We start from the raw sequence: 72,089 nt of genomic DNA, 5'->3' as shown, positions 1-72,089 counted from the left end.
GTGGGGTGGATGTAGGAAGGTAGTAGAGGTAGGATGGAAGAACATGTAGGCTGGGGATGGACGTTGGATGGTATATAGAGGTAGGACAGAAGAATAGGCAGTATTGAGGTTGACAAAAGATTATAGTAGAGATAGGATCGTAGTAGAGGCAATATGGAATAATGGGTAGGGTAGGGGTAGATGGAGGATGGTAGTAGAGGTAGGATGGTAGTAGAGGTAAAATGGAAGACCAGGTAGGGTGGTAGTAGAGGTAAAATGGAAGAACAGGTAGAGTGGTAGTAGACGTAGGATGAAAGAACGGGTAGGGTGGGGTGGGATGGATGTAGGATGGTAGTAGAGGTAGAATGGAAGAACAGAAAGGGTGGTAGTAGACGTAGGGAGGTAGAACGGGTAGGGTGGGGGTAGAGTGGGGGATGGACGTAGGATGGTAGTAGAGGTAGAATGGAAGAACAGGTAGGGTGGTAATAGAGGTAGGCTGGGAAAACAAGTAGAAGGTAGACGTAGAATAGGGTAGACGTAGGATAGGGTAGATGTAGGATAGTAGTAGAGGTAGGATGGTAGTAGAGGTAAAATGGAAGAACAGGTAGGGTGGTAGTAGAGGTAGGGTGGTAGTAGAGTTAGGATGGAAGAATGGGTAGTGGGGGTGGACGTAGGAGGTAGTAGAGGTAAAATGGAAGAACAGGGAGGGTGGGGTAGATGTAGGATGGTAGTAGAGGAAGGATGGTAGTAGAGGTAGAATGGAAAAACAGGTAGGGTGGTAGTAGAGGTAGGATGGTAGTAGAGTAGAATGGAAGAAGGGGTAGGGTGGGGGTAGAGTAGGGGATGGACGTGGGATGGTAGTAGAGGTATCATGGTAGAATGGGTAGGGTTGGGGTGGATGTAGGATGGAAGAATGGATGGGGTGGGGGTAAAGTGGATGTAGGATGGTAGTAGAGGTAAAATGGAAGAACAGGTAGGGTGGGGGTGGGGTTGAAGTAGGATAGTAGTAGAGGTAGGATGGTAGTAGAGGTAAAATGGAAGAACAGGTAGGGTGGGGGTAGGGTGGATGTAGGATGGTAGTAGAGGTGGGATGGTAGTAGAGGTAGAATGGAAGAAGGGGTAGGGTGGGGGTAGAGTGGGGTGGACGTAGGATGGTAGTAGAGGTAAAATGGAAGAACAGGGAGGGTGGGTAGATGTAGGATAGTAGTAGAGGAAGGATGGTAGTAGAGGTAGAATGGAAAAACAGGTAGTGTGGTAGTAGAGGTAGGATGGTAGTAGAGTAGAATGGAAGAAGGGGTAGGGTGGAGGTAGAGTAGGGGTACGTAGGATGGTAGTAGAGGTATCATGGTAGAATGGGTAGGGTGGGGGTGGACGTAGGATGGAAGAATGGGTAGGGTGGGGGTGGAGTGGATGTAGGATTGTAGTAGAGGTAAAATGGAAGAACAGGTAGGGTAGGGGTGGGGTGGATGTAGGATGGTAGTAGAGGTAGAATGGAAGAAGGGGTAGGGTGGGGGTAGACGTAGAATGGTAGTAGAGGTAGGATTGCAGTAGAGGTAAAATGGAAGAACAGGTAGGGTGGGGTGGGGTGGAAGTAGGATAGTAGTAGAGGTAGGATGGTAGTAGAGGTAAAATGGAAGAACATGTAGGGTGGGGGTAGGGTGGATGTAGGATGGTAGTAGAGGCAGGATGGTAGTAGAGGTAGAATGGAAGAATGGGTAGGGTGGGGGTAGAGTGGGGGTGGACGTAGGATGGTAGTAGAGGTAGGATTGTAGTAGAGGTAAAATGGAAGAACAGGTAGGGTGGGGGTGGGGTGGATGTAGGAAGGTAGTAGAGGTAGGATGGTAGTAGAGGTAAAATGGAAGAACAGGTAGGGTGGTGGTTGGGTGGATGTACGAATCTAGTAGAGGTAGTAGAGGTAGAATGAAAGAACAGGTAGGGTGGTAGTAGAGGTAGGATGGAAGAATGGGTAGGTAGGATGAAAGAATGGGTAGGGTGGGGTAGAGTGGGGGTGGACGTAGGATGGTAGTAGAGGTAAAATGGAAGAACAGGTAGGGTGGTAATAGAGGTAGGCTGGGAAAACAAGTAGAAGGTAGACGTAGGATAGGGTAGACGTAGGATAGGGTAGATGTAGGATAGTAGTAGAGGTAGGATGGTAGTAGAGGTAAAATGGAAGAACAGGTAGGGTGGTAGTAGAGGTAGGGTGGTAGTAGAGTTAGGATGGAAGAATGGGTAGTGGGGGTGGACGTAGGAGGTAGTAGAGGTAAAATGGAAGAACAGGGAGGGTGGGGTAGATGTAGGATGGTAGTAGAGGAAGGATGGTAGTAGAGGTAGAATGGAAAAACAGGTAGGGTGGTAGTAGAGGTAGGATGGTAGTAGAGTAGAATGGAAGAAGGGGTAGGGTGGGGGTAGAGTAGGGGATGGACGTGGGATGGTAGTAGAGGTATCATGGTAGAATGGGTAGGGTTGGGGTGGATGTAGGATGGAAGAATGGATGGGGTGGGGGTAAAGTGGATGTAGGATGGTAGTAGAGGTAAAATGGAAGAACAGGTAGGGTGGGGGTGGGGTTGAAGTAGGATAGTAGTAGAGGTAGGATGGTAGTAGAGGTAAAATGGAAGAACAGGTAGGGTGGGGGTAGGGTGGATGTAGGATGGTAGTAGAGGTGGGATGGTAGTAGAGGTAGAATGGAAGAAGGGGTAGGGTGGGGGTAGAGTGGGGGTGGACGTAGGATGGAAGAATGGTAGGGTGGGGGTGGAGTGGATGTAGGATGGTAGTAGAGGTAAAAATGGAAGAACAGGTAGGGTGGGGGTGGGGTGGATGTAGGATGGTAGTAGAGGTAGGATGGTAGTAGAGGTAGAATGGAAGAACAGGTAGGGTGGTAGTAGACGTAGGGTGGTAGTAGAGGAAGGATGGAAGAACAGGTAGGGTGGTAGTAGACGTAGGATGGAAGAATGGGTAGGGTGGGGGTGGAGTGGATGTAGGATGGTAGTAGAGGTAGAATGGAAGAACAGAAAGGGTGGTAGTAGACGTAGGGAGGTAGAGCGGGTAGGGTTGAAGAATGGGTAGGGTGGGGTAGAGTGGGGTGGACGTAGGATGGTAGTAGAGGTAAAATGGAAGAACAGGTAGGGTGGTAGTAGAGGTAGGGTGGTAAGTAGAGGTAGGATTGAAGAATGGTAGGGTGGGGGTAGAGTGGGGTGGACGTAGGATGGTAGTAGAGGTAAAATAGAAGAACAGGGAGGGTGGGGTAGATGTAGGATAGTAGTAGAGGAAGGATGGTAGTAGAGGTAGAATGGAAGAACAGGTAGGGTGGGGTGGGGTGGATGTAGGATGGTAGTAGAGGTAGGATGGTAGTAGAGGTAGAATGGAAGAAGGGGTAGGGTGGGGGTAGACGTAGAATGGTAGTAGAGGTAGGATTGCAGTAGAGGTAAAATGGAAGAACAGGTAGGGTAGGGGTGGGGTGGATGTAGGATGGTAGTAGAGGTAGAATGGAAGAAGGGGTAGGGTGGGGGTAGACGTAGAATGGTAGTAGAGGTAGGATTGCAGTAGAGGTAAAATGGAAGAACAGGTAGGGTGGGGTGGGGTGGAAGTAGGATAGTAGTAGAGGTAGGATGGTAGTAGAGGTAAAATGGAAGAACATGTAGGGTGGGGGTAGGGTGGATGTAGGATGGTAGTAGAGGCAGGATGGTAGTAGAGGTAGAATGGAAGAATGGGTAGGTGGGGGTAGAGTGGGGGTGGACGTAGGATGGTAGTAGAGGTAGGATTGCAGTAGAGGTAAAATGGAAGAACAGGTAGGGTGGGGGTGGGGTGGATGTAGGAAGGTAGTAGAGGTAGGATGGTAGTAGAGGTAAAATGGAAGAACATGTAGGGTGGGGGTAGGGTGGATGTAGGATGGTAGTAGAGGCAGGATGGTAGTAGAGGTAGAATGGAAGAATGGGTAGGGTGGGGGTAGAGTGGGGGTGGACGTAGGATGGTAGTAGAGGTAGGATTGCAGTAGAGGTAAAATGGAAGAACAGGTAGGGTGGGGGTGGGGTGGATGTAGGAAGGTAGTAGAGGTAGGATGGTAGTAGAGGTAAAATGGAAGAACAGGTAGGGTGGTGGTTGGGTGGATGTACGAATCTAGTAGAGGTAGTAGAGGTAGAATGAAAGAACAGGTAGGGTGGTAGTAGAGGTAGGATGGAAGAATGGGTAGGTAGGATGAAAGAATGGGTAGGGTGGGGTAGAGTGGGGGGTGGACATAGGATGGTAGTAGAGGTAGAATGGAAGAACAGGTAAAGTGGTAGTAGAGGTAGGCTGGGAAAACAAGTAGAAGGTAGACGTAGAATAGGGTAGACGTAGGATGGGGTAGATTTAGGATAGTAGTAGAGGTAGGATGGTAGTAGAGGTAAAATGGAAGAACAGGTAGGGTTGGGGTGGGGTGGATGTAGGATGGTAGTAGAGGTAGGATGGTAGTAGAGGTAGAATGAAAGAACAGGTAGGGTGGTAGTAGAGGTAGGATGGAAGAATGGGTAGGGTGGGGTAGAGTGGGGGTGGACGTAGGATGGTAGTAGAGGTAAAATGGAAGAACAGGGAGGGTGGGGTAGATGTAGGATGGTAGTAGAGGAAGGATGGTAGTAGAGGTAGAATGGAAAAACAGGTAGGGTGGTAGTAGAGGTAGGATGGTAGTAGAGTAGAATGGAAGAAGGGGTAGGGTGGAGGTAGAGTAGGGGTACGTAGGATGGTAGTAGAGGTACCATGGTAAAATGGGTAGGGTGGTGGTGGACGTAGGATGGAAGAATAGGTAGGGTGGGGGTGGAGTGGATGTAGGATGGTAGTAGAGGTTAAAATGGAAGAACAGGTAGGGTGGGGTGGGGTGGATGTAGGATGGTAGTAGAGGTAGGATGGTAGTAGAGGTAGAATGGAAGAAGGGGTAGGGTGGGGGTAGACGTAGAATGGTAGTAGAGGTAGGATTGCAGTAGAGGTAAAATGGAAGAACAGGTAGGGTGGGGTGGGGTGGAAGTAGGATAGTAGTAGAGGTAGGATGGTAGTAGAGGTAAAATGGAAGAACAGGTAGGGTGGGGGTAGGGTGGATGTAGGATGGTAGTAGAGGCAGGATGGTAGTAGAGGTAGAATGGAAAAATGGGTAGGGTGGGGGTAGAGTGGGGGTGGACGTAGGATTGTAGTAGAAGTAAAATGGAAGAACAGGTAGGGTGGGGGTGGGGTGGATGTAGGAAGGTAGTCGAGGTAGGATGGTAGTAGAGGTAAAATGGAAGAACAGGTAGGGTGGTGGTGGGGTGGATGTACGAATCTAGTAGAGGTAGTAGAGGTAGAATGAAAGAACAGGTAGGGTGGTAGTAGAGGTAGGATGGAAGAATGGGTAGGTAGGATGGAAGAATGGGTAGGGTGGGGTATAGTGGGGTGGACGTAGGATGGTAGTAGAGGTAAAATGGAAGAACAGGGAGGGTGGGGTAGATGTAGGTTGGTAGTAGTGGAAGGATGGTAGTAGAGTAGAATGGAAGAACGGGTAGGGTGAGGGTAGAGGTAGGCTGGGAAACAAGTAGAGGGTAGACGTAGGATAGGGTAGACTTAGGATGGAAGAACAGGTAGGGTGGTAGTAGACGTAGGATAGAAGAATGGGTAGGGTGGGGGTGGAGTGGATGTAGGATGGTAGTAGAGGTAGAATGGAAGAACAGAAAGGGTGGTAGTAGACGTAGGGAGGTAGAGCGGGTAGGGTTGGAGTAGAGTGAGGGGTGTACATAGGATGGTAGTAGAGGTAGAATGGAAGAACAGGTAGGGTGGTAGTAGAGGTAGGCTGGGAAAACAAGTAGAAGTTAGACGTAGAATAGGGTAGACGTAGGATGGGGTAGATGTAGGATAGTAGTAGAGGTAGGATGGTAGTAGAGGTAAAATGGAAGAACGGGTAGGGTTGGGGTGGGGTGGATGTAGGATGGTAGTAGAGGTAGGATGGTAGTAGAGGTAGAATGAAAGAACAGGTAGGGTGGTAGTAGAGGTAGGATGGAAGAATGGGTAGGGTGGGGTAGAGTGGGGGTGGACGTAGGATGGTAGTAGAGGTAAAATGGAAGAACAGGGAGGGTGGGGTAGATGTAGGATGGTAGTAGAGGAAGGATGGTAGTAGAGGTAGAATGGAAAAACAGGTAGGGTGGTAGTAGAGGTAGGATGGTAGTAGAGTAGAATGGAAGAAGGGGTAGGGTGGAGGTAGAGTAGGGGTACGTAGGATGGTAGTAGAGGTACCATGGTAGAATGGGTAGGGTGGTGGTGGACGTAGGATGGAAGAATAGGTAGGGTGGGGGTGGAGTGGATGTAGGATGGTAGTAGAGGTTAAAATGGAAGAACAGGTAGGGTGGGGGTGGGGTGGATGTAGGATGGTAGTAGAGGTAGGATGGTAGTAGAGGTAGAATGGAAGAAGGGGTAGGGTGGGGGTAGACGTAGAATGGTAGTTTGTTTGTTTGTTTTATTTCCGAAAATCATCATAAAAAACAATAACACAATATAACAAAATCAAAGACTTATATAACAATGATAGAATGATAAAACGGTTGGATAGTCCATTTCAGAGCCATTAACCTAATGGCTCTGTTCTTCCATGGAGTCCAATATATATATAATGATACTATAATAAGCAATGATATAACAAAATAGTAAGTCGTAATTAAAAATATTTAAAAAAAAAACAACAACATTGTACTTGTACTTAACTTAACTAAATCAAATTAAATTAAATTAAACAAAAAACACTAACAAAAAGCATTAAAATCAATTCAAATATCCCCTACCATCCCTAATTTAACAAAATACGACCCCACCCTTATCACCCACCCTGCTAACAATTAACTTGATTAGTTTTAAAATATTCTACACATTATCTAATTTAGTCTGTTATTAAATTGGTTATGTTTATGGCAAAAGCCAATGGGATTGCGAAATTTAAATATCAAAATAATTGAAGTATTTTTGAACATGTTTATTAAACAAATTTAGTGTGCCTAACTGACGGAGCTTAATAGGTAGTTCATTGTATAACACGGATCCCCGATATAAGAATGTACGTTTACACTGATTGGTTCTTGGTTTCGGAAGCATTAAATTGTCATTATATCTTAGCCCGTAACACTTTTCGTTAAATACAAATTTATCAGTCATATATTTAGGTGCTAGCTCATGAAATGTTTTAAACAGTAACGAACACATATGTCTCCGACGTCGAGATTTTAGGGTTTCCCAATCCAAGGTATCGTGAATCTGCTGAATAGATATATGTTCACCAGGTTTAACCTGAAGAATAATTCTTCCTGCTCGATTCTGAAGTTTCTGAAGTTGATCAAAATGATTATTATTTGCAGTTTGCCAAACAGTATCTGCATAGTCAAAGTGAGGCATAATTACAGATGAATAAATTAGTTTCAGATTTGACTCATTAATAAAATACCTCAATCTCCTCAAGAAACCAATCATTTTCCCAATTTTTTTGTTCAATTGCTCTATATGAATATTCCACTTAAGTTCACAATCTACATTTACTCCAAGATATTTGAAACATTTTACTTGAATTAGCTTAGTGGCATTTATCTCTAAATTGAGAATATCATGCTTAGAAAGCATAAACTTTGTCCCTAAAAGCATGCATACTGTTTTACTGGAGTTCACAGAGAGTCTATTTGCATTCATCCAAGATTGTAGATGTCCTAGCTCTTCGTTTAAAACTGATTGAATCACATCTACATCTTTGTGGGAATAATACATAACCGTGTCGTCGGCATAAAAGTGCAAATTGCATTTCGTGAAAGACCTAGGCAGATCGTTTATAAAAATTAAAAATAGCAGTGGCCCCAGTATTGAACCCTGAGGTACGCCGTAATCAAGGGATAATTCCTCTGACAATGTTTCTCCTATGGAAGTTCTAATACGCCTTTTCATTAGATAATCCTGAAACCATCTTAATGAGGTACCTTGTACTCCAATATCATAAAGTTTTTTTAATTAGAATTTGGTGATTGACAGTATCAAATGCCTTATGTAAATCGACAAAGACACACCCAGTATATTTCCCTTGATCAATTGCTTCAAGCCATTCATCAGTTACTTTAATAAGTGCAGTAGTTGTGGAATGTTTCGATCTAAAGCCCGATTGCTCCTTCACTAATACATCATTGTCATTCAAGTAATTAAGTAATTGTTTTTGAACAACCCTCTCCAAAAGTTTCGAAACACAGGGCAGTAATGATATTGGCCTGTAATTATCTGGCTGACATTTGTCACCTTTTTTGTGCAATGGTATAATTTTTGCAATCTTCCACTGGCGAGGAACTACCCCATCAGTTATTGACTTATTAATAAGGTATGCTATAATTCTAAAGATTTCTGTTGCACAAGTTTTCAATATGTAAGAACTGATCCCATCCAAACCAACCGATTTCTTATTCTTTAGGCTGTATATTTCTTTTAACACATCTGCTTCAGAAACTAAAGAAAGCTGAAATAGTGGGGTTTGCATATCATTATCCAGACCTGCCTCGTTACATACATGCGAGACATTAACACCATTACATGCATGTAAGACATTGGCAACATTGGCAAAATGATTATTAAAATAATTTGCAGTTTCAAAAATATCATGTGACACAGGTATAGGTGATTTAGAGCTCTTGTTGGGTAGGAGAGATTTAAGAGTTGGCCATGTTTGGTTTCTGTCTATAGTTTCAGTTAATTTTTCGGTAAAATATTTCCTTTTAAGTTTTCTATTTTCAAATGTAACTTTGTTTTTTAATTGTCTATATTCTTTCCAATACACATCTTTGTTATCAATTTTTGCCTTCTGTTTCATTTTGTCACGCTTTTTCATTAATTCAAAAATCCATTCATTCAACCACGGTGAATGTTTCTTTCTTACTCTTTTAGTTTTGAGTGGCATGTATCTATTAACTACACCCAACAAAAGCTCTTGCCATCCATCTACGGCGTCATCTATACTCTTCATTTCTTCAACATCAGACCAATCAAGCTCATTGATTTCTCTTTTAAAAGCATTTAAATCTACACCTTTTGATTTACGAAATGTGACGAAATTTGGATCAGAACACTTATCATATTGACGAGTGTTCCAGATCAAAAAAGTCATGGAGTGATCACTGAGACCATTATGAATAACACCAAAAGAATTTACATTCTCATTACAGTTTGTAATAATATGATCAACAAGTGTTGAAGATTCCTTAGTAACTCTTGTATATTCTGACTTATTTACATGTTTCAAACCATAAATAGCATTTAATTGGTTATATCGTTTACATCCACTTGTTTGAGGTTGTTTTAAAATATCAAAATTGATGTCTCCCATAAGAATGATTGGTTTGTTAAATCCCTCAAGAAATGTTAACATAGTTTCATAATAATTGAGAATATCACATTTGGAGCTTGGAGGTCGATACCATGTAACAAATATGAAAGGTTTATCTTTTTTCAAATCAATCAGTAATGATAAAGCTTCTAAATGTAGGGTGGAATCAAATGTCAATTGATGAAAATTCAAACTATTGTGCACATATATAGCTACTCCTCCACCTTTTCTATTGCGGTCATTTCGAATAACAGAGTATTGGGGTATGGCGATTTCTGTGTCATACACACTATCGTCTAATCTGGTTTCATTTAGTGCGAGTAGGTGTATGTCATTACTGCACAAAATTGATTTAATTTCATCAAAATGCTTCAAAAGACTAACAACGTTAAGCTGTAGACATTTTAATCCATTTAGTGATAATTGATTGTATTTCAACCCGGGCTGATTAACTATATGTTCATCTATTTTTTTCTTTGAATTATATTGCACATTGATCAAATTGGCACTTTCTCCATAAAAAGGTAAATGCTGCATCATACACTGTGGACATTCCCAATCCAAGAACACTTCCGTGTCATCATCATATAATTGTACAGGTACACTAGCACATGATATGTGGATCCAACTTTTACATTGTGTACATAAAAGGCCCTTTTGGTTTGATTTTACAGACTTTCTACACAACCCACATGGAAACTTTCTTAACATTACAATCCTGCTTAAAATCTAGCTTGAAAAGCTAAAGCTAAACATTCAAAGCAAACAACAACAAAATAACACAAACATTCAAGTTATAATATGAACAAAATGCGAGCTTGTTGTTCGTTAAATCGATACACCTCCCAGGATGACGTACATGTATAAATATATCACTAGCCAACATCGTTAGATGTTAGAGATGTACATCAAATCATCATTTTACAATTTTTTCAAATCTTCGACGGACGTGATTAGCTTTTTAGCAGTTTTTCCATTACTTGCTGGTATGGCTACGAAGATTCGTCCGTCTTGTGACCAAGCTGCAGTGGCTTTATTTGCTTCCCTGGCTGCCCTCAATATCTTGTAGTTCGAAAAAGTAAGATCTTCCGCTATTGAGATTCCAGAATTTTTCAGTTTCCGTCTTGCTCTCAACACGGCCTGGCGAGCGCGGTACGTTGCAAACTTGACGAGGATCGGGCGATGACGAGACTGAGAATTTATCGGCAATGATTCGGACGAAATCAACGACGATGATCCTTTCACATGTTGTGATGAGTTCCGTTTTGGTCTCTCCATTGGGCCCGTCCGATGACTTCTATCAAGATCGTTACTACTGATGTCCACTCCTAGCTTATCTTTAGCAATACCAAGTATGATGCTATCTGTGCTTTCCCCTTCTGCTTCAGGGCAGCCAAAAATACGAATTGAGTTCCGTCTTGAATATTGCTCGGCTTCCTGGGCTTTGTTTTGTAGGTTTCGAATCTCTTCACTCTGCTCTGATAATTTCTTCTCCATAGTAACCAATTTTGATGAATTCAAATCCTTTTCTATTTCAAGAGTGACGATTCGCGATTCATACAAATCTAGTTGATGCGAAACTTTTTCAAGTTCTTTTTTTATATCTTTCAATTCGTCTCCTACAGCTTCCTTCACAGCTTTTTTCACCGCATCTAAAAAATCCTCATGTTGTATGATATCTTTGAAAGAGACATTCACTTGAGGGGTTTCAGCTGAATGAGACTGCCTCGTTTGCCTCGTAGAAATAGAGGAATGTTGCGACTTGGACATCGTGATCATGCACACAACGAAAACTCTGTAGAATACGGTATACAATCAATTCTGAACAATAGCACCTTGTTAAATCCGGAACGCAATCAAGACGGAACGCAATCAAGTGTGAACGTACTCGAGTGTGAACAATAGTACATTATTGTTGTATGCTGACTATATAGGAGTATATGTACGTATATGCTTACATGAACTGCAAAATCGCCGGAGCTGGCCCGTTGGGGGAAAGGCTACATTCCGTATGACCAAACTAAGACAGACGTCCAAACATAATGATCGCTAAATTGATGATTTGAATCACAATTTCGGCATCCCGAGAGTCAAAAGTTGGTGAACTTGATGAATATCACATGCTTCCAACAAATTGAGATTTATAAGCTGTCCAAATTTATCGATAATGCAAAAAACTCTTGAAGTCTAGCATGACCCTTTTTCGTGCTTCTGTGGTCGTTTCATGCTCCCCTTGTAGTAGAGGTAGGATTGCAGTAGAGGTAAAATGGAAGAACAGGTAGGGTGGGGTGGGGTGGAAGTAGGATAGTAGTAGAGGTAGGATGGTAGTAGAGGTAAAATGGAAGAACAGGTAGGGTGGGGGTAGGGTGGATGTAGGATGGTAGTAGAGGCAGGATGGTAGTAGAGGTAGAATGGAAAAATGGGTAGGGTGGGGGTAGAGTGGGGTGGACGTAGGATTGTAGTAGAGGTAAAATGGAAGAACAGGTAGGGTGGGGGTGGGGTGGATGTAGGAAGGTAGTAGAGGTAGGATGGTAGTAGAGGTAAAATGGAAGAACAGGTAGGGTGGTGGTGGGGTGGATGTACGAATCTAGTAGAGGTAGTAGAGGTAGAATGAAAGAACAGGTAGGGTGGTAGTAGAGGTAGGATGGAAGAATGGGTAGGTAGGATGGAAGAATGGGTAGGGTGGGGTATAGTGGGGTGGACGTAGGATGGTAGTAGAGGTAAAATGGAAGAACAGGGAGGGTGGGGTAGATGTAGGTTGGTAGTAGTGGAAGGATGGTAGTAGAGTAGAATGGAAGAACGGGTAGGGTGAGGGTAGAGGTAGGCTGGGAAACAAGTAGAGGGTAGACGTAGGATAGGGTAGACTTAGGATGGAAGAACAGGTAGGGTGGTAGTAGACGTAGGATGGAAGAATGGGTAGGGTGGGGGTGGAGTGGATGTAGGATGGTAGTAGAGGTAGAATGGAAGAACATAAAGGGTGGTAGTAGACGTAGGGAGGTAGAGCGGGTAGGGTTGGAGTAGAGTGAGGGGTGTACATAGGATGGTAGTAGAGGTAAAATGGAAGAACAGGTAGGGTGGGGGTAGGGTGGATGTAGGATGGTAGTAGAGGCAGGATGGTAGTAGAGGTAGAATGGAAAAATGGGTAGGGTGGGGGTAGAGTGGGGGTGGACGTAGGATTGTAGTAGAGGTAAAATGGAAGAACAGGTAGGGTGGGGGTGGGGTGGATGTAGGAAGGTAGTAGAGGTAGGATGGTAGTAGAGGTAAAATGGAAGAACAGGTAGGGTGGTGGTGGGGTGGATGTACGAATCTAGTAGAGGTAGTAGAGGTAGAATGAAAGAACAGGTAGGGTGGTAGTAGAGGTAGGATGGAAGAATGGGTAGGTAGGATGGAAGAATGGGTAGGGTGGGGTATAGTGGGGTGGACGTAGGATGGTAGTAGAGGTAAAATGGAAGAACAGGGAGGGTGGGGTAGATGTAGGTTGGTAGTAGTGGAAGGATGGTAGTAGAGTAGAATGGAAGAACGGGTAGGGTGAGGGTAGAGGTAGGCTGGGAAACAAGTAGAGGGTAGACGTAGGATAGGGTAGACTTAGGATGGAAGAACAGGTAGGGTGGTAGTAGACGTAGGATGGAAGAATGGGTAGGGTGGGGGTGGAGTGGATGTAGGATGGTAGTAGAGGTAGAATGGAAGAACATAAAGGGTGGTAGTAGACGTAGGGAGGTAGAGCGGGTAGGGTTGGAGTAGAGTGAGGGGTGTACATAGGATGGTAGTAGAGGTAAAATGGAAGAACAGGTAGGGTGGGGGTAGGGTGGATGTAGGATGGTAGTAGAGGCAGGATGGTAGTAGAGGTAGAATGGAAAAATGGGTAGGGTGGGGGTAGAGTGGGGGTGGACGTAGGATTGTAGTAGAGGTAAAATGGAAGAACAGGTAGGGTGGGGGTGGGGTGGATGTAGGAAGGTAGTAGAGGTAGGATGGTAGTAGAGGTAAAATGGAAGAACAGGTAGGGTGGTGGTGGGGTGGATGTACGAATCTAGTAGAGGTAGTAGAGGTAGAATGAAAGAACAGGTAGGGTGGTAGTAGAGGTAGGATGGAAGAATGGGTAGGTAGGATGGAAGAATGGGTAGGGTGGGGTATAGTGGGGTGGACGTAGGATGGTAGTAGAGGTAAAATGGAAGAACAGGGAGGGTGGGGTAGATGTAGGTTGGTAGTAGTGGAAGGATGGTAGTAGAGTAGAATGGAAGAACGGGTAGGGTGAGGGTAGAGGTAGGCTGGGAAACAAGTAGAGGGTAGACGTAGGATAGGGTAGACTTAGGATGGAAGAACAGGTAGGGTGGTAGTAGACGTAGGATGGAAGAATGGGTAGGGTGGGGGTGGAGTGGATGTAGGATGGTAGTAGAGGTAGAATGGAAGAACATAAAGGGTGGTAGTAGACGTAGGGAGGTAGAGCGGGTAGGGTTGGAGTAGAGTGAGGGGTGTACATAGGATGGTAGTAGAGGTAGAATGGAAGAACAGGTAGGGTGGTAGTAGAGGTAGGCTGGGAAAACAAGTAGAAGTTAGACGTAGAATAGGGTAGACGTAGGATGGGGTAGATGTAGGATAGTAGTAGAGGTAGGATGGTAGTAGAGGTAAAATGGAAGAACAGGTAGGGTTGGGGTGGGGTGGATGTAGGATGGTAGTAGAGGTAGGATGGTAGTAGAGGTAGAATGGAAGAACAGGTAGGGTGGTAGTAGATGTAGGGTGGTAGTAGAGGTAGGATTGAAGAATGGGTAGGGTGGGGGTAGAGTGGGGGTGGACGTAGGATGATAGTAGAGGTAAAATGGAAGAACAGGGAGGGTGGGGTAGATGTAGGATGGTAGAAGAGGAAGGATGGTAGTAGAGGTAGAATGGAAAAACAGGTAGGGTGGTAGTAGAGGTAGGATGGTAGTAGAGTAGAATGGAAGAAGGGGTAGGGTGGGGGTAGAGTAGGGGTACGTAGGATGGTAGTAGAGGTATCATGGTAGAATGGGTAGGGTGGGGGTGGAGTGGATGTAGGATGGTAGTAGAGGTAAAATGGAAGAACAGGTAGGGTGGGGTGGGGTGGATGTAGGATGGAAGTAGAGGTAGAATGGAAGAAGGGGTAGGGTGGGGGTAGACGTAGGATGGTAGTAGAGGTAGGATTGCAGTAGAGGTAAAATGGAAGAACAGGTAGGTGGGGTGGGGTGGAAGTAGGATAGTAGTAGAGGTAGGATGGTAGTAGAGGTAAAATGGAAGAACAGGTAGGGTGGGGGTAGGGTGGATGTAGGATGGTAGTAGAGGCAGGATGGTAGTAGAGGTAGAATGGAAGAATGGGTAGGGTGGGGGTAGAGTGGGGGTGGACGTAGGATGGTAGTAGAGGTAGGATTGTAGTAGAGGTAAAATGGAAAAACAGGTAGGGTGGGGGTGGGGTGGATGTACGAATCTAGTAGAGGTAGTAGAGGTAGAATGAAAGAACAGGTAGGGTGGTAGTAGAGGTAGGATGGAAGAATGGGTAGGTAGGATGGAAGAATGGGTAGGGTGGGGTATAGTGGGGTGGACGTAGGATGGTAGTAGAGGTAAAATGGAAGAACAGGGAGGGTGGGGTAGATGTAGGTTGGTAGTAGTGGAAGGATGGTAGTAGAGTAGAATGGAAGAACGGGTAGGGTGAGGGTAGAGGTAGGCTGGGAAACAAGTAGAGGGTAGACGTAGGATAGGGTAGACTTAGGATGGAAGAACAGGTAGGGTGGTAGTAGACGTAGGATGGAAGAATGGGTAGGGTGGGGGTGGAGTGGATGTAGGATGGTAGTAGAGGTAGAATGGAAGAACATAAAGGGTGGTAGTAGACGTAGGGAGGTAGAGCGGGTAGGGTTGGAGTAGAGTGAGGGGTGTACATAGGATGGTAGTAGAGGTAAAATGGAAGAACAGGTAGGGTGGGGGTAGGGTGGATGTAGGATGGTAGTAGAGGCAGGATGGTAGTAGAGGTAGAATGGAAAAATGGGTAGGGTGGGGGTAGAGTGGGGGTGGACGTAGGATTGTAGTAGAGGTAAAATGGAAGAACAGGTAGGGTGGGGGTGGGGTGGATGTAGGAAGGTAGTAGAGGTAGGATGGTAGTAGAGGTAAAATGGAAGAACAGGTAGGGTGGTGGTGGGGTGGATGTACGAATCTAGTAGAGGTAGTAGAGGTAGAATGAAAGAACAGGTAGGGTGGTAGTAGAGGTAGGATGGAAGAATGGGTAGGTAGGATGGAAGAATGGGTAGGGTGGGGTATAGTGGGGTGGACGTAGGATGGTAGTAGAGGTAAAATGGAAGAACAGGGAGGGTGGGGTAGATGTAGGTTGGTAGTAGTGGAAGGATGGTAGTAGAGTAGAATGGAAGAACGGGTAGGGTGAGGGTAGAGGTAGGCTGGGAAACAAGTAGAGGGTAGACGTAGGATAGGGTAGACTTAGGATGGAAGAACAGGTAGGGTGGTAGTAGACGTAGGATGGAAGAATGGGTAGGGTGGGGGTGGAGTGGATGTAGGATGGTAGTAGAGGTAGAATGGAAGAACATAAAGGGTGGTAGTAGACGTAGGGAGGTAGAGCGGGTAGGGTTGGAGTAGAGTGAGGGGTGTACATAGGATGGTAGTAGAGGTAGAATGGAAGAACAGGTAGGGTGGTAGTAGAGGTAGGCTGGGAAAACAAGTAGAAGTTAGACGTAGAATAGGGTAGACGTAGGATGGGGTAGATGTAGGATAGTAGTAGAGGTAGGATGGTAGTAGAGGTAAAATGGAAGAACAGGTAGGGTTGGGGTGGGGTGGATGTAGGATGGTAGTAGAGGTAGGATGGTAGTAGAGGTAGAATGGAAGAACAGGTAGGGTGGTAGTAGATGTAGGGTGGTAGTAGAGGTAGGATTGAAGAATGGGTAGGGTGGGGGTAGAGTGGGGGTGGACGTAGGATGATAGTAGAGGTAAAATGGAAGAACAGGGAGGGTGGGGTAGATGTAGGATGGTAGAAGAGGAAGGATGGTAGTAGAGGTAGAATGGAAAAACAGGTAGGGTGGTAGTAGAGGTAGGATGGTAGTAGAGTAGAATGGAAGAAGGGGTAGGGTGGGGGTAGAGTAGGGGTACGTAGGATGGTAGTAGAGGTATCATGGTAGAATGGGTAGGGTGGGGGTGGAGTGGATGTAGGATGGTAGTAGAGGTAAAATGGAAGAACAGGTAGGGTGGGGGTGGGGTGGATGTAGGATGGAAGTAGAGGTAGAATGGAAGAAGGGGTAGGGTGGGGGTAGACGTAGGATGGTAGTAGAGGTAGGATTGCAGTAGAGGTAAAATGGAAGAACAGGTAGGTGGGGTGGGGTGGAAGTAGGATAGTAGTAGAGGTAGGATGGTAGTAGAGGTAAAATGGAAGAACAGGTAGGGTGGGGGTAGGGTGGATGTAGGATGGTAGTAGAGGCAGGATGGTAGTAGAGGTAGAATGGAAGAATGGGTAGGGTGGGGGTAGAGTGGGGGTGGACGTAGGATGGTAGTAGAGGTAGGATTGTAGTAGAGGTAAAATGGAAAAACAGGTAGGGTGGGGGTGGGGGTGGGGTGGATGTAGGAAGGTAGTAGAGGTAGGATGGTAGTAGAGGTAAAATGGAAGAACAGGTAGGGTAGTGGTGGGGTGGATGTCCGAATCTAGTAGAGGTAGTAGAGGTAGAATGAAAGAACAGGTAGGGTGGTAGTAGAGGTAGGATGGAAGAATGGGTAGGTAGGATGGAAGAATGGGTAGGGTGGGGTAGAGTGGGGGTGGACGTAGGATGGTAGTAGAGGTAAAATGGAAGAACAGGGAGGGTGGGGTAGATGTAGGATGGTAGTAGAGGAAGGATGGTAGTAGAGTAGAATGGACGAACGGGTAGGGTGGGGGTAGAGGTAGGCTGGGAAAACAAGTAGAGGGTAGACGTAGGATAGGGTAGACTTAGGATGGAAGAACAGGTAGGGTGGGGGTGGACGTTGGATGGTATATAGAGGTAGGATAGAAGAATAGGCAATAGTATTGAGGTTGACAAAAGATTATAGTAGAGATAGGATCGTAATAGAGGCAATATGGAATAATGGGTAGGGTGGGGGTAGACGTAGGATGGTAGTAGAGGTAGGATGGTAGTAGAGGTAAAATGGAAGAATAGGTAGGGTGGTAGTAGAGGTAAAATGGAAGAACAGGTAGGGAGGGGACGGGGTGTATGTAGGATAGTAGTAGAGGTAGAATGGAAGAACAGGTAGAGTGGTAGTAGACGTAGGATGGAAGAATGGGTAGGGTGGGGGTGGGGTGGATGTAGGATGGTAGTAGAGGTAGAATGGAAGAACAGAAAGGGTGGTAGTAGACGTAGGGAGGTAGAGCGGGTAGGGTGGGAGTAGAGTGGGGGTGGACATAGGATGGTAGTAGAGGTAGAATGGAAGAACAGGTAGGGTGGTGGTAGGGTGGTAGTAGAGGTAGGCTGGGAAAACAAGTAGAAGGTAGACGTAGGATAGGGTAGACGTAGGATGGGGTAGATGTAGGATAGTAGTAGAGGTAGGATGGTAGTAGAGGTAAAATGGAAGAACAGGTAGGGTGGGAGTAGACGTATGGAGGTAGAGCGGGTAGGGTGGGGATAGAGTGGGGGTCGGACGTAGGATGGTAGTAGATGTTGGAAAAAATAGGTTGGGTGGTAGTAGAGGAAAGATAGTAGCAGAGGTAGGCTTGAAGAACAGGTATGGTGGGGGTAGACGAAGGGTGGGGTGGACGTAGGATAGTAGTAGAGGTAAAAGGGAAGAACAGGTAAGGTGGGGCGGGGGGGGGGGGGTTGATGATGGATGGTAGTAGAGGTAGGATGGTAGTAGAGGTAAAATGGAAGAACAGGTAGGGTGGGGACGGGGTGTATGTAGGATGGTAGTAGAGGTAGAATGGAAGACCAGAAAGGGTGGTAGTAGACGTAGGGAGGTAGAACGGGTAGGGTGGGGGTAGAGTGAGGGGTGGACGTAGGATGGTAGTAGAGGTAGGATGGTAGTAGAGGTAAAATGGAAGAACAGGTAGGGTGGTAGTAGACATGGGGTGGTAGTAGACATGGGGTGGTTGTAGAGGTAGGCTGGGAAAACGGGTAGGGGGTAGACGTAGGATAGGGTAGACGTAGGATGGGGTAGATGTAGGATAGTAGTAGAGGTAAGATGGTAGAGTGGGTAAGGTAGGAGTAGCCGTAGGATGGTAGTAGAGGCAGAATGGAAGAACGGGTAGGGTGGTAGTAGAGGTAGAATGGAAGAACGGGTAGGGTGGTAGTAGAGGTAGGATGGAAGAACGGGTAGGGTGGTAGTAGAGGTAGAATGGAAGAACGGGTAGGGTGGTAGTAGAGGTAGGATGGAAGAACGGGTAGGGTGGTAGTAGACGTAGGATGGTAGTAGAGGAAGGATGGTAGTAGAGGTAGAATGGAAGAACGGGTAGGGTGGTAGTAGAGGTAGAATGGAAGAACGGGTAGGGTGGTAGTAGAGGTAGGATGGAAGAACGGGTAGGATGGAAGAACGGGTAGGGTGGTAGTAGAGGTAGAATGGAAGAACGGGTAGGGTGGTAGTAGAGGTAGGATGGAAAAACGGGTAGGGTGGTAGTAGGCGTAGGATGGTAGTAGAGGAAGGATTGAAGAATGGGTAGGGTGGGGTAGACGTAGGGTTGGGGTAGGGTGGGGTAGACGTAGGATGGGGGTAGACGTAGGATGGAAGTCTGACTGTAGTGGGAAAAGGGTATGAGATGTAGGAAGGTAGCAGAAGAAGGACTTACGCATACACAAACACATACACGCACTCATTATAAATATCTTTTAAATGTCTGAAAAGCTTATTTCATTGAAAAAAAACACATGACAATAGAAAGTGTATCAGAATTTCATTTTATCTTTCAACAGTACTTTATGTATTATATCACAAAGTGTATAATAATTCCAAAGCATTATTTATTTATTTATTTATTTATTTATTCATTTATTTCTAATCTTTTGACAGGGTAGCCCATTCACCAATAAGTAGTGGTCCTCCATGGGGCCCTGAATAAACATGAACATATTTACATCGTTTATAACGTTTATACAGAACAGTTAAAAAATAATACTCGTTTGCACAATAAACATATATCATTAACATTATCTTTATTTGTGAAATACATTTATATTTTTTGGTCTCATAAAATCAGTAACTCAATCATAAAAGTTATACAAATTTTTACACTATTGTAATATGTCAAAATATTCTACTAATTATGCATATATTACATTTGCATTTTCTGGATTTTCAATGACATTGACATTGACATTGTTCACAAACAAATAGAGTCGGTAAATAGTATAAATATGCTTCAATAAATCAGTTATGAGTATTGTATTGAAACATAAACAATGATATTACCCAGGGACGTCAATCCTAAGGGTTGCAACTTACTTTAGAAGTAGCTGTCTATAGAACATAATAATGCAATGTTTTCCCCAATAATGGATTGGCGCCCCTACCCACATCGTAATAATACTCGTTTGCAAAATAAACATATATCATTAACATTATCTTTATTTGTGAAATACATTTATATTTTTTGGTCTCATAAAATCAGTAATTCAATCATAAGAGTTATACAAATTTTTACACTATTGCAATATGTCAAAATATTCTACTAATTATGCATATATTACATTTTCAATGACATTGACATTGACATTGTTCACAAACAAATAGAGTCGGTAAATAGTATAAATATGCTTCAATAAATCAGTTATGAGTATTGTATTGAAACATAAACAATGATATTACCCAGGGACGTCAATCCTAAGGGTTGCAACTTACTTTAGAAGTAGCTGTCTATAGAACATAATAATGCAATGTTTTCCCCAATAATGGATTGGCGCCCCTACCCACATCATAATAATACTCGTTTGCAAAATAAACATATATCATTAACATTATCTTTATTTGTGAAATACATTTATATTTTTTGGTCTCATAAAATCAGTAATTCAATCATAAGAGTTATACAAATTTTTACACTATTGCAATATGTCAAAATATTCTACTAATTATGCATATATTACATTTGCATTTTCTGGATTTTCAATGACATTGACATTGACATTGTTCACAAACAAATAGAGTCGGTAAATAGTATAAATATGCTTCAATAAATCAGTTATGAGTATTGTATTGAAACACAAACAATGATATTACCCAGGGACGTCAATCCTAAGGGTTGCAACTTACTTTAGAAGTAGCTGTCTATAGAACATAATAATGCAATGTTTTCCCCAATAATGGATTGGCGCCCCTACCCACATCGATGTGACTGGAGATGTCATGAAGACATTTCTTGAATGTCTCCTCTTGCCATCAAACCTGTCATGTGGGTCCTACATAGCACAGGACGTGCAGTTACCATGGTTACATGTGGCAAGTAGATTTACCTTGATCACGCAATAGTACAGATATTGGATGAATAATGGACAAATGAACTTCATTATGTCCAATGGAAATAATCATCCTAGTACCAATTGGAAATTATCCTTGTGGAACTCAAAATCTAATTCTTGTATCGTCAACCAACTTTGATAGGATGAGGATTTAACTATTGATGAAATTAGAAGGGGGTATGTGATGGGGGAAATTCCTCATGTGATTCTTTATCCCTCCCATATGAGTCGAACGTGGTATATTTGGGATGAGGTACTTTATTGCCCCTCCCCTATAGTATAATAATGGGAGGAGCCCATCAATGTAGGAGCACTGCTTATATATGCCACTAGCTAGGCTCCTCCCTGTCACTATATGCATTGGTATGCAGGGGAGGGACCCATTTGAAGATGGTATTCTGAGTTTCCCCTCCCCTTCTAGCTTACAACAGGCAATGAGAGGAGCAATTGATTGAAGCTCCTCCCTATCTGTATATGGTATGCAGGGGAGGGACCCATTTGAAGATGATGTTCTGCATTTCCCCTCCCCTTCTGGCTTACAACAGATAATGAGAGGAGCAATTGATTGAAGCTCCTCCCTATCTGTTGTGTTTAAGGATCAGGGAGGGGTACATTCTGACCGGCACATTTTGCGTTTTTTTATCATCCATTGGCCCAGGCTTGGGGTATTCCCTACCACTGTCTTGTAATTCCTGTTGTTTAGCTCAACTAGGAGGGGCTCCATCCTCCCATCCTCACCCCCTTCAAAAAATATTTGTTATGACCAGACGCCCCAGCCCTCTAAGGGCAAAGGCATTATAGAGTTCCAAAAGAGAATCTCAGTAAAGCTTACTTGCCACCTGTAGTAAAAAAAAAAATGATAAAAAAAGGGTGCAGGTATTTCAATGCTAAACCATCCACTGTATGAAAACGATAAGGATATATGTCTATCCTAAAACCATACAAAAATACCAGTTCAGGGAAAAGGTGCAGAAGAACAGGCTACATACTTGCCTGGCTACACCAAACTGGTATATACTACAAAATGTACGTATCTTCATCGTTATGTAAAAAGCAGCAGTTTAAATGTCAAGTAAAGAGAGAGGGAGGGTATGCACTAACGTGACACAAACATATAAGACAATGGGAGGAAACATACTATGAATTCCTCCTATTTCCCTCTCTCACATATTCTGCTAACATCTTATAATCAAACCTTGAACATAAAGGTATGTTGTTCTAGTGGAACATTGATTATCAATACAACAAACAATGTTGTATGGTAGGAAACTTTCTACCAATAAAGCTATACACTCTCCTATAAATATACAGTGGACGGCACTATACCAGTCAAACATTCTTTTAACCGTGTAACCATGTTTCCCATATAGAGACATCACAGATGTATAAGCACTATAGTATCCTACAATCCAATGACCACCATTTTACGAGGCCATTTGAACATCTAAATAGTGTAAACATTTGTTTTCAGAAGGGAAAAACAAAGTCAAATTTATTCTCAAACATTGCTTTAACATGAACAGGCACCTTGCCTAAGCTAGTACACATATACAAGGGACATATATCCCTGTATAAACAACAAGATGAAGCAGATAATACTGCTTAGCGGGAACATACACTTGTATGGCATGGTTAAAAGAATGAATGCAATTTGTGGTATAGCTACACTTGTGACAGTTCCTAACTCACCAGAGGTTCCTAACTCACCAGAGGTACACACGTATGCATCCATGAATATGGTACATACATGTACACCATACCAAGCTAACAAGGAAGCTTATGCCAGGCTTCAGGAGGACTACAGCCTCCACCCTCATCAAAATGAGAGCTCCTGGATATGTTAACAGGAGATTATGGGGGTTCTACAATCAAATTATATTAGAGTATGGCCGTTACTAACAAATATATACCAGTAATTATATGTGATATAAGAATTTCAAACATACTATGGCAAATTAGAAGTGTTGTTAACACAGTATCAGGTATTGCAATCATCCCTTCAATAACATAAACGCATGAATATATATAAACAGCAAACTTGTGTTGCATTTAAATCATTTCACAATCAACAATTAGCAACGATAAATCTCTTTTTCACAATAAATGAATCCATCTTTTTTTAAATATCAAATCTATGTTATGATAAAAAGTAAAGCATGATAACTAGTATGATAACCAGTGCAGAACAGAATGTTTGATAACAACTACAATAGGATAACAAAGTATATAGTGCTCTAACTTGGTTCATAATATAAATTATCAAAATATCAATATTAATATTGATACAAAAGCAAACTTGTACAACATTTTGTGTACAGGCAAAAAAAAAAAGGTCTCGCAGAAATACTTGTAATGTATGATTTTACAATTACCAATTGATAATTAAAAAAACAATCATGTTATATTTCTATATTTCTGAATTGTAACAGGGTATGAACATTTCCCACTTGCTAAGTACAAATAAACTTTAGATGCCAGGAATATACTGAGTCGTAATTTTTTCTCATGCTCTCACAATACTAGGAATTAAAGCATGGCACAATGATGCACAACTTTATTAATTTATTAGTCAACTTAATTAACACTTTCACGTCTGGAAATGAAAACAAAGTTGCTGGTGCAAAAAGAGTTTACTCACCCACGTCTGGGTTAATAAACCCTATTGCATATTCAGGATAAGTTGACATATGCACGTCTGCATGTGCAAACTTTACCTGCTGAACCAGAGGAATATTAAGAGCCATTTTGAAATTGCTTTTTGTGTGCAATTTAACAAACAGATCTTTATCATGTATAATTCCATATATTGTTGTGCAGAGACTGATAAGCAACACGTGACTGAGACTAAATTCCATCTTCAGTCCTGAGATGAATTTGATTTTTGTTTTTCTCTAAATTCCTCCATCTGGAATTTTCTGCTTAAACAATGCAAGTGGGATGCCTAACAAAATTTTTTTTTTTAAATCTTCAAAAGATCAAACTTTAGATACAAGACAAAAAAGACAATTCGGATAATAAACAAATTTGAACATTAATAAGGAAAATTATACATTTTCATGTACTTTGCATAGTCTAAGATAGTAATAAATACTGCTAAAATAGTAATAAATACTGGTGAATAATATAATGGCACTGATACTAATTACCATACATTAAAAATATTACACAAAAGAACTTGAAGAATAAATGGAAACTTAAGCCAGTTTGACTTTTCGATTACCTTAAATTATCAAGGTGATCATGAACCAAATATTGCCCATACAAAACAATCTCATCAATCTGGTTTAAATCATTTAAATCTTAAACCTATATTTATTTACACTAATTCATTTATTAAACAATCAATGTCACAACCATGTGGCTGAATTGCACAATCAAAGTCGGAGCTAGAGATTATCTTAAGATGTTGTGACTATGGCAGGAGTTGTCCTCTAATGTCATTAATAATGAAGGTGCATTGTAGACAAAATGGTACTTCTTTCAATAGGAATGTGCACATTGCTCTATTTGATTACTAATTTAAAGGCTTTTTGTGTGCAATTTAACAAACAGATCTTTATCATGTATAATTCCATATATTGTTGTGCAGAGACTGATAAGCAACATGTGACTGAGACTAAATTCCATCTTCAGTCCCGAGATGAAATTGATTTTTGTTTTTCTCTAAATTCCTCCATCTGGAATTTTCTGCTTAAACAATGCAAGTGGGATGCCTAACAAAATTTTTTTTTTAAATCTTCAAAAGATCAAACTTTAGATACAAGACAAAAAAGACAATTCGGATAATAAACAAATTTGAACATTAATAAGGAAAATTATACATTTTCATGTACTTTGCATAGTCTAAGATAGTAATAAATACTGCTAAAATAGTAATAAATACTGGTGAATAATATAATGGCACTGATACTAATTACCATACATTAAAAATATTACACAAAAGAACTTGAAGAATAAATGGGAAACTTAAGCCAGTTTGACTTTTCGATTACCTTAAATTATCAAGATGATCATGAACCAAATATTGCCCATACAAAACAATCTCATCAATCTGGTTTAAATCATTTAAATCTTAAACCTATATTTATTTACACTAATTCATTTATTAAACAATCAATGTCACAACCATGTGGCTGAATTGCACAATCAAAGTCGGAGCTAGAGATTATCTTAAGATGTTGTGACTATGGCAGGAGTTGTCCTCTAATGTCATTAATAATGAAGGTGCATTGTAGACAAAATGGTACTTCTTTCAATAGGAATGTGCACGTTGCTCTATTTGATTACTAATTTAAAGTCTTTTTGTTTGTAGATTGTTTTGTCCGTTTATCATTAATTTCTTGAAGGCAATAATATATAAGATACATTTGTATGTATGTCATTGTAAAGGTTATACTGCATCAAAAGGTGTCCAGATATATTGGATCAAGTATCTACCAGCAATAAATACGTCCCATTATAAAAAAAAAAATGTATTAAATGAATAAAAAATGTACAAACATTCTCTGAGCAACTCTGAATTTGATAACTTATAGTTACAAAGAAATAGAAGAACAAAATCTTGGCATAATTGTGATGAAATCTTTAGGAAATTATTAAAATATAATATCTAGATTTAACAGTCATAGATTACAAAGAGTAAGAGGGGGAAAGGAGGAGGGGCTATTACTTAATCTGAAACCTATAATAGCAGTATATAAAGTGTATTATTTATAATAAGTGTAATCATAGTGTAATGGAAAAAGAGAGAGAGAGAGAGGAGGAGTGGCATCTCTTGATTTGAATATGATGTGTAATAAACATGAAAATCTTACATTCAAAAGTCTCAACTACATAATATAATATATTTGATTTGTTTTGATTTGATTTGTTGATCTGTGCGCCAAGAGTGCTATTATGTTGGCAGAGTTGTGCGCAATATAAATGTAGAATTATTATTATTATTACATGTATAAACAAAAATAGAAAGATGGTTGTTCCTTTCAATATGTTTCAGTGTTCACAAAAGAAAAGAGCAGGTTAATAAGACAAAAATTGTACAACTAATAGAACATGAGAATAGAGCTAGCTGTGAATCTGCTGGAATGTACTATTAACGAAAAATATTCAAATGAGTAAATCAAGATTCAAAATCATGAAGACTAATGTAATATAATTAATACATTAGACGTTTTCTTATGTCTACTTTATTAATGTCTTAAATGGATAATGGGATAGTGGCGATCCTTACGTAATACCTATTGTTCAGGGGGGATGAATGAATAGATCATCCCCCCTGAAAAATTGGTATCAATTACAGATCGACACCCATGATGGGAATAATTTTTGAAAATAAATCGGACATGGAATATCCACAAAAGTAAAGCAATTTCAGAACTAAGAACTACACAAGATAATAGAGGGAGATAAGGGGAATACACTGTACCTCCTGAAATGAATCTAATAAACAACATTTTAAACTAGCAAATCTCTACATTTAACAAAATATAGAGTGACAAACAGAAAACAAGTATAATTCATCTTAATTCTGATTAACAGTATTCAAAAAAGCAAAATCAAGAAATATGAAAAATAATCATTTACAGGAAGAAAGAGAGAGAGAGAAAAAAAAAGAGAAAAAAGAGAGAGAGAGAGAGAGGAAGAAAGAGAGAGAGAGGAAGAGAGAGAGAGAGGAAGAGAGAGAGATAAGGGAGCGGGTAGTGAGCACTTTTTTTCTTTTTTTTTTACTCAACACTCAATGTTCAGCATTATATGCAGACCCTTTTCAGTTTTGTAATGAAGATGAGTAATGAACAGGCGGCCTCCAACATTCCTTGGTGAAAAGTATAAAGTCATAATCATTAAACAATAATAGGAGAAGATAACAAAATTCGAGTGAGAAATCCTGCACGCTATTAAAAGATAACTTCCATAGTTCCATTTCATAGTTTAAGGTTTGAAAGTTGAAACTCAATATTGTGTGAAAGTTATAACAGAAAGGATAATCTTTATCTTATATTTGTTATTTATTTTATGATTTATTTATATTCCACTTGGGCGAGTTGTAATTTTGCAATCACTTCCGTGAGCACTCTGAGGCGATTGTGTAGCTCACGGGAGCGAATCGCCCATCGCCCCCGTGTATTTTGAGCACTGTTCGTAAATGATAATCATGTTCATTTTTTTTCTTCTATTCACTCCATGAATTGTTGCTATTCACTCCATGAATTGCTATTCGCTCCATGAATTGCTATTCGCTCCATGAATTGTTGCTATTCACTCCATTAATTTCTGCTATACAACTCATTAGTTGTTGCTATTCACTCCTTTAATTGTTGCTATTCAACCCATTTTGGGGTACATTATTCAAACAAGCACAACTAGGCTTGATAAGTTATAAAATTATAGAGACTAAACTAGTTAAATAAAAAATGATTTTATTATTTACTATTTAAATTGAATATACCTCACTTAAGAAATCCAGCCATCTGATTGGTTGAAATTGCAGTCGTGATTTTAGCCATTCCCGTAAAGAAACGAAAAATGTCAAACCTATGTAAGAGTAAAATCCTGGCAAAAATCCAGTTACCGGGAAAATAATAAAATCTTGCTGAAATGCCCATTGGTTTAAGTGTTAACATGTTCTTTGAGCGAGCGCGGATACCATACTTTGTTGTGTGCGAATTGGTCGCTTAATTTTTAGATTTTTTAATAAGGCGACCGGCGGTCTCGATCGTACTACTAAATCTGGCCTAGATTCTACTTATAGTTTCCAAACAAGGCAAAAATGGCTGAAGAAACTCTTCCTAGATTTCAACTTCTTGATGATGATCAATTGCAAGACTTGATTAATTCTGCTGACAGCAAGAACACCAAAAATTCAGTGAAATTCCCCATAAATATTTTCGAAGATTAGGTCTAGATCTAGACCTGCAAGTTATCATCACAGACCTTGATAGCATAAACAAACTTCCAAATTTGGAGCTGGACAATGTAGGCCTATAGGCCTACTCCAAAAGTTTTAAGCTGGTGCTATAGACGGAAGAACGGTTCTTTATACATGAAGAAGTCATGTTAACTATTAGATTCCGACTTAAGCGTCATTTCCTCAATTCTAACAATGTCAACATGATTAAGCATGAAGATTTTTTAAATTCGACAAGAGTTTTGCAGCAATGCTTAAACACAACCGAAAGAGAGTTGTGACTCACAAACCAGCTATTTCAGCAAAATCCAAGGTTCGCTTGATTTGGATGATCCTGTAGGTCTTCAGGACAAGGTATTTATTGATTTTATCTTTATGACACTCGACAGCTTTGAAATTTGTGAGGAATTAGGGGGAAATGCTACATCTATACTAGTCCAACTCTCATGCAAACTTCCTCTCTTAAAGCAGTCCCAGATACAACCAGGGACATGTTGCCAACAAGTAAATAATAAAATCAGTTCTGATTTAACTAATTTACCACAATAAAACATATGTATCTACCTATTATTGCTTAGACCAACACAGATAAAAGCAGGGGGCATGTCCCAAACAAAAGTTTGCGGGGGACCAGGCAAAATGCCGCCCTCAAAGACGCTGTAGCAACACACTCCTCACTCGCAGGAATGTAAAGATAACATGAAACGAAAGTTGTTAGGTGAAAGCCAGAAGGCAGCCTTCATAATGACATGAAGCGCTTCCCCATGGAAAAGAGCCCGGGAGGTACCAACACCCCTGGTATCATGTGCACGAGGACGCACACCCTCCGAGAGAGCCTCGGGACCCGCCCTTTGAACCGCCTCAACAAACTATCAAGAGATAGATTCCTTTGAGGCAGGTGAGACGGGCTCCCGCGTGATAAGAAACAGCTGAATGTTGTCAAGGAAAAACCAAAGCCCCAGAGGGGAAAGGAGAAACCGATCCACCTACTGACACCTCTCACAGAGGAGTAGTAAGGGTAGTGGACAGTGGGAGTCTAGCCACCAACGGGCAAAGACCCCGAAAAAGGCCAACAACAGCACAGAGCTTCTCAGAAGCCGAGCTTAGCAAGACGGGTCCCGAAACAAAAAGGGAACCGGAACACCAGAAAAGTGCAACTGAGTCCAGTCAAGACACCCCTAGGGCAGGGGCACAGCCCCCACCAGACCCCTGGGTGCCTGATGGACTTCACAGTCGAAGTCACAATCGGAGACTCGACATCTTAAAGCAAACGCTTCCTACCTTACGCCGAAAGGTCGGGTGACGAAGCCTGCTCAAAGGCCTTACTAAAGCTGGTAGGTTTAGCTACAGGCCCAGCATGGTCGTTACGACCACGCTACACCGCACCTTAAGCTGAAAAGCTTGGTGCTAGAAGCCACTGTGTGACTGGGGGCAACTCATCTGAGAACCCGAGGCAAAAACCGAAGAAAACCGTGAGACAGAGTCCCACTCAAACCGACAGACTGGGGGCACGAACCCCCAAAGATGGGGTAAGGGGCCGATAATAGCTGCCCCTGGAGAAGCATTAATAGCAGCAGGAGCTGGAGGCTTAAACCCAAACAAGGGAGGACGGCACATGGTGGCAAGCCAACAACAGCACCAGGCAATCCGGGCCTAAAAGGTCTAACAGATGCCGGAGAAGCAACACCCGTGAAGCAACATCCGAGAATCAAGAATCGAACCCGAACCTGAGTCAGGTGTGACCAGAGCCGGCTCAAATGCCGGCTGAAGCACGGTCAAGGATAGGAGCAAACCTCCGTCTGAAACCGTGGTGCCCTTCTACTGACAACTTCAGTAGCCCAAACATTAACTCCAATAAACATGGTGACAACTTTGACGCCAACAAACTCAGAGAATACATCTGAAACCGAGTACGGTGTGAACGGGTCCGGTTCAAAGCCAGCCGGGGTACAGGCAGAGATAGGCGCCAAGCCACCGCCCAAACGATGTGATGAATTTGACGCCAAACTTTGGCGTCTGCCAATACAACTGATAACCCCAGTTGACCGAGCGAAAAAACTATCAAACCCCAAAACAAAGCTTGGGTGGCTTGGGTGGATGAGCTTTTCCGCTTCTTACCCCTAGATACGGGGGACGAAGTGAGCTTCACGGCCGTACTAGAGCTTAAACTTTAGCTTTACGGGCGGTGTGAACAGGGCCTCGAGCTCTTCCGCTTCTCATCCATAAAGACAACGAGCTACACGGCCTCACTAGAGCCTAAGCTTAGCCTTCTGGCCGTGTGACTGGGGCCTGCTCGTTTCATTGCTTCGTGAGAAGCCTCACTCAGCGAGCTTGTGACCTTTGCGTTCCACTTATGTGATTTCAGGCACCTCAAATGTGGAAGCAGGAATACTGCCCAAATGAATCGGGTGCGTAAACCAGGTCAACCTTCGTGCTTGAGTGCATGGCTTGTGCTTTGCATGACTGCTGTATCGCAACAGAGCGAGGGGCCATGAAGCCCAGGGCCTCTAAAAGACTGACTAACCCCCGTGCCGTGGGGGAAAGCCTCTTATTAGAAGTTTCTATATTCGGTGTAATTGGATCTCTAGATCACAGCGTACTGGCACCAGGGCGCAGCCTGCAGGCTGGCCCGGACGCAGTACCGCTGGCAACTTACAACAGGGCAAAGCTCCAGTCACACCAGCCCCAAAATACCTGGTGTGGGGAGCAACCTGTCTCGAGCCTGTACTTGAGATGCCCTTACCAACCCCCCCCTGCCGACCTAAACTCACTTGCTAGTGAGGCGGTAACGACAGCCGTAACTGGGGAGAGGAAATCGAATCCAGATCCAGAATTCTTGCTCATCGTTAACCTGTCGATGAGACAAAACAAGCTTTGTCTCCTGTATTTAGGGGTAAGAAGCAAAAGAGCTCGTCCACCGAGCCTCGGCTGGGTCTGGAGATAAAACGTGACATCAGGCGCGAAGATGACCCAGGTTTCACAAAGACGTTCGGGAGTGACCTTGGTTTCTCAAGTGATGTGGTTCCATTCAACGCCGTTGAGCACCAAGGCTCCGTGCTCGCTAAGTCTTTCTTTGAAGTGGTGAGGCGGTACTGCCCCGGTCCCACCAGCCATGAGGCTGAGGAGGCGAAGTGGTAATCTGACGGCCAGGGTTTGGCGTCAAACGTTTCTGTCAGCAGTTTCTGTATCCGCTCAGGCGGCTATGTTTTGGGGTATGATAATTTTTTCCCTCGGTCAACTGGGGTTACCAGTGGTATCGGTAGACGCCAAAGTTTGGCATCAAATTTATTACTCCTTTTGGACGGTGGCTTGGCGCCTATCTCTGCCTGTGCCCCCGGCTGGCTTTGAACCGGACCCGTTCACACCGTACTTGGTTTCAGATGTATTCTCTGCATGAGTTCCTTGGCGTCAAAGTTGTCACCATGTTTATTGGAGTTAAAAGTTTGGGCTACTGAAGTTGTCAGTAGACGGGCGCCATGGTTTCAGGCGGAGGTTTGCTCCTATCCTTGCCCGTGCTTCAGCCGGCATTTCAGCCGGTCCCGGTCACACCTGATCAGGTTCGGGTTCAATTTTTGATTCTCGGGTGTTGCTTCTCTGGCATCTGTTAGACCTTTCAGGCCCAGATTGCCTGGTGCTGCTGTTGGCTTGCCCACCATGTGCCGTCGGCCCTTGTTTGGGGTTAAGCCTCCAGCTCCTGCTCAGACTATTAATATTATTATTAGATCTATTATTATTATTATTATTATATTTATTATTATCATTATTATCATTATTATTATTATTATTATTATTATTATTGTTATTATTATTATTATTATTTTTATTACTATTATTACTATTATTACTATTATTACTATTATTACTATTATTATTATTATTATTATTAGTGCTCCTCCAGGGGCAGCTACTTTTGGCACCTTACCCCATCTTTGGGGGTGCGTGCCCCCAGTCCGTCGGCTTGAGTGGGACTCTGTCTCGCGGTTTTCTTCAGATATGCCTCGGGTTCTTAGTTGAGTTTCCCCCAGTGACAGAGAGCCCTCGGTCACACGGTGGCTTCTAGCATCAAGCTTTTCAGCCTAAGGTGCGATGTAGCGTGGTTGTAATGACCACGCTGGGCCTGTAGCTAAACCTACCAGCTTTAGTAAGGCCTTTGAGCAGGCTTCGCACCAGACGTTTCGGCGTAAGGTAGGAAGCGGTTGCTTTTGGATGTCGAGTCTCCGATTGTGACTTTGACTGTGAAGTCCATCAGGCACCCAGGGGGATGAGGGTAGCTGTGCCCTAGACCGAAAGCTTCAGTCTCTATAATCGTCGGTTGTTCCACTGAGACTACGTCTGGCTCCACTAGACCTCTGGTTATAGAGACTGAACGATCGCCTATGCCATCGTATGTTGAAGATATCACGGCTAGATTTTAGCCGTTAGGCCCCTCCCACAAACATGACAAACTTGCCACGACCGTATTGTTATGCCCCCAAAATCCCCCAAAATGTCATTTTACCTCGTGCATATCCAATTTTGAATTAGGCCTAGGCTATAATACATCGGTTCCACTTACTAACTTGATTGAAATAATCCGTTTAATGGTCCCTTTTAAGGAAATTATGGGTCAAAATCGACATCCATGTTGAAAATCTTGCAAGCCGTGTTAAACTCTCGCTGCCGTCAATCTCATCCCTTCTAGTCTACGCCAAAGGCAAAATGATTATGAAGGAAAAACTGTGCGCCATCTACACGTTCGTAATGGCGTTATCACAGTTTTTCCTTCATAATCATTTTGCCTTCGGCGTAGACTAGAAGAGATAAGATTGACGGCAGCGAGAGTTTAATACGGCTTGCAAGATTTTCAACATGGATGTCGATTTTGACCCATAATTTCCTTAAAAGGGACCATTAATCGGATTATTTCAATCAAGTTAGTAAGTGGAACCGATGTATTATAGCCTAGGCCTAATTCAAAATTGGATATGCACGAGGTAAAATGACATTTTGGGGGATTTGGGGGCATAACAATACGGCCGTGGCAAGTTTGTCATGTTTGTGGGAGGGGCCTAACGGCTAAAATCTAGCCGTGATATCTTCAACATACGATGGCATAGGCGATCGTTCAGTCTCTATAACCGGAGGTCTAGTGGAGCCAGACGTAGTCTCAGTGGAACAACCGACGATTATAGAGACTGAAGCTTTCGGTCTAGCTGTGCCCCTGCCCTAGGGGTGTCTTGACTGGACTCAGTTGCACTTTCTGGTGTTCAGGTTCCCTTTTTGTTTTGGGACCCGTCTTGCTAAGCTCGGCTTCTGAGAAGCTCTGTGCTGTTGTTGGCCTTTTTAGGGTCTTTGCCCATTGTTGGTGGCTAGACTCCCACCGTCCACTTCCCTTACTACTCCTCTGTGAGAGGAGTCGGTAGGTGGATCACTTTCTCCTTTCCCCTCTGGGGTTTCGGTTATTCCTAAATATCATTCAACTGTATCTTAAACATGATACCAGGGGTGTTGGTACCTCCTGGGCTCTTTTCCATGGGGTAGCGCTTCATGTCATTATGAAGGCTGCCTTCTGGCTTTCACCAAACACCTTAGTTTCGTGTTATCTTTAGGACATTCCTGCGAGTGAGGAGTGTGTTGCTACGGCCTGGTCCCCCGCCAACTTTTGTTTGGAACATGCCCCCTGCTTTCATCTGTGTTGGTCTAAGCAATAATAGGTAGATACATATAATTTATTGTGGTAAATTAGTTACATCAGAACTGATTTTATTATTTACTATACTAATCTATGTACATGTATCTACCTATGTCCCTCCCTCTGTCCCCTCTCCTTGTTGGCAACATGTCCCTGGTTGTATCTTGGACTGCTTTAAGAGAGGAAGTTTGCATGCGGTCGTAGTGCCCATGTGACAGGTGGTATAGCAGGGCCTTGGGGTGGGGTAAGCACAATTGTGACTTTTATTTTGATGACTGCTTTGTCTGTTCACCTACAATTTAAGGGACAGTGCCATGTAGGCTCATCATTCACATGTTACCATCTCCCAGCCAGTAATTACCTACACCTAATACCATGAATATCAAAAAATACAAAAAAAGTTCAGTTCTTGAATTAAAAACGTGCCTCATCCAATATGATATCAATCAGCTCAATGGATGTAGGAAAGAAGAAATGTGGATATATACACAACATTCACTTTAAAAACACTTTTGATGCCAAAGAGTGATGACTGCGTAGTTGAATATCTAGTGCCTTATTTTACAATGGTGAAATAATATCCAATGCAAACATCTTCTGACTGCCAAGAGAATTATTGAACGAGACAAAGAAGTTGATGCTTAGTAAGGTTACACTGGTTGCATAGTTATGCAATCCATGACTGTTAATGTCATAAATATTTTCCACACAAGCAAATTACGATTTTTCTAACTAAGGAAAATTACTCTTAAATTAAGGGAGCAGATTGGTGAAAGTTTGAACGAAATCGAACAAACAATAAGGTTATGAATTTTTGAAAGCTGTAATCAAGTTCAAATTGCCTAATCGGTAATGTTGCTGTGATGTAGTGGCGGACAACTATTCAGCTTATTATAACACACAACAGTACTAAAATGTATGACCCAGGGGATCTTTTTCAAGCATTTCCATTTCACTTCTAGTTTCTCAATGTCATTTACTTCATTATTTGTTTATTCTATTTCTTCTGTGACTAGGCAATTATACCTATTTCTAACTTCCATAAGGTATTTTTCTGATATCGACTGTTTTATTTAGAGCTTTAACATCCAGAAGAGGGTTTCTTTTTGTTCTGGGGAGTGTATTCTTAGCTTTATTTCAACTTCTGCAATCACCGGGTTGTGATCAGAATCTATGTCAGCCCCTGGGCATGTTTTAACCTGCTTGATTAAATTCTTGAACCTGTTCGTTATTAAAATGTAGTCGATCTGATTTCTATTTGCATCTCCTAGGCTTTTCCAGGTGTAGGTTCTTCTTTTATGTTGTTGGTAAAAGGTGTTGGTTATCATTAGATCATGTTCCTTACAGAACTGAACAAGTCGATCACCCTGTTCATTACGATGGCCTAGTCCATATTGTCCAACAATCTTTCCATCCTTACCTTCCCCGTCTTTATCATTCCAATCACCTATCACGATAACAACTTCTGTTGATTTACAGTGCTTTAGCATTTCATCTATTTGATCGTAATATTTTTCTACTTGTTCATCACTGTAATCACTGGTTGGGGCATACACTTGAATTAATGCTTGGTTAAACGGTTTAGCTTTCAGCTTCATTAACGTCATTCTCTCATTTAATGTCCAGTATTAAACCTAGAATGTGTTTCAAGATTTTTCTTGATTAACATTCCAACACCATGTTGGTGTTTTTCTCCCCCAGAGTATATGAAGGTATAATCATCTCTCTTCATGCATCCATTATTATTCCACCTAGTTTCTGCAATACCTATAATATCTAGTTTCATCCTATTAGCCGCCTGAATGCGGTTATCTAATTTCCCTGCCTTATACAACGTCCTAACATTCCATGTCTTGTTTTCAGGGACAGAGCATCACAACCTAATCTTTCCGAAGGCTTTGAACTAGGTTGGTCATTATAATGTACCTTATTTGCAAAAGGCAGCAACTCTTCCCGAAGGCTATTTACAGCAGGACTAATTGTTTGGGGACCAGTCAGGCTTGCATCTCGCTTTTCTCTCTGTCTGTACTTATTCATGATGTTGCAGACAATGGTAATATACATGTACATGGTGAGGTAACAAACTCTTCCATGGTAACTGGCCGTTGGCTCCATGTAAGCTCATCCGCCCGTAAGTTCTATATGTTATAGATCTATAGGATGGCTACACACCCTATGTTAATTGGGTGACGGTTCAGTTGAGCTGTCACGAGCATGAAGAGAATGGCATGATGACACATAGCAAGCACCTTAAACTACGAACTAGCCCTACCGGGAAAAAAAAAATGCCTGATCTTGCTGCACCGTTCTCCAGCAATTTAAGGTACAAGACCAGCTAGAACATCACTCACAGGTGCTCTAGTAAGACAGGTTATAACCTACTTACTAGTTACAGCTAGCCATGTATAATCCAACTTGATCTCCCATAACTCTCAAGGCATCTACAACTATCCATCACCCTGCACGTCGCTGGCTGTAGTGTCTACGGCATTACAGTAGCAATTGTGAGACAAGAAGTACTCAAAATTGGCCAGACCAATTCAGAGGACCTATAATTATATGCTATCCATAATTAATGTGACATAGTACCCCATGGGAGAAGGCGCTCAGGAGATAGAGAGATAGAGTGGGAGGCAAAAAAGATTTTTGCTATGAATGGTATTTATCCTATTCAAAAAAGCAAATCTAGATTTGATAAGTCATAATCATAAATAGTGAGCAAGAAAGTGTGAGACATGGTGAGAGATAGGAAGAAAGGGAGAGAAAGGGAAACAGATGATGGGTCTTGATTTAGAGCTGATATACAGCCGGTAATAATCGCAAAAAGCAACAAAGAGAGAGAGAGAACAAGGGAAGCTAAAATAAAATATGACTCTTATACAATAACAAATTAATCTGATAAACAGTACTTTTATATAAAAAAAAATATACAAAAATATACAAAAATAAATATGTGACTTGGGAACCTGTACCACCAAATTAATAGCAATAAAAAAAGAGGACGGAATTCAATGCGTAAAAAGAGCTAAGCCTATCGAAAAAAGGACAAAATCCTTGAATTTAAATGTGACTCAGCTGTAACGATGTCTCTGCCGGTAGGCGAGAATAGAAAGAGGATGAATGGCGGGCGTGCGTTGCGCACATGAACCCTGGGAAGGCGAATTATGGGGGTGGGGCATACGCGATTGTGATGTTTTTAGAGTTGTGGCGTAGTTTGGATAAACTAGCAAATGATAGGTAGATACATTGATTTATTGTGGTAAATATGGGTATTATGGATGGGTACAATGGATGGGAAAGATAATGAAGAGAAGATGATAAAGTATGAGAAGAAGAAAGAGTATAAATGATAATGTTCTAAAAGGACATAGAAGTGAGAGACAGAAAAAAAAGAAAGTCCATGCAAAGCGTAGCGTCCCTTCGCCGGGTAAAAATGGCCTATATTTAGCAAGTTTTTAATATTTATGAGCTGCCACCTTTGACCTTTGACGTACATACTCAACAACATTACTTACATTATTGAATGAAAACCACATTTTCGCATATATAAATAGGTATTTGGCATATTTAAAGAGCTATGACCTATGACCTACATACTCCAAAGTTGAAATTATGCCGTATTTTGATACCATGTACCTTCATATCAAGTTTCATTCAAATCCGTCGAAAAATTACTAAGATTATTGAACAGAAACCAAATTTTCTTATTAGCTTTTTCCCCACATATTAAATGAGCTCTGACCTTTGACCTACATACTCCGCAATCGAAATTGGGCTGTATTTTGATACTGTTTACCTTCATATGAAATTTCATTGAAATCCGTCAAACATTACTAAAGTTATAGAGCGGAAACCAGATTTGGGTATTTTGCATATTTAATAAGCTATGGCCTTTGACCTTTGATCTACATACTTTGAAATCGAACTTAGGCTGTATTTTGATACCATGTACCTTCATAACAGATTTTATTAAAATCCGCCAAACATTACTAAAGTTATCAAACGTAAATCAGATTTGTTACGAACGGACGGACGGCTGCGTTACTAGATCCCCTCCGACTTCGTCAGCGAGGGGATAATATAAGACTAAAATATACATGTAAGAGAAAGTAAAAAAGAGAAAAGGGGAGATAGATACAGATACAGAAAAAGAAAAAGAAAGACGAAGACATTAACAAAAATACAAACAAATAGAAAGATAAAAATGATATAGAAAGAGGAAAGATACAATTTTCTTTTCAAAACTACACCCTTTGCGATCTCCTCACAACCTTCTCAATCTTGACCACCCTTTCTTTCCTTCCCTTTTTTACTTCCATATGACCTAATTCTTGGTGTACAAACCACATAGTGTTACCGAAAGCCTTGAATTGTGAATGACATACGATATTCTCCTATTGAAAGAAAGATTCAATACTCTTAGAAGATGTAAAGAGCTATCAAGAGAATTCTACAATATCGAGAAACATCCCTGCTGCAATGGAGAGAAGGGTAAACCAGAGAGAACATTGGACAAGATAAACAGCTGCTAAACAATACTGAGAATGATTAGGTATTACACATTTGAAGTAGAGCCTACTGTATTAAAACATTAATTTATATTAGTGGAGACTTGAGAAGAAAAGTAGAAAAAGCTATATATTACATCTTTATTATATTTTAAAGGAGTCCTATCCTACCATAAGAAAAATCAAAACATCCCACAATAAAAGCAATTATATATGATTAAGATACAAACTGGAAAGATAAGAGAAGGAAAAAACTATTCATTTCACAGAGAGTCTAACAAATCCTATTAGAAAACACACATGGGATTTACAGGTGCTGTATACCTGAAAATAGTGAACACGATGTATTTTTTGTCTGATATAATGCTTAATATGTCCTCTAGTAAATATGAATAATAAACTAAATTTAATTTTGTTTTTTACCCCAGCCACATAAAGGTGATTTATTTCTTCATATGTGATTTTGTGTTTCTTCTTCGAATTGGTAACATGTCAGGAAAATGCACCCCTTTAAAAGATAGGATTGAGAATAATCCACTACAAATAGAGAAACAGAAGGGGATTTGCTTTACCGGTATAATGTATAAGAAAATAGGATTAAATAAAAGTAATTGCAAATGGGAGAAGATGAGATTTCAGTTGTTTCTTTTAAGGGACTGGAAAACTTTACCAAGAATTTTATGATCACTAATGCTAAAGGATTATAATGGTTTTAGTGTTTTCCCGTGTAACTCGTCTCGACTTTGAAGGAAACACATCCTTTTTTAAACTTAATTTTAAACCTTTTTTTTATAAAAAGAATGTGTTCTATTCAATTTAATTATTTTGTCCATCTTATTTTGTTTTTCATTTAACGTCTCTTTTTAAATTTTAAATTTCATATTTTTTAATTGTATTTTATCATTAGTTTGCAACCATTTTTGTAAGTTCATGATTAATTGTTGGCATCTTTTTTTCTTATTCTTTCGTGCATTCCACATGAAAGAACATTCTGTCTACAAGTACATTAACAGTACACATCCTATAATAGGCCAGTTTGTAATTGCAGTTTGAAAATTTGGTTTTAAAAAATGTGCAAACTGAGAAAAATACTGGTTACATGTTCAAACATTCATTTTATTTTATGCACCAGTATGATATTTCATGATACACAGGTAAAGTTTTGCATCTCTAACTGGAGATAAATGGCATTCATGTGACTCCTCAAGTTCTACAATCCCTATTAGGCCTCTCCATGTTCAGATATATATTTAGTGGTTATTTGGTGCTAATTACAAACTGGGTAATTGGACAGCTCCTGCCAAGTCTAGCTCTTACAACAAGATACATTGATTTGATTTGTTGATTTGTTTTATTGTCCACATTACGTGGAATTTTTTTACTTCACATGGCTAATAACTATATACAGTACATAAAGCATAGGTCAATTGAACACATTTTAAATTACACATTGCTCATTAATCACCGAGTAGGTCATATTAATAATTTAAGCTTAACCTTTATAAACTCAACACTAAATTTTATAACAATAAATAATACACATTGAAATATCAGTACAACTACTTTTATGAGATGGATGATTGCAAAACCAATAACTAAACTTACAAAAAAGACAACTTCTGAACCCTTATAACAATATAACGTATATTAAAAAAGATTTTCAGCCAAATATTCACAAATTCTCAATGTAATAACCTACATGTCAAACCTCAAAAGTATACATGACTTCTATTAGGAGGTATTGGGTAAACTGATCTGGTGAGTAGGAATATATTATCACAAGGTAGACATTGAAATACCTGCATACTTACGACGTGTGTGCGCGTCCCACGGTGAGGCCTGATCTGTGGAATAAAGAGGTTAAACAAATGTTGTATTAGGCATCTCAAAGGATATGATGGGCAGATAAAATCGTAAAAATAAACACAAATTAAACAATTTTGTTAGGTAAAGATTATACCAAGTTTATACATTAATTTCAAAATAGATTTATTTCTGAGTATGTAGACAAAATATAAAGACGTTTTTCACCTTTCAGCCCTACATTTTACATTATATAAACATTTTCCACATAGAGGATACATATAAATGGTATACACTCCAAAATGATGAGGACATGTGCAAACAAAAGCAAAGATGAAGACTCCCCATGTTTTGCCAGGTAATGCTATAATGCTATAAAGAATTAATACTATTTCAAACATATGAAGCCAAAATAATGAACAGTAGACATACCTTCTTGGAATAATTTACAGGCGGTCAAAGAAAGGGAATGGCCTCCGGCGTCTACCTCGACTGACCACACCCAGTCTTTCTTGACTACGATAGTACAGCGGGTCTGGTTTTGAGTGACCATGCACTACCCGTCTCGGCTTCCTCCCTACTACTCCTATAGCAAGGCGTTTACGTCCCGAGAACCTCAGCAGTGTTCGACCCAGTATCCCCCCTCGGTCTCCCCCCTGCTGCTTCTGCGAATCAGTCTGTAGGAAAGGAGAATGAAGTGAGTTTAAAAAATCATTTATACTAAGGGGGAAGTCCACACTTAAATTAAGTTGACTGTAATAAAAGCATAACAATAAAAATATGAAAGTTATGAATTTTAAAGCTGTCAGTGAAAAAAATGTGACATCATGCAAGCTCATCTCCTATTTGCTCTGTAGGCTACAGACAATTTCATGAATTTTCATTTTCTTGGATATTGATGACGGAATAGATACGTTTCATACAGGGGTTGCTTAACACTTGAAATGATAATACTTAGGGTAAATATTTGATTGAAACATTAATTGATTGCACCTTTAAAAATTCATAACTTTCTTATTTTTAATCGGTTTATGCCCAAACTTTCACTGAACTGTTTCTCTCATGTTCTGATTCTAAAAAAATACACTTAATATCATGGTGGGCTTCCCCTTTAATTTCATTATGAGCAAGATGTTTCTGTTTCAAACTTTTTTTAAAATAAATAAAACAGATTATGTTTTCAGATAAATGAATTTTGAAAAACCCCTATATCATTGTGACAAATAACAATCATACTATTTGGAAACCTTGGATGCATCTCAGTTCATTTTGATCCAACTGATCATTAAAAGTTGCTGCTATGTTGTAAAGTTTTGGCTCATTGTCAAGTCTTCAATTAAAAAAATTGTGTTTGGTACATTGAATACATTGCATGCTCATCTGTTTAGTTATTTTTTGTTGTGGGGGTAGGAATTGTTAAAATACTTAAAATTAGGAAAGCATATAAAAAAATTTACTTACCCAGGCTACAATCACACATTGCCTCGCCTCGCGGCAATCCGGGCCGACCTCCGCAGGTTCTGGTTTGCCCGATTGGCGGCACGACGTTGCTCTCTCTCCGCGGCGAGTTGAACAGCGGCGGCAGCTGCGATCTCTCGCTCTACCAGACGCGGTGACCTTCGTCTCGGGTGGAGTTGCTCACGCTCCTCCGCCCTCCTACGCTGTTCATCCTGCTGTTGGCGATGAGCAGGAACGACCTCCGCACGACCGTTCTCGCGATGCAACTTGTTGACTGTATAAACCAAACGAAAACATAAATGAGGACATGCTACTTAGTACATGCATGGCATTTCACAGATCACATTCAAATACACGATTCTCCATTTATTCTTGAATATACCCCCTGTCAATGCACCAACGTACACATTCAATGATCCCATATTACAGGGTAAAGGGGTAGGCTACTTTTCACGCAACAAAGTAAGGCCCGTACATACACAAAAATCTGGCCAGTATTGACTTTACACACCGGAGATAGGGGGTGCTTTCAAAGGGAGGCCATGCATATATGCTGCCTACCCTAAATAACACTGAGTGGAGGGGGAGGCGGAGGGGGGCAGTTTAATTAGTTTCAAAATATTTTGAATCAATATACATATGTACATGAATCAATATTTACTCTTCCATTTTTAATATTTTTACCAATGGCAATATGCTGCCCTCGATCCCTGGAAAATTCTGGATCCGCTAATGGTCTGGGCAAATACATGTAGATCTATAGTCTATGGTCCACAAGACGCCTTTTTAAAATGTAGATCTAAGTTACATGTGAGAGATTTACTTTGAATAAATGCATACCGTGTTGCGTGCAGTAGAGTTCAACAGCGTTTTCGTCTAGCGAGTGACGTCCACGCCGGCTGCAACGTCTGCCATTCCCATGAAGCCCAATATGTGCAGAGCACTGGACCTCGGCTGGCTGTCTGTAATAAAGGAAACATAAAACAGGACATATAGTCTATTACTACTAGATTGCAAATAATAGAATGCGAATATATAAGACAAAAGTGCAGATGTTGCAATTTTGGTAAGACATTCGATAGGGTAATTACAATGAATGATAACTTTCAACTCACTGAAGGGTCAATATCCTGCGTGTATTAAAGGGACTGTATCAGCAGTTTCCATGCGCAGAAGGCCATAATTCGCTGACACCAGACTTGGTGGAAATACCATTAATGGGGGTACAAATCTGCACACAGCAAACCCGTTGGCCAGTCAAGAATCCCCCCCCCCCCCTCTGATTTCTCGGATAATACTCGAGAGTTTTCGGGTAACGGGGAAACCAAAGCATTACATAAGGTCTAATGGTCATAAAACTCAAGGCTAACCCGGGTGATTGACAACACCTGTTGTTGGGTAAACACCCGAACGGTGTCGAATTCTCCATGAGAGCTGACTACCGAGTTGGTAAATTCATTTTTAATTTAGAAAATAACTATATACATACTGTCGGTGTTGCCAGCACTCCTCCGGTTCATCAACAGGCAGGGGTGCCTTCCTCCTACAACGAGTACCCTCCAGGGTATTCATCACACAGTTCCCGCTGAACTTGTTGCCGTAAAAGACCATTATTACACAAGTGAAATAACAGTGGTTCAAAGCAAGCTAAGCGAAGCGAACGAAGCAAAAGCTAAGTAAATATCTCAAAACGACTTGTCTAGGACAGAATCTAGCAGAGAATGGTAAATTTCTTGCTTCCCATCTTACTCGAAACCTAAAACCGATTCGCGCGAGCGGTCTCTATTTGCATGTTCAATTGAAATACATCACGTGATTTGTTTATACGGCCAATAAGTGGTGAACACTAATTGTTCTCTGGCATGCGTGACGGAATTATTGCGTTGAAGGTGTTTCATTTGAATATGAAAAGAGAGGATGCGAGATAAGGGTGTGGTGTGTAGAGGGAAGTCATTCTAGCTTCAGAGTGACATCTGTATGTGATGGTTGCTATGGGTGATATTATGTGATAAACGATGTTAGGATGAACTATTATTTGTCTGCGGTACGATTGTATAGCAGACAAATGTTGTTTGTATCGTTAATGAATGCATACTTATGTTGGGCGGGGGGGGGGGGGGGGGGGGGGCTGTGCCCCGATGGAATGTATATTTGCATAGGCAGCTCGTACAGGTGTGCGAGCTAATTCTGCTACGGAGACCAGGGCGTGGCATGAATTAGTGTGTAATATCATTCTAGCTTGAACTTTCAACGAGACAACTTTTATTTACAATAAAAGTGCGTTGTGTCATGTAGTGTTACATCAGTGGCGGATCCAGGAGGGAGAAAAAAATCATGTAAAATCACGCGATTTTTACCTTTTTGGGGGGTTGGGCCCCCCCCCCCCCCTGGCGCTCAAGGGGGGGGGGGTGCAAATTTTAAAATTTTCGAGGACCAAAAAAATGTGCTCACTACCCCCCCCCCCCCCCCCCCCCCCCCCCCCCACTGAGCGACCTTTTCGGCTGGTTGAGTCGTTGCGATTTTTTGGGGGGACTCAAAAATAAAAAAAAAAAAAAGTGTCCGCTTAATTGATGTGCTATTGAGCATACCGTGCTACCAGGCAGGGGCGGATCCAGCCGGCGGCAGGGAAGGGGAGGGGGCCCAATTCGTGAGAAAATATTTAGTGGCGAAAATTTAAAAATCGCACTGGCCGAGAATTCGCTCAGTGGGGTGGGGGGAGGGGGGGGGGAGGGATCGTAGGGATATACTATATTTTTTTTTGGGGGGGGGGCCCTTGAAAATTTGGAAAATTGCATCCCCCCCCCCTTGAACGCCAGGGAGGGGGCCCATCTCCATAAAAAGGTAAAATTAACGTGTCTTTACACATTTTTTTCCGGGGGGACCACAGGCCCACCGGCCCCCCTCCCCCTGGATCGGCCGCCACTGCAAGCACATTTTCTTTCCCGGAAATTAAAAAATTTGGCCGACCTATATTTCGATGGCTGGGGGTAAGGTCACTTTTTTGGGGTCACCCTTTTGCACACAAAAAAGGTTTTTTTAATTAAAAATCACACACATCAAAAATGTTAGTGGGGGTTCGACCCCCAATCCCCCACCTCCTGCGTACACGCCTGTACCTATCTATAGTACTCAAGTTATTTTGACCCCCTTAAAAAAAAAATTAGGAGTCCAAAGACAGAGAGAGAAAAAAAACTCCCTCTTTTAGAGTTTAGAGTTTAAAAATTTAAAAAAATGATAATTCCAAGAGTTAACTATACTACTATAGTATACCCTTTGACTGAATTTATGTGACTTTATGCTGGTGCAACATTGAGATATGATTAAGAATAGGCCTACAATTAACATGACACGTTTAAATAATATCCAACTAAATGTTCTGTGATTTTTACAATGTAAATGTATATACTTCTAACTTGTGTCAGTGGCGGATCTAGGGGGCACAGGGGGCACGTGCCCCCCACCCCCCCCCCCAAAAAAAATAGTGCTCACTACTCCCCCCCCCCCCTGCATGGGGAGCAAAACAAAATAGTGCTCATTACCACCCCCCACCCCACCCCCACCCCCCACCTAAGAAATCCTGAATCAGCGACTGTGTGTATTCAGTTCTGATGCTGCCAAGTTCATGAAAGCTGCAATAAAATACAATTATCTAATACGTTTTTTCTCCCGTCGTTCAAAATAAGCCCTTTTTCTCCAATCATAATGGTTTGCTTTGTTTTTGACCTGATATCATTAATTCTTTTATAACTGATAAACGTATGTTATTAATTTACATCATTAAATTATGTAAGCAGTGGCATAGCTAGTGGCGGGGCAAGAGGTACACCCCCGGTCGAGTGTGAACCACAGGGACAGAAAAAAACTGAGCAAGACTAACATAAGGGTTCAAAAGAAGCTAGAGGGAAAAGATGAGAGACTGAAATGCCTCCACCTCAGGCACCTACCCCAATCAACAGGCAGACGCGGATCCAGGATTTCTTAGGGGGGCCCAAATTTAAAATTATTTGAGCCAAATATTGGTAAGTAATGGTGACCAGCAGTGACATAATTGGGAGGGGGTGTGTGCAGGGAGGGGCGAGTTTTCCCCTTTTACGTTTCATTAAATCATTAGAGAAAGAAGACGAATCGTTGTACCGTTCTCAACTCTTAATCCTTGTCTAAATTCAGTCCCCCCCCCCCCTCCCGCGAGAAGCGCGGAAGCTTCGACGTTTCATTAAATTATTATAGAAAGAAGACGATTCGTTGTACCGTTCTCGAAAATTATCCTTGTCTGAATTCAGTTCCTCTTTCCCTCTCCTGCGCGAAGCGCGGAAGCTTTAACGTTTCATTAATTCATTAGAGATAGAAGACGATTCGTATTTCCATCCTTGACTCTTAATCCTTGTCTGAATGTAGTTCCATCCCTGTGCGAAGCGCGGAAGCTGTGACGTTTTGTTAAATTATTAGAGAAAGAAGACGATTCGTTGTACCATTCTCGACTCTTAATCCTTGCCTGAATTTCAAAAATGTTCTTTATCTACTCGCTTTTCTCCCTACGTCCTCTTCCATTTCTCTCCTCTCTTTTTTTGGCCGGCGTTTTAGGGGGGACCACCCCACCGCCCCCTGGATACGTGCCTGCGGTCAAATGAACATATGTTGATACCTTGTCCGCCCCGAAGCTCAGGGGTTTAAGGCAAAAATTTACGGTCAGATTATCATTCAGGGGTCCGCCTTGGGGCCCTAGGCGGGGTCCAGGGGGCAGAGCCCCGGAAGTTCAGTGGTTTTAGGCATGCAATTACGGTCAGATCAGCCTTATTTTGATACCTTCTTATTTTGTGACACTGGCAGGACACTGTTTGGCGTGGGGTCCAGGGGGCAGAGCCCCCAGAAATCAGGGGTTTTAGGCATTAAATTACCGTCAGATGAGCATCTAAGGGCCCGCCTTGGGGCCCTAGGTGGAATCCAGGGGGCAGAGCCTTGGGGGTTTTAGGCATTTAATCATGGTCAGATGAGCATATTTTGATACCTCATTATAATGTGACACTGCAGTTAACTATTTTTTCTTTCTTGCTCTCTTTCTTTCTATTTCTCTTTAATATGCTTTTTCAAAAAAAGTGTGGGGGGAGGGGGGGGGGGGTTCGAGGATCCCGATCCCCGCCGTTCCGTGGGCCCTGACATCTAGGCATCTCAAGAAGGATTTTCTTGCCTGGCTGTAAATTTAGGAATTGGTCATTTTCCAACAAACGCATAAAAAAGTAAAATTTACTTAAAAGTGTATTTCCCCAAGGACCCCCCCCCCCCCCCCCGGTCTACACCTTGTTGGCGGGAAAATTGCAACTGATATCCCTTACCTTTCTTCATTCTCTTTTTTTCTCTCTCTCTCTCTTCTTTCCCTTTCCCTTCCCTTCCTTCTCTCTCTTTTAGATTTGCTAGGGGGGGAAGGTCATTTTGGCCCCACCCCGCTCCACACATTGTTGGCGGGACACCCGCAACTGATATCCCCTTCTTTTCTCCCTTTTCTTTTCTTCTTCCTCTTTTTTGTTCTCCTTTTGCTCTCTTTTCCTTTTCCTTCCTTCTCTCTTTTTTTAGCGGGGATTGGGGGGGGGGGGATATACAACTTGTTGGCGGGAAAATTGCAACTAATATCCCCCTTCTTTTCTTTTCTTCTTCCTCTTTATTCCTTCCCTTTATCTCCTCCTTTCCTTTTTCTTTCCCTTTCCTTCCTTCTCTTTTATTTTTTGATTGGGGGGGGGGGGGGAGGGGGAGGCAACAGCCTGGGAGGCAAGTCCTTTCACCCCTCCCCCGATCTCCTTCTTCCCTCTTTTCTTTTCTTCTTCCTCTTCTTTTTTTCCCTTTCCCTTCTTTTCCTTCTCTCTCTCTCTCCTTTTTTTTTTTGCAGGGGGGGGGGGGGGGCAAGGCCCGCTCGGCCCCCCTGGATCCGCGCCTGCCACTATGCACCACCACTCTCCGTACTGGCGCAGCAATCAACACTCTTTCTTATAAAGGACAATTAATGATTCTTTTTTACTCCAATTGTGGATGTTATACAATTTATTAATCGTCGAACCGTTTATCATACTCAGAAAACATGAATCATATTCTAATTGCCGATTAAGCTGGATTATCAATTGATTTTCTTGAGCATCTCAGAATCATGTCCTCACACGAATATCCCGATTGATGAGACAAATTTACGCCCTCACCGGCCGAAATTTTGAGGCTGCCCCTTCTAAGATGAACGTCCTCGTTTCATTGTTAAAGAATTTATAAGGTTAACATTTCTCGGCACATGAAATAAAACATTGACATGTAGGTACATTCATTAAAAAAAATATATCTTGATCTAACTTATATACATCGTCTGCTTCCTGTGAAAAAGAACATGGTCAAATTTCAACTACAGTTCAATAAAAATGAGAAGAGGGTCTTAAAATGGTTGTAGACACTACAAAATACTTTTTGAAAAATATAATGTTTATTCAGTTCTTATTCAGTGAAAATCATGCTGTATGGCGGTAGAATTTGCCATACACATTTTTCGAAAAATATACCACATTTTGTTGTTTTTGATAATTTTTCACGAAATGTCAGATCTAATAATTTTCCAACAAAAGGTGATATAATTATGACATCTTGTAACGTTCATCATGCCCTAAAAGGTCTAAATTCATGCAAAAAGCTGGCATCCTTGAATCTTTAGAGCAAGGAATAAAGCATTTTACCATCTGCTTTCTGACTCTTTTATTGAAAAACCCACATCACAGAAGGAGCTTAATCACAAAGCTCTCAATGCATTATGTGCTGCTCGGAGCCAAATAGCAACAGCCATTGCCCCAGGATCAGGTCGTCCTAACTGGTCTGGGTTGACGTATCTTGCTCTGCCAGCTCTGGCGGCCATCATAGATGTAGCTTCAGCACTTTGCTCAGCAGCCTGTTTAGGATAGAGAAAAATGATAAATTGAGATCTGAAAAGTAAAGATCTAGTAAAGCTATAAAGGCCAAAAAAAAATCTGAATGGATTGGTTTTCACTCCCTCTATTGGTTCCCCCTTTTTATTTCTCATTGTGTCCATCGTGCTTTTTACCCATACCACCCCCTCTATTGGTTCCCCATTTCTCATTATCTGTTTCCACCTTGCTCTTTACCCGAACCAACCCCTCTATTGGATACCCCTTTCTGTTTCTCTGTGCCCATCTTGCTCTATACCCATACCACCCCCTCTATTGGTTCCCCTTTCTCTTTAACTGTGTCCATCTTTTCTTTTTTTCTCTCTCTCTCTCTCTCTCTCTTCTGTCTTTGATCGAAATGCTAAAGAAAAAGTTATTTTCTGGTTTCATAATTGGTTGTGAAGGATTTTAATCATTTCACATGGGACAATCATCCTATTGGAATACAAACATGATTATCTTCACCTCAAAAATGAATTTACTTCCGACACTCTCATGTATATAAATGAGAGTGAATGATACAATCATCCTGTCATCTAAAATGATATCCTAAGATCCTTTTACCAGTATGCATAACTATCTCATAGTCTAATCTCTTTTTTCATTAATTATGTCACTCCTTCAATGATTCTTCCACTCCCTTCAAACCCACATCCCCCAAATGTGTACATCTGCACATGCATATCAGGAGAATAAGAAGGTATTTCTTTTCACTTGGATGAACTCACATTGACTGCATCTTCCAAGGTCTTCATAGAGTCCGAGTTGTTAGTGTGGCCTTCCTTCAGTATCCTGTATGCTGCGTCAAGCGGATCCAGCTGATAAAAATAATCATAAATATTTGTTACAATCATTAATAATTATAGGTAGTTCTATAGCGCCGTCTATCAAGAAATTCTATTCAGAGGCACATTAATTAGTACCCGGCCCCGCTTTGAACCTTTGTCTAGGACTACAGTTTGTGCTTTTACTGTGAAAACTTACAAATTAGCCATACCCCTATATTACTCTGGCTCTTACTTCCGTCTTAGTCTTTTTCTTCTTTTTTTAAATAAATCTTTCTTCAGATAGAATCAAGGATAACATCATACATAAATATTCATAACAAGCACTTAACCACATGTTTAAATGAGATCAAATCAAATTATATTCCTGTAAATCAGTAATAATCTTCCTATTGTCTTAGTCTTCATTTAGTTATATCTGTATTATTTCTAATGCAACTGAACTAAAAAAACTTGTGCTTGTCTTCTACATTGATTTTGATTAATAATTAATGCATCTTATGCACAGGTTCCGTCTCTGAAACATAATTCGAAATCAGTCACTGTTGATGATAAAGATGCTTGATGCTGTCGCATGAATATCACAGTTTGATTCTTGCATGCCTCTTAAAATCATGTGCAAGAGTCAATGCACAAAATTGCTGAGGGGCGCACAATTTCCACATAAATAACAAATTTAACAAATATTTTACTGATAAACTTTCAAATATGAATACTGATCCAAAACAAACATGGAAACAAAATTAATCAGTCATTTCTCTTAAAAAATGTGATTCTACAATTAGTGATAAGAATGAAAGTGTTACAGAATTTTATTCTTTATGTACATGCATAAATTGATGTCCTGTTTTATATTTAATAGCAAGGTTTTATTTTGTCAAGAATAAAACCAAGAAGATGGGAATGCTTTGTGAAACTCATAACCTTACAAGATATTTATGTCAAATCTTGCAACTATATACACAGATTCAAACCTCAGAATTTGAATTTTGTAAATTATTGTTCTTTGTAAGGGGTTACACTCAACCAATGATGTGTAATCGTCCATGACCTAGCATCGTTTATCCATCCATGAATGAACCTGCATTCAATCAGCAGATGTATTAGATTTATTTTATTAACAGAAAACCAACGCTCCTTCTCTCCCCTTTCCTTTTCTTCTCTGCAAGTCACTCTTCTGCTTTTTTATTTTTATTTTTATTGTTGTATCTAAGTTGAGGGCTGTGGGCACGTCAAGCTACATTGCTTATTCTGTAGCCCACCTGCATCTAATGTATGTTAATTATGCATGCATTCAATATATTTGTTTAATTTTGTATATTATCTGTATAAAATTATATACACTTGAAATATTGTATCAAACCATATTATGTTCATGAAAAAATGTTTGATGAAAAAAAAGAAAAGATGCAGAAACCAATAAATCAAATCAAATCAAATCAAATCAAATCTATTATGACATATACCATGGTTCTGTCCCCAACCTCTGCTTTGCCATACTTCATAATTCTGTCCATGCCTTGCCTGAGGGCTTCTACCCAATCACCAAATCCAGGTTCATCTCCTAATGCTTGTTGAGCTGCTAGCAGGAACAACCCATAGAACTACAATCAAGATCAAAAAATGAATCAAGGATATCATTCTATAATCTGATATTCACTTTATACCAGGTATGATATGTACAGCTTTAATATGCAAGTTAAAGAAAAGAACTGGGCAAGTCCTAGCTATTTTGTACCATACATTGTCATCCAGTTTACAATTTTAGTATCTTTTATGATTGTATTAAATTTTAATCTAGCCCTCAAAGAGCGTGGAATCATACAAAATCACCAGGAAAATGATACATTTGATGTCAATTTACATACAGGTTCATCAAATTGTAATAAGGAACACCTTAAATTAACAAATACTTTGGACTTGCCCAATTATAAGCAAAGTTAGCCATCCTATTTTTCTTGCAGAACAGCCAAATAATTTATCAATTTTTTTTATCCAAAGATAATCATGAGTATCCATAACACATTTCCATTAGTATTTTAGAATATGGAATACAAACTTTTATTCCAAACTTTCTCATCATATTTTTGATATGAGGGCATTTGAGGAGCAAGCCTTTTCATGGAATATTCCTGCTATGATATTCTTCCAAACCGACATATATAATGAATTAGAAAGCCCCAAACTTTTTCTACTTTTTTTAAAGGGAATGACTATCATAAAGTGGAGTGTATTATATACCAATAAATGAAAAAATTTAATGTATATAAACGAACGCAATCTAATTATTTGGTATTGTCATTATGTTACTGATTTATTTACTATGCTTTGTTATACTATTGTACATGTATATAATGATAAGTATACTTCTACTTCTACTTCTATGGTAATACTCATCAACGCCTGTTCAGCATCTAGATGAGGGTAAAGCATAGAGTTGTTATATACAGCTCTATGCGGTACATTTCCTGAAAAGGGAACTGTTTCAAGAGCCACATCACTGTATTTTTTGTAAATTGACCCTTTGTTTTGTGCTGCTGGTCAATCATTATATACTAATAAATAAAAAATGAATAAATGAATAATCATCTTACCGCCCCTGAGCTTCCTCCCATAGCCTCCTCAGCAATAAGAGACATGTGACCAGCGACATCACTAAAATAGAGCAGCTCTTCGCTTTCAATCCAGGTCTTCATTGCTGAGGGTCAGATCAGTTATTAAAATCAATTAATTGATCATTTTCGTAACGTCACAATCAAATTTAATGCACAATTTTTTGTTAAGTGCCTTGTTAAACATTTTGTCATTCATCTGTTACAAATAATTGTATTTCAATACCGGTAGTCAGAAAGCAAATGGCATATATCACGTGTTGTTAGGTAGGTCAAGCAATAATGTTTGTCCTACCTAGCAACAACTAATGTACGCAATTAGAATTCTGACTATTGAGATACTTTCATTTGTAACAGGTGAAAATAATGACTCGTAACGAGCGCTTACAAAGATTTGTGCATTAAAATTGATTATAATATGAAAATGTTCTACCGGTATTTGGCAGAAATAATTACTGACAAGTCTCCAATTTACTAATGTTATACATTGTAAATGTATATGTCATTTATGTCGTTTAAGGCATAATAATTATTAAAGCTGATTCAAAAGTTGTTTTCATGATAATCATTACACGGGGTACTCACAATTTATGTTACACTATTTTCAAGTGTTGTCAAATTCCCAATCCTTTAACGACTTGTAATATCCATGGAAATATAGGGTTCCACAATATTCATGGTTTCCAAAATTGAGCAATGTGATTAAAGTTTTTGAGGTACAAACGTGTGCAAATCTTGATCACTTGCAAACGTCTGTTTCTAATTGATAAACCAGTTTAATCCGATCCAATTCAATACAATGCAATTCATGCATGAAAGCCTCATGCACATACAAGTTTATTGTTTTATAGTACTTCAAAATCTAGTATTAATTCACTTTCATTGACTACAATTATCCCCAGAGAAGGAGTAGACAAGGGGCCCGTCTCATAAAACTTTGTATCTATAACAAATGCTAAATTTATATGACAGATGCCTTGATTTCAGTAGCTTATAACAGTAGCTTATAACAGTAGCTCGTAACTTGTTATCGATATCAAGTTTTATGAAACAGGGTCAAGCTAGGTGTACCTTCTGCACCCCTTCTCAGGGTGGATCCACAGTCTCCGTCCCCGCTGCTTGTGTCAAGATCGTTTAAAAGCTTCTCACTCTCCATCAATCGATAGCATACACTGCTCAAAACAGTCTTAATTCTCTTACAGGACTCTGGAATAACAAAAAAATAAGAGGATTTTGTTTTCTTCCCCTTCAAAAAAAAAAAATTAATCCAAAACCTGACAATTCTATGAGAAATTAGACTTAGAATACCCCATCACATGTCAATGCAATGCATTATGGTTAGGATAAGCCCTTTCAAGACAGGTACTTTTTAGGGCTTAATTGAACACATATTGTTCTTCAAAATGGCAAAATTAAAATTTTCTTACTGCAACATTTTTCTATTAAATAAAATACAATGTCTCCAAATTTTTTTTACTTGGTGTGATTATTTTGCATGGTGTTAAATTTGCGATCAATGGGTGATTCATGAAACAAACGAAATCAAATACCAGGGAGGTGTTTCACAAAGACTAAGATCGACTTTAAGTTGGACTTAACTATGGCAGGCCATTCATGCCACTGCTTGCTCTCACCATTGGTCTCACAATCATGATCTTTAGATAATATTTCTTCCTTCAATAATGAACTATCACAAAATGTTAATTCTGTAGATTTGTGACCATGATTTGTAAGTCCCTTGAGAGACCAATGCCAGTAACTGGTGAGAGCAAACAGTGGCATGATTGGCCTGCCATAGTTGAGTCCACCTTAAAGTTGATCTTAGTCTTTGTGAAACACTACCCTGCTTATGCAGTAGTTTCATAAAGGAAATAATGAAAATCTCACCATTACTCAATTTCTCTCCTTTTCTTGTCACAGGGGTGGATCCTGAAGAAGCTTGCTCTAAAACTGGGAGTTCTTTACCAAGTGATATTTTACCATGGCGATGAGATACAGATGGCCACGCTGGAGCTGAGGTTGCCTGATCTATCAACAATCACAATAAATTTTTCTAAGTCATGCATTGAACAAGATAACGGAAGAACTATACCTGAAGTATCTTTTCCGGTAATCAAACAAACAAAATCAACTTTTACTATTTTGTAACTGTTTTACGAGGTATAAAAGCCATGTAGGGTATTGGTAAGCACTCAAATACTGTCTATAATAATTCTTTATATTAGTGGATAAAAAAAGCATGTTTCCCATAATTTTAGGCATGAGTTGTAAGAAACAAATAATAGATACAAACAATTTTTAAATGACTTTGCACAGATTAGCTTTTTTATCAGTTTCTGTCATATTACGGCACAGTGGAGTAAACAAAAAGATAAATATTTCAATTGTGTATTTGTGAAACAAAGACTTATCTCCTTCTCAGTGTGTCACTCTTTATTTATATGGACCAATACGTCTATTTTATTGATCAGGACTATTGCTACTCTGTAAAGTGAAATATAGAATTTATAATTAGAGTGTTGGTCATGAGATCTTTCTGGAATAAATTATGAAGGCTGATTATGAGAATTAGTGTATAGTGTGAGGTTTTATAATCTTTATTATGATAAGAAATTGATTCAGCCTTGCTTAAAGTAACATGAAATGCACACAGAAATGTGTATACGGGACTACACTTTTTTGAGATATGAAAGTTTGAACCAAACTTTCTTGTCATATTCAAAATGTGAGGTCATTCTTTCTATACTATTCCTCCAAAGTGACATAAAAGAATGAGAAAGAACACAAATCAAATCTTCACCAGAACTCAAACAAATCTTTAAAGCCCATCTGCTCTAGTTTGGCCAGGGGTGATTAGCCCTCCCTGCAAGGTCACCAACAGTTGGTTATCTCATCAAATCAGCTCTCAATTAACATAAGAAAAAGAGGACCATGGGGGACCAACAGGCACCAATTAGGCATTGTTTGCTGTATAGAGGGCCCAAGTAGCTATAAGTAGTGCAGTGAGGCTTTAAGATAGGAGTGAAAACCACTCACCAAGATACGAGGCTCGCTGTCCACTCTGGTCCAGGATGAGGATAGTAAGAGAGATGCCGACCATCTCTAGTGATGTCATGAAGCAACCACAGTAAACCCTCTTCACTCCTGCATCACCTGCAATAGAAGCAAAAAGTAATTCACAAGATCTAAACAAATGTAAACAATAACACAAAAGTGTGGTACTTCAAAATTAAAAATAAGGATTAACGCAATTGTTAACTTACATTCAGGCATTGATTGAGCTCACAAGGCCACTTTTCTTGTTTTCCACAATGTCTTCTACAAAAAAAAACTCACAATATAAAAAACAAATAACCTATTCTATATGAATCTACTAAACATCTTTGAGCTTTTCTTTTATAATTAATTCAAATTGGCTCACACCAACTAAAACAACAACATCTGGTGAATGGCATAGGAATATACTGAGATCAAACTTGAATATAAAATTCAAAAGCGTTTTTTACGGGTAAAAATTGTGCTCAATTGTAATTGTAGCTCAGCCAGCCACACCAATGTGACCGACACTGCAGACTCTCTACAGATCAAACAAGATATTGCACTGCCTCCAACTACATCAAATCGGCTGTATTAAAGGTAATACAAAGTTTTGGTATGGGGTCATGAATTTGGTTCAAATTGGAAGCATATGCGATTTTATGATCGTTGTCGTGTTTGAAATCGAGTCTAAAGTGATGAAATTGTAAATGATAAACTCTTTATGTTGTATAGCGGCCTCTCAAGACTGATATTACTTTCGCCTTAAAACAATGTTTCTTGACTACAATCGATCGATTTGCTATACCCGTTTGGAAATTATATATCAGATCTACATATTCTGAGATTTTCATGGTCGCAGCTACAATGGAATGGCCTTATAGGCGCTAATTAAAATATTCAAAATTTATCGGGAGCACCAGTAAATTTTTGATTAGTCAATTTCTCGAAAGCAGAAGTGTTTTAGGGGCTAAATTTTTCTAGTGCTTATAATTCATCCGCAGGGGCATCCAAAATATATCCAAGTTGTAAAGAATTACTATCCATCTAATTTTTAAAATTTCCAAAAACTTTGCATTACCTTTAAGGAGTCGATTTGGAGTCGGTAGAGTAGTGTGACTAAGGTATTAAAAAGGAACATATACTTACTGAGGTACTGTAACACAGAGCGAGCTACAATGGCCATCTCCAGATTGGATGTACCGCCTAGGTTGTTGATCATAAGGGCAACCTCATCACCAGATTTCAAGTCCAGTCTACAGTTATTTGTGGAGTCTCTCATCTGGTCCAACATAGTAGCTACAACATCAGTAGCACTTGATAACTATCATGAAGGGAGGTTGAGAGGTTTGAGTATTATCCAACAGCTAATGTTTCTACAATGAATAACATCTTTTTTCTTTGATGAAGATACAATACACACATGAATGATAACCCCCCTGCCCCCCAGAGGAATAGCAAGGAAAAAATGAAATAAAAACAGTTATTAAATCCAAGAGGGGGAAATATTTATCAATATAAGAACACATAAAAATAATTATCCTCAAATTTGAAACTAGTAAAAATCTATGTTGTCCTTTTAATAGATTAAGCTTGGTGTTATTTAAGAACACAAGATTTACAATTGAACATAAAAAACAATCGTAGTCATAACATCTCTAATATTTATAATCGGATCATTTCATAAGCCGATAGTTATATGGGTGTTCATTGCCTAATCAGATGAAAACACAACACAGGCATGTCATTTACACAGGGGTCCAATTACTTCCGTAGAAGCGGTAGAAGTAATCCAATTATGAGCTTCTAAGTCCTAAGACAATATACGGTTAGGAATGATGGTGTAAAACCAATTAGGAGAATCAAGAATGGAAACATTTCATGCAGATATAGGCTGCGTTCATGCTTAAATTTTGAAGGCAGAATGAGCGATCTGAAACGCTGATCGTAAACGCTCATCGTGATCGCAGTTCCACGATGTAGTGTTCATGCTTACTTCTCTGGCTCCCCAGGAAATTCTCCATGTGTGGCCTTAATTGGTCTTCCAGCTGGATTCGAAAACCTTTACTGTGCATGCTACGTAGACCCACTAGAGGTCAGTGCGTTGACCCCATTTAAACGCGTTTACAAATTGTAAACGCATCTTTTTGTGAGTTTACGATCGGCGATCGTGATCGCCGTTTTTCGGTGATTCTACAAAAGTGAGCATGAACGCAATCGTGTTTTAAACTAAACGCGTAACAGATGCCTGATTCTGGCCGTCAAAATCAAGCATGAACGCGCCCTTAGAGCCACAACAGAGCATACTTGAATTATCAATAGCACCCAAGAATAAGCACTGGCAATTACCAATCAAACCATGAAAGAAAATGAGACAATTTTGTACTACCTATTCCCTAGTGAATTTAAGCTTTTTCAAGTGAATGAAAAACAAATAAATTTTGCTGTGAATGGAGAATATGGTATATAGGTGGGCATGAGATTAGTTAAACTTCCACAATGAATATAATTACACACTCTGTATTTTGATTTAACTTAAAATGTATTTTCATGTTTCACTGACTCATCGCAAATAAAAAAGGAAACCATTACCGGTATTTGTTTTCAGCTAGAAAAAATGACTAAAGTGCAGTGTCAAGATGGGAAACAGTTTTGTGAAACACAAACTGAGAAATTTGATTAGGAAAATAACATGAAAAGATTTTTAAAAAAGAGAGTTTTAAAAACATACATGCTTTAGAGCCCATAAGAAAGCTCTGGAGCCTGGCCACAAGGGACTTTGCAAACATCAGTACATAGTCCTTTCAGGTTCTAATTTTACATGTTTGAATGTTTGTGGACCACCATGACACTCAGGGGCGGATCCAGGAATTTCTTTCCGGGGGGACATACGGGGGGCACACGGGGGTAAGAGGACATATATTTTTTGTTGCTCCCAACAAAATTGCAATGACTCAGCCAGCCGCTGAATAAGCAGGGGGGGGGGGGGTAATAGCACATTTAAACCAAAAAAAATTGGCCCCCCTGTGCCCCCCCCCCCCCCCCCCCCCTGGATCCGTCCTTGACACTAACCTGTAATTGTTTGATTCCTGCTTCTCCATGTATACCAAGCCCAAGTCCTATTTCCTGTGGACCTAGACTAAATGATGGGCCAGCTCCCGGAACACTACATGGGTACAGACACACCCCAACAGTCCCTGAGAAGATATGAATTATGAGAGAGCTGGTCAAAGGTCTTTACAAAATATTTATATAATATTGGATGGCTTTGAGTGTGGTACAAGAACGTATTGCTCGAGCTATGATAATATTGGACAAGTAAAAGACGAGTCTAATATTGTCTTCGCGAGAGCAATATATACTTTTATAAATGTAATGCTTCCTGGGAGAAATTTCAATTATTAAATATATTTGTGGCTTCCACCCAGTAAATAAGATCGATTGATCGATCTGTATCAATAAGGTCGATTGATCGACCTGTATTGAAAAACACAAGTCAGAAAAAATCTTGGAACCAGCGGGATTTGAACCTGCCATCTACTGCTTGCCGGGCAGCGAATATTTACTAATTGAAATTTCTCCCAGGAAGCATTACATTTATAAAAGTTACTGTCCTATGGCGGACTAATGAATATTAATGAGTCAGAATTAATCAGGAGAGCTTAGGTATTTGTTTCTAGTTCATCGTGACTGTGCCATGGACCAGTGATGGCCTGGTGGTAGAGTCGCTGCCCGGCAAGCAGTAGATGGCAGGTTCAAATCCCGCTGGTTCCAAGATTTTTTCTGACTTGTGTTTTTCAATACAGGTCGATCAATCGACCTTATTGATACAGATCGATCAATCGATCTTATTTACTGGGTGGAAGCCACAAATATATTTAACAATATATTCTTGTATCACACTCAAACAAAGCCATACAATATTATTATCATTATCTATATTAGTCTGACTAGTGAAATAACAAAATTTGACTTACAGGTACATTTTTTTTTTTTAAAGTATTTTTGTTGGTGTATTCATTCAATACATGTACATGTACAAATTATACAAATTATTTCAAATTACATAACATATAGAATACACAATATACATAACTCAATTATTTTGAATGAATATACCTCAGTATATTATGGCTTTATTTTCGTATGATATCGCCATGATATTGATATCAATAGTTGAAGTTCCCGGATGACTGAGCAATACGAAAACAATATTGGTCAGTCATCTGGGTACTGCGCTAAAGATATTGAATACACTGATTTATTGTACCACTTGGAAGCCTTATATAGATAAGAATCAATATTCTTGAGTGACGTCACAAATCTCAGCAATGTTTAGAGCTCTCCAAATGTGTAAGCGGGGCGGTACTTTACCATTTCGAAATTGATAATAATCTTTACCTTGAAGCAAGTTGAAATTTCCAAGCAGGGGAATTTTGATAAATTTGTTTGATCTAACCTCGCCTTATGCAATGATGCAAATTAAATCATATTACCTTTGCATAATGGCAAATATTTAATACACAGATAATTCTTGATGATTTCACATTATACACATACATATTTCAAACTCTGATTGGAAGATTTATAAACAGGAGCACTGTGGTGTATTGGTGAAGGTTCTTGATTCTCATACGAGAGGTTGTGGGTTCAATGCTTGCACTGTGCAAGGTTTTATGTAATTGGTTGTTCCTCTGGATAAAGGTGTTTGAAAACAGGGCTGGTACTAATGGGCTAATATTAATTGCGGGGACCACATGGAAAGCAGTTTTAATACTGATGAAGCTAACCTGGGTAAATGGTACCATATTTACAGTTACCATATTATACAATACTTTATGATTATTCTTTCCTTTTTTTCTTATCTAGGACCATATAATAATTCTTACCCATTGAAGAGCAGGCCGATTCAACAGCTTGTTTGATTTGATGCAATGATAAACCGCTTTCAGCCATTCCTCCTGCCAACTAACAACAAAAACAAAACAAAACCATAATTTTAAAAACTTATTTCATCTCTCTTTCGAATGAAATAGTAAACGTGCCTTTGTATCTTTTCCATTTAATCAAAATATATAGATTATGAAATGGCATATCTTTTAATAACGAAACTGCTTGGTGCATGTCAGAAAAAAATCAAACCCACAGAGTGATATTTAAAGAAAAATAAAATCAAAATATAATGAAAATGTGGATAGATATAGATTTGGATATATTTGAATATATTCCATGATAAATAAAATGTGGCAAAGAGAAATTATATGTGTGGCATATAAAAATATTACACACACATTTCAATTGGATGTTCAAGAACTATGATATACTGGTAATATGAAGGTTTTGAGAAACTGGTCACTGGTACCTTGTGAATAAAGACTGTCCCTGCAAGGCCTCTGCGGTCATCTAAATCTTGACCGGCGAGCGCACAGTCATCCTTGACCACCACCATCTCCACTAGGATACCCTCTGCTCTGGCCCTCTCCATGGCGATCCCGAAGTTTATACAATCTCCGGTATAATTCTTTACGATCAGCAATGTTCCAGCTTGAGATGAGAATTAGGGCAACAAGAACTCTTGGTTTTGCAAACATATATATATATATATATATATATATATTATATATGACTCTATCAAAAATAATCCCAGGCCACGGCCAATTTCTAAATAAAGTGTATGAAAAAGTATCTAAACAGTACTTAAGCTGCAATAACTTAATTGTTTCATTCTTTTTTTCGTTGTGTTTTTACTTGGCTCTGTCAGTTTCCAGCTGTGCCGCAGCTTAAGTACAGAGTATATTGTAGTCTCATTTTGCAGACAAAACTCTTACTTTCAATTCCTATCCCATAAATTATGAATGATTGATTAATAGGTAAAACGATGATAATAACTGACATTTACATAGCGCCTAATGCTAATGTTTACAAGCGCTTTGCTCTTATTACGCTGGCATTAAACTGAGTGACCTTAACAAGGCGTTCATTCAAGGAATATTTTCCTCACATAGTGGAAAATAGAGACTAATGTCTTGCCAAAGGACATTAATGCCATGGGAATCAAACCACAAACTAGTTTTCTAAAAACTAGAATGATTTCTCATGGAGTTGCTAAGGATGATTAATCTACTCATGGTAGAACTGGCTTGAAGATCATTTTTGCCTCAATTATACACTTGTTTGAATGTGACCAGTAGAAGTAGCAGTAGTAGGAGGAGTAGGTAGTAGTAGTAGTGGTGATAGCTGTAGTGGTAGTAGCAGCAGTAGTAGTAGTAGTAGTGGTAGTAGTAGTAGTAGTAATAGTAGTAGTAGTAGTAGTAGTAGTAGTAGTAGACGTAGTAGTAGTAGTAGTAGTAGTAGTAGTAGTAGTATAGTAGTAGTAGTAATATAGTAGTAGTAGTAGTAGTAGTAGTAGTAGTAGTAGTAGTAGTAGTAGAAGTAGACATAGTAGTAGTAGTAGTAGTATAGTAGTAGTAGTAGTAGTATAGTAGTAGTAGTAGTAGTAGTAGTAGTAGTAGTTGTAGAAGTAGTAGTAGCAGTAGTAGTAGTCGTAGTAGACTAGGTTGAATAACGTAGCACAAGGCTTATCTGCCATAATTAGGTCCATTACCTCACCTGGGTTATCTCTACCAACAGCCCGTATAGCTGCTAATATAGAGCTGGTAGGGGGTGAGGCAAACACAGATCCCGCTATAGCACCACTCAGCATACCACGTCCAACATAACCTAGGAGAAAATCACCAGAGTGACGATTACTAGATAGTTAATAAAAATAGAACAGCAAGGGGGAAAGAGGATAATAATAATAACACAGTGCTTTTTTATTGCATATCACTGCTGATTGGCTCTATACACGTGTGAAGAAAATTCATAGAAGGGAGAACTAGTGTGATTTTTTAGTTCAACAACACATAAGAAACCTCTATGCAGCACAATGTGCTGACTTCTAACACAGAGTCTGACATGGATATATATACTTTACTGTAGATAAATGTACAAATGAATAAATGTGCAAAATTGAAGGGACCTGCAGAATACAGAGCAAATTAGCCACGGTCACGTCTTTCATCATTTACATCACACTTTCTTCAAGATCAGGTGGTTAAGATGGTTATCTAGTCCCAATTTTTCTTTTCAAATATTCCTCACCAAAATGACAAAGATTGATAAAATGCCTAATTATTGCCTGAAATGGCTACCACTCTTGGATTTGGCCCTTAAAACTGGATTCCATGCCACTAGATGAAAGTCAAATAACTCAAATCTTTGTTTTTTATAGTGATGAGCCCTGTTTTACGACTTGTTCTTTTCACCGATTCCTCCAAGGTTATCACCTGCATGAGATGGTTCATGGCCAGAACCTCCACCAGAAAGTAACGTCACTTTCCCACTCTTCTTCACGTCATCCAAATCATCTCGTACGACTATTCTATGACCGGCTAACTTGGTGATCCCTGGTGTAATGGCAACAAGTCCCTCTATCGCTTCGTCGACACATCGATCGACATCGTTTATAAGCTTTTTGGTGGGCTGAGTAGTCATTTTACAATCTAAACGAGACAGAAAAACAACAGAAAAATCACATGATAAAAAAAAGGAATCAACATTAATTGGGACACACACAATATTTCACACATAATTTAAAACTATTGGTCAAGATGTATACTGACCGCTATAGAGCTCACAATGCATTAGGAAGGCTTGTAACAATCACCCACGTAATCACGTTTTGAGTACCTTTGTAGATACAATCTATATAATCTACAAAGTTTAGGGTACGCGTATGCTTGTCCCCTCTTATTGAAAGCACCCCCTTATCTCTGGTGTGTAAGTCAATGGCGGGCCGGACTTTGTTGCGCAAAAAAGTATCCCTTACTGGACATTTTTGGAACACGCATGCAGTCCCTCCGACCCTTGGGGGTCAACACTTCCTTTTTTTCACAGGCCACTTAATCATGAATACCGGCACTTTCGGAAGTATGAGACATGACTCTTTTTGTACTTTATCCTACATTTTACCACTTGAAAATAAGAATTACAAGAGCACACACGCACAAGATCTCTTTCCATTTTATTTCTGTATTTCATTCTTCTCATGTTTCTTATCTAAATACTATTTCTGACAGTACTACTCTTTCCAGATAATCTGTGCTCATGCACAGTTCTTCTTTAAGCAGAGAAATTCAATAGGAAGGCCTTGATTTCGAGTTGTTTGCCATTGTTTGAAATGGAAATATAAGCACAGCATTCATAGTCATACTGCACACGTACGAGGGGCTGAGCCGGGTCAACACATTCACTCAATAAATAAACCACACCAGCTAGGCCATGCACCACTCATCAGATTTAACATCCATAACTGTTCATAAAAAGCTTATCAAGTTATTGAGTACGAAGAGCAAGCTAAATTACAATACCTAGACCCTATAATAAACTTCCTTCAGCTCAAACAAATGCGAAATTAATACTGGGCAGTAATTTCGTGAGGCTATTGCTTCAACGGGACAGCTACAGTAGTTTTAGTACACGACAGTTGCAGTTTTTACGTTGAATGTAATTTAACGAGCTCTCTGCAGCTGTCTCTGAACGGACTTCGCTCTAAACCACTATTATTTAAACTGCATGTAGTAGATCTACGACAAAGGTACAACAATTATGTGTCTAAACGTTGGTAGCTAGGTGTTCATTTATAGGTCCCTCAAATCGTGGCTTTATCAAGAGATGGCAAATTACTGCTAAAAATAATACTTACTGACCTTCCTCAAGCTCAAGCTAATGCAAATTGACCGCTATAAATGTCCCTCTCGTATACACTAATCAAACTTGTTGTTCCCGGGCGCGAGCCGTACCGGAGCCGTATTACTAGACCTCCGACCACGCACGCGCATATAATGCGAGATAGGGGCGTGTCTATCAATTCTAGGGAATTCCCCCTTTCGGAAAAGGCTGGTGCCACTAATTAGTCTACAAGGCCAGGCTCTAATTTAACACTTTACCACAATTCCTACTGCCTTGAGCAGAGCCTAGTTCTGTCAGTTTCCAGCTGTGAGTAGCTTATTAAAGTACAGAGCTTATTGTAGTCTCATTTTGCAGACACTGTCTTAATTTGGGTTTTTACAGACGTGTATCAATCAGATATGATTATTATAATGTCTGGGGACCGACCTTGTCACCATGCATGCATGCATTCGAAAGACGTGACTCAATTTCGAACCGGGGTCCGCTGAGTCAGGCGAAGACAGAGAGCAGATCGTACCACGGACATTATCGCTAGACCAACTCACATTTCCCTGATTTCAATATTCTCATATTCGTGCATTGAGGTGACTGTACCAAATGAAGTTTTGGTATTCATGTATTCGGCAGCAAGGTGCCCGCACACCTAACTCTCTATTTTTTATTTATTTTTAATCTATATGTTGATTATAAAGTAAAAATGTTACCATATCAAATGTGTCTTAATTGTTTTGCTCGCTCGCAAAATTTAGAAACAAATGTGGTCATGTGTACATGGCACTATGTCAGAGTGATGCAAAATGAATCTTCTGTAAATGAAATTGGGATTGGGTGACGCGAAAATTTGTATTTCTTAAAAGGGGGCGTGACTAAAAAAGGGGGTTAGAAAAACAACGTTTAAGATACAGATAGGTGAAGCGTATTATACTTCCCGCCATCATGAAAATAAAAAAACGTGGTTATGCCGCATCCTATCTGAGCAAGCCTTAATCGTGTTGTTGTGCCCCTTGAATTAATATTCCTCTATTATCTCCTTTCTGAATAATGCTGCGGAAAGTTGATCTGTATCATGCTTTCTATATGCGTTTCACATGGTAGTTATTCTAAATTGACATTGAACTCGTCACCTAATTAGGAGTAGGCCTATTGAAATATCTTCAGAGAATGGAAGCTTAGAGTAGTATCAAGGCGGTTCGCAAAACCCTCTACTTTTTGTGTTTTTAATAAACGAATTTACTAACTGGCCTTCTGCACTCCCCTCCCCCTCCCCTCTCTCTCCTTCTTCTCCGCTCTCTGTCTCTGTCTGTCTCTCTCTCTGCATGTCTCTCTCCATGTCTCCCCTCCACCCGTCCCATTAACTCTCTGCCACACACTTTCTCAGTCTTCGCAATCGCCCTCTTTTATCTCTCCAATACTTTATAAAAAGAAAGATAAAACTGATGTTAGCAACTATAGACCTATTAGTGTTTTAAGCGTAGCATCAAAGATTCTAGAAAAATCGGTCTGTGTTCAAATTGAAAGATACTTCAAAGAAAATGATATAATTTATGAATTTCAATCTGGTTTTCGACATGATTATTCGACTGAAACATGTCTAATTCATTTGACTGATTATTTGAGGAGAGAAACTTCCCAAGGGCGCTTTGTTGGTATGGTGCTCCTTGATCTGCAAAAAGCTTTTGATACAGTTAATCATTGCGTCTTATTGAAGAAGTTACAACTAATGGGTTTTGATAAGGCAAGTTTAGATTGGTTTAGATCCTACTTATCTAATCGGCACCAAGTAGTGGCCATTCATGATATTCGTTCCAAACTAATGCCTATAACTTGCGGTGTTCCTCAGGGAAGCATTTTAGGCCCAATTCTATTTTCAAGTTATATAAATGATATGTGTATTTGTATAAAAGACTTGAAACTATTATTGTACGCAGATGACAGCGTACTACTCTATTCAAATCCTGATCCTAAATATATTGAGGAAAAGCTCAGTGAACAGCTGTCTACGTGTGTCGATTGGATGACTGATAATAAGCTTTCTTTACACTTGGGAAAAACAGAAAGCATTTTATTTTGTTCTAAAAGTAGTTCTAAAAAGTCATTTGAATTCAAAGTGACACACAATAATCAAGCAATCAAGAGAAAAGAGTCTGTGAAGTATTTAGGCATTGAGTTGGCTAGCGCAATTTCATTTTCATCTTTAGTAGAATCAGTTGTAAAAAAAGCAAATTCTCGTCTGAAATTTTTGTACAGATATCAAAGTTGTATGGATTTAAAAGCAAGACGTACACTCTGTTTTGCTCTTATTCAATGTTTATTTGACTATGCTAACCCTGCATGGTATAGTAACATAAACAAGTCAGATCAAAAGAAGTTGAAGATTATACAGAACAAAATGGTGAGATTTATCAACTGTTCTGGTCCAAGAACTCATGTTGGCTACAGCGAACTTTCTAAAGCTGGTTTTCTTGAAGTCGACCAAAGATCAAAACAACTCGTTTTGCATCATGTGCATAAAATATATCATACTAGGTCGAATCATTATATTCGATCCAACTTCGATCTTGTTACTGACGTACATGATTATAATACAAGAAACAGACGATTCAACTTTAACTTACCTGAAAGAGTAGGTAGTATTGGAAATTCGTTTTATTACAATGCCATAAAACATTGGAATTCCCTTCCCTATGGTGTAAAAGAAATAGGAAACTATGATCATTTTAAGAGGAAATTAAAGGAATACCTAATACTTGACAGTCAGAGAAGAGAAGTGAATGACATGTTATATTATTGAAATTTTTATTCTTCTGTCGGTTCATACTTTTTCATGTTGTATATACTTATGTTTTCGTACGTTATAGAAATTCTACAAATTCATCATTATTTTCCTCTTCTTCCTTCTCCTCTTTTTCTTCTTCTTCTCCTTCTTCTTTTTCTTCTTGTACTTAATATCATTTCTATCATCAGTTTAATGTTGTTATTATTATTATCTTTAATAAGTAGTTCTTTTAATTTTCTTATCTGTCTGTAAATATTACTATTTTAACTTATTAATTTTATACATGTCTGTAAGGGACCCCACTGGAAATAAGCTCTCGAGCTTTCGTGGGTTATCCTGTTCAAGCTAAATTAATAATATCGGACCTCTTTACCCAAGGATGTGTGTCTTTGTCGAGCACAAAATGATTCTGCTCGGGTATGCAGGCCAGTTGTTAGCCCATATTGGGCTTGAATCACCTCGCGAAGTTTGGGCGCTTTCGTATGAGAAGTAAAACCTTGCCCATCATTGAATTCATGTTGTAAAGTTGTTTACAGACTCGAAAAGGATAGCATGGGACTGTACAGAGTGAATAAAAGGAAGAAAGTAATGTAGTTTAAAAATTGGACATGGCTTTGGGGCTAACGCTACCGGCCACTGGCTACGCTGACGACCGCCAGCTAGCTGACGACCGCGTCAAAAAAGTCACAAAAAAAAGACCCCCAAAGGGGCTCCCTTACAGTTGTTCCTACACTCAGCTGCTCCCCCCTCACCATAGGCCCTTTTTTCAATTTCATTTGAGGAATCCATTGACATATTGAGATTTGAAACCCTTTCCCATACATCAACATTACCAACAATAATTATTTTATCACTCTTTGAGTGAGATAAAAATGGGTTTAACATCAGTTTTTATTTTTCAAAGATTTATAATAAAAAAAAGCAAAAAAAAAAAAAAAAGCACTAGCTGGGATTTTTTTTGATCTGTTATTATTGTATATTGTTGTATGTTGGAAGCTTGTCGAATAAAAATCAATCAATCAATCAATCACTCCTTTCCCCATCTCTGAATCTCTCCCTCTCCCGTTCTTCTCCTTTTCACCTTCTCCTCTATCTCTCCATATCTCATCTGCTCATTCTTCCCATTCGCACCCTCTTCTTCTCCCCTCTATCTGTTCCACTTATCCATCGCTCCTTCTTTTCTCTTCTCGCTCTCTCTCTCTCTCTCTCTCTCTATTCCCCTTTCTTCTCCGAATATTTCTCCTTGACGTCTCTCTCTTTCCTTGTCTCGTTTCATATTTGGCTCGTTATCATGTATTCTTGGTCATCCGGTATACCTTTTATAAGTGGCGCATGAATATCCACAGTATTAGCTGTTTGAAGGGGGGGAATGTAACTTATTCCACCCTCATTTTCTTCAGATTTTACCAGTCGAACTTAAACCAGAACGACACATGGAACGGGGTGTTACAAGGGATAAAGTAAAGTGGATACAGGTTATCATTTTAGTGCGCGATAAGCTAAGATCAAAACTTTGTAGAATATACGCTTGTGAACAGGGAGCCAGTGAAGAGATTTCGGTATAGGAGTGATAATAAGAATCTTCTTCAGTTAGACGAGCAGCGGCATTTTGAATTCCGTTGATTTAGTTAATTTGATTTCATCTCCTTTTACGTTATCATATTTTGTAGATATGTCTATTATTTTAATGAATACTATAGAAAGAAAAAATAATGATACTACACCTGTACTAATCTACTACTACTACTTCTTCTTCTACTACTGCTCAGACGCGTACGCAGGATTTTTTGAATAATAATAATGAACATTTGTATAGCGCCTTTTCTACAAGTAGATACAAAGCGCTTAATTAACATATACAATGAACAATTAACAAAATAGAAAGATGCTTAACAACAGACATGTATGTAACAATATAGGAATGAACAAAATAAAGGGTAAGACAGGTAATAGAAGAGCAAGAACAAGTGCTGGTAAGCGGGCATTAGTTAAACAAGTGTGTTTTGAGGTGTTTTTTGAAAGTCATTAGAGAATCAGCAATCAGCAATCAGCAATCGCAAAGAAAGTAATGTAGTTTAAAAATTGGACATGGCTTTGGGGCTAATGCTACCGGCCACTGGCTACGCTGACGACCGCCAGCTAGCTGACGACCGCGTCAAAAAAGTCACAAAAAAAAGACCCCCAAAGGGGCTCCCTTACAGTTGTTCCTACACTCAGCTGCTCCCCCCTCACCATAGGCCCTTTTTTCAATTTCATTTGAGGAATCCATTGACATATTGAGATTTGAAACCCTTTCCCATACATCAACATTACCAACAATAATTATTTTATCACTCTTTGAGTGAGATAAAAATGGGTTTAACATCAGTTTTTATTTTTCAAAGATTTATAATAAAAAAAAGCAAAAAAAAAAAAAAAAGCACTAGCTGGGTGTCGAACCCGATACCTTCCAGATGCCAGGCGTTTGCCTGTCCACTAGACCAATGTGTCACACTGGTAATCTCCATGTATTTTTTTTCATATTAATACTTCTTGTTGTAGATGTAGCAAAAGAGGTATTCTAACTAATTCAGAGAGCCGCTTGTTAAAGAAAGAGTATCAAATGTTATTTTCTCCTTTGTTGAGGAGGAAATGGAAATTAAAATGATACCGTTTTAAAAACCAGTTAGATATGGTTTTTGGACAAGAAGCATGAGATAATTCATTGCGCGGCAATCTGGACTGTGTTTGAAACAGAGCATCCAATATTCCTGATATTTAATAGTATACTGTCAATGAAAAAATATAACTAAAAAAATTAATAATATCGGACCTCTTTACCCAAGGATGTGTGTCTTTGTCGAGCACAAAATGATTCTGCTCGGGTATGCAGGCCAGTTGTTAGCCCATATTGGGCTTGAATCACCTCGCGAAGTTTGGGCGCTTTCGTATGAGAAGTAAAACCTTGCCCATCATTGAATTCATGTTGTAAAGTTGTTTACAGACTCGAAAAGGATAGCATGGGACTGTACAGAGTGAATAAAAGGAAGAAAGTAATGTAGTTTAAAAATTGGACATGGCTTTGGGGCTAACGCTACCGGCCACTGGCTACGCTGACGACCGCCAGCTAGCTGACGACCGCGTCAAAAAAGTCACAAAAAAAAGACCCCCAAAGGGGCTCCCTTACAGTTGTTCCTACACTCAGCTGCTCCCCCCTCACCATAGGCCCTTTTTTCAATTTCATTTGAGGAATCCATTGACATATTGAGATTTGAAACCCTTTCCCATACATCAACATTACCAACAATAATTATTTTATCACTCTTTGAGTGAGATAAAAATGGGTTTAACATCAGTTTTTATTTTTCAAAGATTTATAATAAAAAAAAAGCAAAAAAAAAAAAAAAAAGCACTAGCTGGGTGTCGAACCCGATACCTTCCAGATGCCAGGCGTTTGCCTGTCCACTAGACCAATGTGTCACACTGGTAATCTCCATGTATTTTTTTTCATATTAATACTTCTTGTTGTAGATGTAGCAAAAGAGGTATTCTAACTAATTCAGAGAGCCGCTTGTTATTAAGAAAGAGTATCAAATGTTATTTTCTCCTTTGTTGAGGAGGAAATGGAAATTAAAATGATACCGTTTTAAAAACCAGTTAGATATGGTTTTTGGACAAGAAGCATGAGATAATTCATTGCGCGGCAATCTGGACTGTGTTTGAAACAGAGCATCCAATATTCCTGATATTTAATAGTATACTGTCAATGAAAAAATATAACTAAAAAAATTAATAATATCGGACCTCTTTACCCAAGGATGTGTGTCTTTGTCGAGCACAAAATGATTCTGCTCGGGTATGCAGGCCAGTTGTTAGCCCATATTGGGCTTGAATCACCTCGCGAAGTTTGGGCGCTTTCGTATGAGAAGTAAAACCTTGCCCATCATTGAATTCATGTTGTAAAGTTGTTTACAGACTCGAAAAGGATAGCATGGGACTGTACAGAGTGAATAAAAGGAAGAAAGTAATGTAGTTTAAAAATTGGACATGGCTTTGGGGCTAACGCTACCGGCCACTGGCTACGCTGACGACCGCCAGCTAGCTGACGACCGCGTCAAAAAAGTCACAAAAAAAAGACCCCCAAAGGGGCTCCCTTACAGTTGTTCCTACACTCAGCTGCTCCCCCCTCACCATAGGCCCTTTTTTCAATTTCATTTGAGGAATCCATTGACATATTGAGATTTGAAACCCTTTCCCATACATCAACATTACCAACAATAATTATTTTATCACTCTTTGAGTGAGATAAAAATGGGTTTAACATCAGTTTTTATTTTTCAAAGATTTATAATAAAAAAAGCAAAAAAAAAAAAAAAAAAGCACTAGCTGGGTGTCGAACCCGATACCTTCCAGATGCCAGGCGTTTGCCTGTCCACTAGACCAATGTGTCACACTGGTAATCTCCATGTATTTTTTTTCATATTAATACTTCTTGTTGTAGATGTAGCAAAAGAGGTATTCTAACTAATTCAGAGAGCCGCTTGTTATTAAGAAAGAGTATCAAATGTTATTTTCTCCTTTGTTGAGGAGGAAATGGAAATTAAAATGATACCGTTTTAAAAACCAGTTAGATATGGTTTTTGGACAAGAAGCATGAGATAATTCATTGCGCGGCAATCTGGACTGTGTTTGAAACAGAGCATCCAATATTCCTGATATTTAATAGTATACTGTCAATGAAAAAATATAACTAAAAAAATTAATAATATCGGACCTCTTTACCCAAGGATGTGTGTCTTTGTCGAGCACAAAATGATTCTGCTCGGGTATGCAGGCCAGTTGTTAGCCCATATTGGGCTTGAATCACCTCGCGAAGTTTGGGCGCTTTCGTATGAGAAGTAAAACCTTGCCCATCATTGAATTCATGTTGTAAAGTTGTTTACAGACTCGAAAAGGATAGCATGGGACTGTACAGAGTGAATAAAAGGAAGAAAGTAATGTAGTTTAAAAATTGGACATGGCTTTGGGGCTAACGCTACCGGCCACTGGCTACGCTGACGACCGCCAGCTAGCTGACGACCGCGTCAAAAAAGTCACAAAAAAAAGACCCCCCAAAGGGGCTCCCTTACAGTTGTTCCTACACTCAGCTGCTCCCCCCTCACCATAGGCCCTTTTTTCAATTTCATTTGAGGAATCCATTGACATATTGAGATTTGAAACCCTTTCCCATACATCAACATTACCAACAATAATTATTTTATCACTCTTTGAGTGAGATAAAAATGGGTTTAACATCAGTTTTTATTTTTCAAAGATTTATAATAAAAAAAAGCAAAAAAAAAAAAAAAAAGCACTAGCTGGGTGTCGAACCCGATACCTTCCAGATGCCAGGCGTTTGCCTGTCCACTAGACCAATGTGTCACACTGGTAATCTCCATGTATTTTTTTTCATATTAATACTTCTTGTTGTAGATGTAGCAAAAGAGGTATTCTAACTAATTCAGAGAGCCGCTTGTTAAAGAAAGAGTATCAAATGTTATTTTCTCCTTTGTTGAGGAGGAAATGGAAATTAAAATGATACCGTTTTAAAAACCAGTTAGATATGGTTTTTGGACAAGAAGCATGAGATAATTCATTGCGCGGCAATCTGGACTGTGTTTGAAACAGAGCATCCAATATTCCTGATATTTAATAGTATACTGTCAATGAAAAAATATAACTAAAAAAATTAATAATATCGGACCTCTTTACCCAAGGATGTGTGTCTTTGTCGAGCACAAAATGATTCTGCTCGGGTATGCAGGCCAGTTGTTAGCCCATATTGGGCTTGAATCACCTCGCGAAGTTTGGGCGCTTTCGTATGAGAAGTAAAACCTTGCCCATCATTGAATTCATGTTGTAAAGTTGTTTACAGACTCGAAAAGGATAGCATGGGACTGTACAGAGTGAATAAAAGGAAGAAAGTAATGTAGTTTAAAAATTGGACATGGCTTTGGGGCTAACGCTACCGGCCACTGGCTACGCTGACGACCGCCAGCTAGCTGACGACCGCGTCAAAAAAGTCACAAAAAAAAGACCCCCAAAGGGGCTCCCTTACAGTTGTTCCTACACTCAGCTGCTCCCCCCTCACCATAGGCCCTTTTTTCAATTTCATTTGAGGAATCCATTGACATATTGAGA

At 39.9% G+C, this 72,089-nt stretch overlaps 2 protein-coding genes across 2 annotated transcripts; both read right to left on the bottom strand.

Annotated features, from left to right (window-relative positions):
* Window positions 1-38,661: 38,661 nt before the first annotated feature.
* On the bottom strand, window positions 38,662-42,905 carry LOC580838. Its single transcript, XM_795018.5, has 5 exons — window positions 42,552-42,905; window positions 41,903-42,024; window positions 41,066-41,336; window positions 40,037-40,281; window positions 38,662-39,645 (listed from the first exon to the last, which is right to left on the bottom strand). Exons 1-3 carry the CDS (start codon window positions 42,671-42,673, stop codon window positions 41,077-41,079), a joined length of 504 nt encoding a protein of 167 aa, XP_800111.3. The 5' UTR covers window positions 42,674-42,905; the 3' UTR covers window positions 38,662-39,645; window positions 40,037-40,281; window positions 41,066-41,076.
* Window positions 42,906-47,065: 4,160 nt separating this feature from the next.
* LOC105440390 (triokinase/FMN cyclase-like) lies at window positions 47,066-63,251 on the bottom strand. The gene is made up of 14 exons (XM_030999581.1): window positions 63,172-63,251; window positions 61,750-61,965; window positions 61,031-61,141; window positions 59,784-59,965; window positions 59,311-59,389; window positions 57,494-57,618; window positions 55,571-55,745; window positions 54,422-54,538; window positions 53,273-53,413; window positions 52,457-52,591; window positions 51,368-51,471; window positions 50,240-50,377; window positions 48,717-48,806; window positions 47,066-47,972 (listed from the first exon to the last, which is right to left on the bottom strand). Exons 2-14 carry the CDS (start codon window positions 61,955-61,957, stop codon window positions 47,817-47,819), a joined length of 1,761 nt encoding a protein of 586 aa, XP_030855441.1. The 5' UTR covers window positions 61,958-61,965; window positions 63,172-63,251; the 3' UTR covers window positions 47,066-47,816.
* Between the last annotated feature and the right edge of the window lie 8,838 nt (window positions 63,252-72,089).

The sequence above is a fragment of the Strongylocentrotus purpuratus genome, unplaced genomic scaffold, assembly GCF_000002235.5.
Source record: "Strongylocentrotus purpuratus isolate Spur 01 unplaced genomic scaffold, Spur_5.0 spur5_scaffold_5, whole genome shotgun sequence".
NCBI lineage: Eukaryota > Metazoa > Echinodermata > Echinoidea > Camarodonta > Strongylocentrotidae > Strongylocentrotus > Strongylocentrotus purpuratus.
The sequence above is the reverse complement of the archived record's forward strand: the minus strand, read 5'-3'. Positions and strand labels throughout refer to the sequence as shown.

What these genes read in the sequence shown, in the direction of transcription:
- LOC580838 (XM_795018.5), bottom strand. Translation starts at nt 42,673, where the DNA reads ATGGTCTTTTACGGCAACAAGTTCAGCGGGAACTGTGTGATGAATACC. An exon ending in GAGTGCTGGCAACACCGACA is followed by an intron (nt 42,025 to 42,551) that starts GTATGTATATAG and finishes CCTTTATTACAG; the next exon opens with ACAGCCAGCCGAGGTCCAGT. An exon ending in ACTCTACTGCACGCAACACG is followed by an intron (nt 41,337 to 41,902) that starts GTATGCATTTAT and finishes TGGTTTATACAG; the next exon opens with TCAACAAGTTGCATCGCGAG.
- LOC105440390 (XM_030999581.1), bottom strand. Translation starts at nt 61,957, where the DNA reads ATGACTACTCAGCCCACCAAAAAGCTTATAAACGATGTCGATCGATGT. An exon ending in ACAGCGAGCCTCGTATCTTG is followed by an intron (nt 53,414 to 54,421) that starts GTGAGTGGTTTT and finishes GATTGTTGATAG; the next exon opens with ATCAGGCAACCTCAGCTCCA. An exon ending in TGGGAGGAAGCTCAGGGGCG is followed by an intron (nt 50,378 to 51,367) that starts GTAAGATGATTA and finishes TCTTGATTGTAG; the next exon opens with TTCTATGGGTTGTTCCTGCT.